Genomic DNA, 55,397 nt, shown 5'->3' with positions numbered 1-55,397 from the left:
CAAATATTATTAAAAATATTATTATTATTGTATCAACAAATTTTCAAATAAAACAATGATGGATCTTGTAACCTGTTAAAGTAAGACTATTATTATGATGATGATTGACGACAATAGAATCTCTTCAATAAATGTGGAAAATGATCATTATTGTCATGTACATTATTCATGATTAGATTAATCCTTACTGATAACATATAAATTTTCTCTCAAGATTTAAATATCGATCCCTTACCTTTTATTGAAATGGAAACCAAAGAAACCAATGGAACCAAAGAAACATGTACAAAAGATATGTTATAAAATATACAAAGAAGCACAGTCTTCTTACTCTGATAGTATTCTAGATTATCACTGTTTTATTATCAAAGGATGAACATCTTAATGCACATGATGCTATAATACAAATTTATGTGATAGAGAGGTTTCTATTCTTTCCATAGTAGTGACAGAGAAACAGCCTAAGTACTGACACAAGATTTAATTTGTAAACGCCGCATAATTTGATATAGAATTTAAACATCTCCACCAAATTAAATTTTTTAAAAATATGTTTGAATACTTACAAGAAGCGCTGAAATTCCTTAAGTCGAACTAAATTTAAACCTTAAAATGAGAACAGAAGTGATTAGGATTTAGAATGCTGTCACGATAGTGTCTATGGTGGGACATGTAACATATCTATTTGTGATAAAAAAGTTTAAGAGTATCCTCATAAACAGAGGATGAATGTAGTAGTTACAATTCTTCAATGTTTTTCTACAACTTCAGCCCATAATGTTGGGTTATAAAAGAAGTTCAGAATGTTTGAATGAAAGATGATAATTAATTGCTCAAACTGTTATGGGGTAACCATTAAATCTGGGAACAGGGTGATCAGAATGAAGGCATGCATTCTATATCTTCTTATTCAAAAATATTACCATGTTTCTTTGGAGTTAGCCAGGCTATGCACACTTTCCCCCAAGAATTCCCTTTTTCCAATCATTTGACTATACTGAATTTTTGCACAGTTTTCTCAACAATTAATGTTCCACATAATTTTATTGTTTTTATTACCTTTTTATATTCTAATAATTCATCATTTAATACAAATTTTTATTAATCACACATTTGTCTTATGGAGGATAAATCCATGTTGGCTACTAACCCTATTTTACTGAATTCCCTCATTAATCATGACTTGCTAGTTCCCTTGTCTTTTTTTCAAAGTTTGTAAAATTCATATGAGCATAGACAGTAGGGGGAAGACTCCCCCTCTACTGTCTTTGATAATTATTTTTTACTGACACTTTAAGGTATTTCCAATGCTTGCCCTGACCCTCTCAGCCAACCACACACATCTCCTGCAGCTTGTATTGCAGCTTTCTATGCAGACACAATACCATGACAGAGTTCAAAATGCTGATTTATACTCAATCCTACAATGCCTATAGCTGTTCAAGGATCGACAGGAAAATTTATTGGATTTTAGATACATTATAATTAGTTTTGTTTTCTTTTTCCTTAATCACACTGTTGTCATACCATAAGCAATTACTGACATTTTTAGTTAAATATTGTTGATTAACTTATTTTGTATTTAATTTGCTAACATATTCCTATGCAAGTTCTACACCAACCCTCCCAAGATCTAGATGGTGCGTCCCTTAAGATAAGAGGCCTAAAAGTGAGTTGATTCGGTGAAGTTGCGTTATCAAATGCGATTTATGCAAGTACACAATTTAATAATACGTGCACACATTTTGATATGGTGCATTGTTCATGCATCACCTTCTGCCTCTATAATTTTGTATGACATGCGGGCGTAAAGCTAGCTTCCCTTGTCATGTAAATATTGCTATTGTACTGCAACTTATGGAGGCGTTGCGGGCGTCTGCTGTGCCACGAAGGTTATTTATAAGCCTCGTTTTCGTTTGTCGATCCTTTCGTCACCTGAACGCCATTTTGGCAGAATAAAATCGGGCATAGTCCCTCTACAAATCCGTCATCATCTGCTCTAAGGAGCAATTTGTGGACTTTGGGAAGAAGATGAAGATTCTCAGGAGACTCGTCTTGGTTTTGCTGCTAGTTTTGCCGACAACCGTTATTTTCACAGATAATGGTAAGTACTCATATGTGACAGTGTCCCCTGTAAACAAACTGGTGTTATTCATTCAGAATCGCCTACGTGGAAAGTTCGCTTATCTTGATCAACACCAGGTCAGCCTTACACTAGTATGAAATTCACACATTATGTTGTGCGCTTCCTTGCGATTGTCTCACGTGAAAACAGTACAATAGAAATGTTCTGTTCATAACACACACGACGCTTTCACAGCGTCCGAAGAAACAGCAATCAAACAAGTTTCAGGTCACAAGCATTGATTCCCTGGTTAGAGTTACACGCTTCCGGGATCCACGAGAGTAACTTCCCGTATGGCTTCTTGTACTACAAGACGATTTCTCCAAATAAATCCATATTTTTCTGTCAAAATCCTTAAGCGAACATCATAGGAAATAACTTGTTTACTGCAGGAGGGATAGATCATCGAAAATCAACCAATTATTGCCCGGCATGACAACAGTAGTAGATAAGAGATGCCGTTTACGTAGTAAATAGTTGTACTTACTACAATATTTGACCTTGCCGTCGTTGAGGTCTCCATGTAATTTGTATACAATAGGTATACAAGCATCGAAAGGTCGAAATGTTCCATCATACGGCGTAAAAGTGCTTATATTTTACTGTAGTTCTATACGATAGTAGATTATCGTTGTGACATAAGTCTACAATCATTTTAACATTGAACATATGGAACAGAAATAGTTCATTGAGTCTGCTCAGTGCAATGGCATTGTGTATACCTCACCTGCAGAGCTGCCTCCAAATTTCGTCGTTGATGTTTATTCGCAGTATTTCAGGTGCAATCCATAATTAAATGTCAGTGTTTGTCAGTTTTTTACTCACACTCACTTACTCACATGTGGCCATGTATAAAGACAGGTGTGTACAGTTATATTTATCTGATTAAAGATGGAAAGATTCAAGATAGGAGATAAATTGCATATATAAAGACAAGTGTATACAGTTATGTCTATGTGATTAAAGATGGTAAGATTCCTGATAGAAAATAAATTTCACTATGTGTATATACAACCTACCACATATGATTGTGTAAACTGTTCATAATCCCCACTTGTACTTACCTATCATACCCATACCCATTTTGCCATGGAAATAAACCCTGTCTCAAATCAATGATTGACGTTGTAATATTGAGGGCTCTGATGTAAATTACAATCAGTTTGTAAATCAGACTACCCTCTTTAAATATAGTGTAAAAAACCTTTCCTCTGCACAAAAAGTTCCAAAACCATTAACAATTTTAGAAAATGTACCATAATATCGCAATAGGGCTGAGCTGATTGAAAGTGCACTGGTGACAGTTCACTGTCCCTAGTAGTTGTTTTTTTGTAATAAATATAATTTTTGGATGTTCTTCATGACAGGCATTGATGGCCTCGCCGGCTAGGCATACGGCACTAAACCCTTGATGGAGAAAGTCTGGGATAAATTTCACTCTACCTACATATAACCTACCACAAATCTTTGTTTAAACTGTTCATAATCCCCACCTTCCCAGTGACACAAATCTTTACTTTGTGCAAAAGTTCTCAAAATGGTATTCAGTATTTTAGAAAATGCACCATATCAATATTTGTCATGTAGTCATACAGCCCTGATGTATTCTGTTGAAAGTCATTTCAAACCTAAAAGATTTAACCATGATCATAATCTAAATTTCATCATTCATCTGTTTACTGGTGAATTAAACAGAAAATGTGAAATGCCAAGAAATGCAGGGTTGTGTTTGAGTTTCCACATCATTGAGAGAGAAAATGTTTTTTTTTTTGCTTGCATTTTCATTAATTTTACGATATTGTATTTACATATCCAAACAATGGAACAGTCCAATGCTGAAATAATTTTTAATTATGATTTGAGTCAAAGTAGATTGAATGATGTATCTTTAATTGTCAATCTCTTGATTTTGCTTGGCAAGTGGTCAATCCACAAATATTGGGTGACAGATTCCAAAATCCCTGTTAATGTTATCTTGAAGAATGAAATGATTCTCAGATATGAAGTTGAAAAAGAGTTAAGACCCGAATCTGTACATTTGGAAGAAATGCGTAAAATAATTAATGTTATATAATCTCTAATGTAAAACAGTCAAATGTACCGTTGTATGCTTTCAAAGAATCTGTTAACTGCAATGGTGTATTCTTAATAAAAGATAAAACAAAAAACAAAAAAAAACACTGAGAATCTGTTAACTGCAATGGTGTACTCTTAATAAAAGATAAAACAAAAAACAAAATAAAACACTGGAACAGTCCATAGGAGACCTATGAACTCGTACATTAGTAGTTTTCCATGTGCTGTTTGAACTAGAAGCTTAGAAAGCATTAGGGTTCACCTTAGTTAAAGTGATAACTGCAAGACCATCAAAGATCTTCATTCCTTTCGGAGTACATTGTGAAAACCAGAAAAATTGTGTTAAGTATCACTGTCATAAGACTTTACACATATCCCAGCCACAAGAAACAGATTGAGATGAATAACAGAATTTTATTTTTCACTACAGTATGTACATAATCCTCCATTGCCCTTGTTGAGTCTTGTTGAACAGCTGTCCATTCCCGAGGCTCCTTCAGAATATTACTCATAAAAATTCACAAAAACACGTCAGTGTTGATTTTTCCAAACTACACACTGTCAATTCTAAATCTTTGATTGCAAATAGAATTTATCCATGTCTTCATTTTACTGGTGATTTTTATAACACCTCAAAAGAGATGTAAAACCTTCAATGAAAACAAGGCACAAGTGTAAATTCAATTTGTAACGTGTGTATCTGAATTCCTTTTGTGAAAGCGGGCGTATCATATGCCTGTTAGTTTTCAATATTTTTGTAATAATTCACATAAATAATGCTGAGTCAACTTCATTTCATTTACCCCTGAAATGCAGTGCATTGTACTTAGTGAACAAATGATGTCTTGTCCCCAGTACAGTGATGAAAATTCCAGTCCAAAGATTTTCAGGGAAATATCAGAGTTGAGACTGTATGTTAGCATGGTGTTGTCTACATTTGATTTTACCATGGATTTTTATACTACCTCTTAATAAATCATGAAAAGAAAGGCCTGTACTTTGAACTTCACTGCATCGTAATAACACAATGTATGCACATCAAAGTTCCATAGTGATGTAAAGTCAGGTGCATCAGATGCTGTAATGTTTTCATGAATTTGTCAGCTAATGTATCCTTGAATGATTCTGTTTTAACAATTATTTAAAGTTGTGGATGACTCTATGCCACTAGTAATGTAAACATTTCTTTTTTCAGACAGTACCTTGGTTGCAAAAGCCCAGGATGATGGTGTTGAAGATTTGGTAGAGGGGGAAGATGAAGATGAGGATACTGATGTTCAAGTAGAGGAGGAGGAGGAAGAAGAAGGGGAGGGAGACACGGCAGAGGAAACGGCTGCTGCAGAAACTGAAGAGGAAGAGGAGGAAGAAGAAGAAGAGGAGCCACTGAAACCATCTCCAGATGCTGATACTATCATCCTTTTCACCAAAGGGTCTGAGCAAGGTTTGTGGGTATCTTCACTGTCTTATGCTGAATGAAATGTTTGTAACATTACCCATGGTAAACCCCTTATCCTGCCAAGTTCATATTTCACCATCAGGTCAAGCTGGTTAAAATGAGTGAAGCACAACATGTCCCAAATGGTGCATTTTAACACAAAATTGAACATGAAGGCACCCGCAGACATAAATACATGTGTACTATCAATATGATTTTCACAGACTAAAACTGCTATAACAGACCAAACCAAGCTTCTAACAGGCTTGGCTGATAGGGAATTGCTACTGTCTGACAGGAAAAGGGGTAAAGAGGCAGTTGTACAAAATCTCAAGGTTTTGTTTTGACAAGACACTTCACAGAGCAATATTGCCAGGTGATTTCCGATGATACAATAATTACCATTGGCTTTGATGATAAAGATAAAACTGCAATCCACCGAAGCATTGCTGGTACAAACATTAGCCATAGCGCAGCAGCTATTTAACAATTTTACCAAATCGACAGGTGGAGCCAGGTTTGTGTACTCTTTTATTTGAAAATGAATTTATTTGTGCATGTCCTAGGCATACTGCCGTGTTCTATGTCAGTATCAAATTTTATGGGTACTCGAACGTCTTTCCCCTCGCTGTACATTTGACAGAGCACCACATCATGGTGTGTGACAGTTATTATTCATGCCTGGACCTTATCCTTCAGCAATGATTGTTACAAATTACTTTGTGATCAGTTTACATGGTTGTCGTTCAAGATTCCCTTGTTTTGTTGTATTTGTCAACATCACCCTTCTCACCAGTTCTTTTAAGTATAGTGAAAGTAATGCGATATTAAAAGCAAAAGATCAAAGTCCCTATCAGTTCTATAAAACTTACAGGATTCAATCACCGATGGATTTGTGTCATAAATATTTAATATGGAATATACCAGCAGGCACTAGATTCGAGAGTGAACATTGACTGGTTACCCACATGTAAACTTATACAAACATTGAAATGAGCATAGATGCTATCTAAATCACGCCAAAAATATAAAGATTTGTTTTTCATCCTAGATCTCTAGTAAAAATGATGCAATGACAACATTTGTTCTGTACCCTACACAATCCAACTACCAACATGAAAACAACAAATGATAAACGTTTGTTTACAGGACTTGGTAATTGTGCTAAGCAGCAAGATGACAACTCTCAGATCACTGTTCAGAACGGAACATGTATTGGATCTTTCAGACAATGTTTTCACTGTGTGTAGCACATACAATTTTCATAAATTTATTTTGTGGTTAATGTTAAAAACAGCCGATGTGTCTAGTGTAGATTGACTGGCAGGAAGATGAAAAACAAGAATTCTTTTTTTTTGAGTAGTATGGCAGGTACAGTGTATCTCTTTGTAATTGAACAAAATTGTTTTGATACGTTATGGGAAAGAATTGATCCTAAAAAAACATAATTATCTTCTTTTTATTCAGAAATTACTGCTGGCAAACAAGTGCGCATTCTTGTTGGATTCTCAAACAAAGGTGAACTGGACTTCATCGTTGAAAACATGGAGGCTTCTTTCCGTTACCCACAAGATTTTTCTTTCTTCATCCAAAATGTAAGTAGTCATCCTAATGTTTAGGTGCAATTAGAAGGTACCGCTTTCGTAAACAAATGGTCATTTTCCACTCATTTATTAAATGCATATAAATTGCTGACTAATGTTGGTTTATTGTCTGTTTTAATTGGTGTGATATTTACCAGCCTGCTGATAAGAAGATTGCATCATGTCAAAAATTACAGCAAATCAACCAACCTTGACCATAATGACTCTATCAGATGCGTATTGAAATTTGTTTTCATGTTATCATATTTGTTTCATCCCATTGTGTGCAGTAAGTTGTCTGGAAGATGTCATTTTAGACATGAGATTAATTAGCTTTCGTGTCAGGCACCGATCTCTGAAGAAAAGCTCATCTATATTTAGTTTCCAGATGTTATAGTAATTTTCACATATTGCTTTTGATAATTGATGCTACCAACATGTCAAATATATGTGATCTATACCGTATCTCAAGTGTCACATTCTTCAGCCTGACATGCAGACGGTATCACTGTACATGGGGTTACTGACAGAAGTACCTCTGGTACATGTTTAGTTCACAGCCTTCAGATATGACTACAGTGGTACAACCCAGCAGACAGTCAACATTTGAATATGTCTTTACTCCAAATGAAGCATATGCCGGACGCCCATTCGGATTAGTTATCAATCTTAATTACAAAGATGCAGTAAGTATGTCTCCAATGAATTTAATAACATATAGTACAAAGCATTGACTGTACATAGGGCCAAGAAACCTGTGGTTAAATATAGAAAATATTTTTTTGTCACTACGTGTACATTTTTTGAGCTAGCATCAAAATCCTGTAACATAAATAATGAGTGGCCTTGAGGTATTGGAGGCAAAACAAGACAGGAAGACATGTCAAGTGAATTTCTTTATGAAAAAAATGTCTGTGATAATTTTATTACAACGAATACTTTGGTCACTGCAAGTGCATCATAGGATAGCTAAATATCATTTGTTTCCAACAAATGCACTCACCATTAAATGAAACAACAATAACACCATGATCAGGCACTAAAGAAGGTTTTGCTACATTAAAAAAATCACAAAACCAGTAGAACTGTGAATCTTATGAATACATAAATTCTCCTCGTCCCAAAGTTAGGATTTGGATTGTCAAGCATCAGTTATACTGATTACAGATACATCTTTGAAAAATGAATTTCTTGTGGTTCTCAGTAATTGTAACTGCACCTTTTCAGGACAGCATTAGAATGCTGAACTGAAAAAGTAATAAAACTGCAATTGCCCGATTTGACATTATGGAGCCTCGTACTACAACATTATATCCCATGATAACAGTTTGGAGTGAGAACTGTCACTCACCAGTGTTTTTGCTAAGGTTCTGGAATGTTGGTAAATGATTTGGGAACCCCGGTAATATTTCTGCTGTCCCCTAATCTGATTGCATTGATATACCAAGGGGAACCCTGGTAAAATGACTGGGGAACCCAGTAACATTTACTGGGGTACCGGCCTTAACAAAAACACTACTGACTGTCACTTTTTACTGGAATGTAAAACAAAGGTACTATAAAAACTGTTTGTTAAGACTAAATTATTTTTCCTACTTTGCAGGAAGGAATTTTCTTTCAAGATGCTGTATATAATGAAACAATCAACATTATTGAACTAGATGAAGGATTAGATACTGAAACGTAAGTTCATAAACGATGTCTTAAAATCATTGCTGTAGTGTCCGATGATGTATCTTTGTAGGCATTTGGGCTGAAGTTGTCATCTCTTTGCTATTCTGGGGGACAAAACAACCCACTTGCATACTGTCATTGGCTCGGTTAGAGTTTTTCTGATCAAGTTGATTCAGTTGCTAACCGGGTTGGATTGACCTGTTCGTTCAGAACACCCGTATGGCATTGAGAAAGACATGGCAATGATTTAGTCATAAACAATTCTGAGGACATATGCACTAAGAAGAATTGAAAACAATTTTGACGAGTTGATGCTCAGTGTCATCAGTATTATGATGTTCAATGTCTCTGGTATCATATCAGTACCAACTCCTCCCAGTCAAACTTCTACAATTGTCAAAGTTAGATTAGAAGATGCAGATTTATTGCAACTCTTGATCTCCAGAGTTGATCTTGAAAGTAGAGAGTGGAAAACATTGTATGCAATCTTGACTTTGTGACAGCTGAGTTGAAAGGGTAAGTTGCATGATTTTGTACAGGAGAGAAGCATTTTCATGAGTTGTTTGTGGCCTGTACAGGGTGTGGTGTAGTGTTAGAGATAAGTGTGATAAACTTTTCATGGAACCTAGATACGCCAATACTGGATAAAAATGTTCTAGGTTTTGGCATTACAATACTCATTCAAGTATGAGCTCTTAGTTTGACAAAACAAGGGGAGGGGATTATACTCAAGCAACCCAACTTTTTCCCACGCAGGCTTTATTTATGTAAATATATGCACAACTTTTGAACACTAATTGAACTCTCAGTCACTTTTGAAAATATATTTACCTTGAAAGGAAATTGTTAAACAAAAAATGTACAGACAAGACTGAGTATACTCACAATCTCATGAACTGGTAATACCACCCATAGCCAAAAGATAGCGATATCAGCCCAAGTGACACAGTATTTAATTTTCACTCTTCCGAATCCAACATATCACTCAATACCTTGATACAAAAGAGACAAAATGGTGAAATTTTAACTTGAATTCTTGAAATAAGAATAAAACTTGAACAAAGATGTCATGAATTCTTCCGATCTGCATCAATGAACATTTACCAGTACTGTGAACCTAACATATAAATGTATTGGCTGCACGTAAAAGCAATGCGACTTTCTAGATGAAACAGTATCTTTTGAAAACAAAAATATAGCAGTCAAATTCGTAATAGTCAATGGTCAACTCGTCACTGGTGTAGACAATAAAATTGCTTGTCAAGAGACTGACCGCCAACATCATGGATATGACCAGGAACGGTAGTCCAGAGTTTCAGTGTTCTGTTTGGTAACGGGGCCACAGAATCATAAGCTTATGGTGAAAACATGCCCTTTTCCGTACAGCACCGTCATGCAGACTTCAATGTAGCATTGTTTTCATACCTTTTACCAGTTTCATTTGTCTGAAAAGTAATTTTACCGACTGTAAAAGATTCATTACACTTTCAAAACCTTTCTGCATTTGAGTTAAAACTATACAAGTTTGTACAGCATTGTAAAAAATTCTGTCAAAGTAGTGAAGGGGCTTATACACGAGCAGGGGGCTATACTCAGATGATTACAGTTATTCCATTAGCATTTAAATGTGCAACAATATTCGGTTTACCTAATGGTTGTGTATTAGTCAACTGTCCTAGTGGAAATGTCCTAAAAAGTATATCTGGAGGTTAGAGGCTTATTGTTGGGCTGAAATATGTTTAGGATTTCTGTTGTGCTAAGTTAGAGTACAAAATAAGGAATGTGAGACAGCTTTCCTGAAGGCCCAGCCAAAAAAGGTTGTGTATTGTCATTTTATGTTAAGAGTGTAGCCATATTATTGCACGATTTCATCGACAGTTTGTGCTAAGACAGTGATTAACATTCCTCATGTAGTAAACATGCTCCATCACAATCTGATTAAAGCAAATATAGGGATGTATTGTGTTTTCCTTTCACATTTGCTGTCCTCAGTTGTCTAAGATCAACCTGAAACTAATACAAAGGACAAAGCAAAGTGGAAGTGACTGTGCGGAATGCTATAATTCTTTCCCACCAAAAGATTGGTGCAATATCGTACCAATTTTTTATCTTTGCTTAATTTTTTTGATAATTTTGGACTAAATGGATAGTTTTTGATCAAAAATCTGAAAAATATTGACTATATTTTATAAAGGTGACAAATATTGACTTTGGCACTCAAAGGGTTAATCAGATTGTGCAGTGAAGAGGTCACTTGATAATAACCAATTTCTCTTCTTTTCTTCCAGATTTTTCCTCTATGTTTTCTTGCTTGCTGTCGTTGTACTCCTCTTAGTTGCTGGGCAACAGTTCATCAGTAGTTTTGGTGTAAGTTTAACATAATAGTGTGTAGACTGTGCAATAAACAATATGTCCTTGGCAAGTTTCCCAATGTATCATGTATATTGTCTGTGAAAGCAATAACAAGTTGGCTAATGGAACTTTCTCACGATATTTGTCAAAGCCCACTGGAAAAATTATCAGCTTATTGTCATATGTTGAAAGTGAATCATATATCAAATGCAATAATAGTTGAGGGTAAGCATTTTCAGAACCATGGTTTGTCAGACAGGCAAGCTAAATATATGAAGACTTTTCACATTTTGATTGTGTCTATTCACAGAAAAAGAAAAGACCATCCAAGCAAGTTGTTGAAATGGGAACTCAAAACCATTCAGATGTAGATTATGAATGGATACCAAAGTCCACACTTGAGATGAGTAAGTGTCCCATAAGAGGTTCAAAAAACCTTGTACTCTGTAACCCCCAATCCCTGCTTAACAATGCCACTGTTTTACTGCTACCACAAAGTAACCATGAAAAACACACGTCTCCCCTACCAACAAGTTATTACATTCCACAAAATACCTGTACCACTACCAGTTATACTGAATCAGCTGACCCATGTCACATTTCAAATTATACACTCTATCAAGCACTATGGTGCACTATCAGAGATGCTGAGGGAAAGAGATAGGAAATAAAATGGAATGAAATAGTGTTCCAGAGCTCCTTTGTATGTGGTTTTGCCATGCTCTTTACAGCTGATGATTCATACAATTATTCCCAGTTCCCACAAATGCATTTGATTTCCTTTGCCAATCCTTCAACCAGCTGTTGTGTCGTTGATAAGGGTTATTCTTCATCCCACAGCACATAGTATATGACAGTGTTTATACACTAACTCTTACCCTGTTGTACAATGTATTTAACTCTCTGTAACTTGTCACAGCCTTATCAAGTGGCTGCAGAGTGTCGAACATGTAACCAGACAGTTTTAACCCTTATCCTGCCAAGTTCATAAGTCACCATCAGGTCAAGTTCGTTAAAATGTAGTGAAGCAAAATATGTCCCAGTTGGTGCATTTTAACAAAAAATTGAACATTTGATTTGAAGGCCCCTTAAATCACAGATACTGTAAACGTGATTTTTGTGGACTAAAGCTGGTGGAACAGACCAAGTCAAATGGGTGCAAATATGTATGGTTTTGGCTCATTACTGCTTTTCACTGAAATGGCTGATGGGGACGTGATACTGTCTGGCAGTGAAAGGGATAAAGTTTTTCACTTTAACTTATTTCTCAAGCCAATAGACATCAAATCCTGAGCCTAATATACAAGAGTTGATTTAAGCGTTTAAAACCAGAGAGTAACAGTACCATGGATGTTTTAATTTTCCAAAGAATAGTTTTTATTCTATGTGTGGTATATTATGTTCACTGAACCTAACATTTTGTGAGACATATACAGGAAAAATATTGCATGTGAGATTTTGCAACAGTCAAAACCTATACTTTATGTTTCAGATAAAACCTCACCAAGAAGATCACCTCGTCGACGTTCAAAAAGAGGGACTGGCTCTGATGACTAGACTTAATTTGCACCAAGTAGGACCACAAAAGTTAACAAATTCCATGCAAAACTTGTTTTTAACATTTTCAGAGAAATATTGCAAATTTGAAAAAGGTGCTTGGAAAAGGAAAAGAAAATTGTGATCAATAAAGAGAGATGTGCGAGCCAATTGTTGCCTTTGAGGTCTTTTTTTCCAAAACAGCCTTTTGTTAGTTTGGTTGATTTTGCGTTATCTTGATATCATAACAAGGTAGTTCAGGACAGAGTAAGCACTTGACAAATGTTCTTGTACATACCAAAAGACATGGTAATGAACTTACAAGTGAAATATTTTGATTGTTTCTTCATGTAATTTCTGAGATTTCGCATATAATGTGATGTTCTGATCAAGTTGATCAAGAGAATAAACATTCCAACTTGTACATTGCTTTTACGAGTCAAATATGTTGCATACAAAAAAAAATTTCCAGCAAATTTCCATATTCCTTTTTGAAAATTTCAAGTGTCTTCTAAATAAATCGTGCCAAAGGAAATGAAAATTTGTACCAGCTGCACTATACTTCCATAGTTTTATTCAGAGTACATACAGACAACCTTTTTGTTGCACAACAGTTAGCCACTCAAATTTTGTCATTGTCATAAAACTTACAGTTCACATTGTGGCGTTTATTCTCACAAGCAGATTCTACCTTGCTTATAAGGAGTGTTTTAAGATTACCAATAGCAAACTTCCAGGGAGTACTGAATATTTCTTTGTGCAATAACTGTCAAAGAAGTAGAAAGAGGCTCTGTTGATAACACTTCTTCAGTCATACACCTTGGTGATCAGATGTTATCGCATGGTTTTGCCATTTTGACAAGCTGTCCCTATGTTGTATAAAATAAAATTTGTAAGTTATTTGTCTGACAGAAGGACAGATTACTCAAATTAGAACAGATATATCAGTTCAATGCATGCAAGTAATTTGAAATGCTAAAATTCTTCAAAATTTCACTACTCTAGGAGTTTGAACATCTTTTTTGAAGTGCCAAGGGAAAAGTCTTGTGTTAGAAATTAAATTTTTTCTGTAATACCAAGTTTATTGCATAAATTAATTATGATCTTCAGTAGCACCTTGAAAATGATATTTGTTTTCGCAATAATGAATTTCAGTCTTTCATTTAAACAAATCATTTTGAGGAAGTTCTTTTGATGATGGAAATAATGCCATCAGTACCGAACTCCTTGTTCAAGTTACAACTGTGTATATGCGTGTCATTCATATGTAAAGAATCTATGCAACTCTGACATGTATCTTCACAGTTCGTCTTACATCTGTCACAGTGGTCATATGCAATGTATTGTACAGAACAAGCAAGGTTACGCAATATACATCAGTTACCTGTGTGAAAAGTGGAGACAATTGTGGTGAATTACTATCACAACTCATAGTATTGTTTAAATCTATACCAGTTTCTGCCATAGAGTCAAGACAAATGATGTTTGCTTTTACTGGATGCTGCCATTCCAGCAATCATGTGCCTGTACAAGTTACAGGTTAACCCTTAACACCAGTTATCTTACTATCATTAGAAATGGCATAATATTGTCCAAACTTCTTCAGTTTGTTTCATTTGACTTCTGTTGACTGAATGTGAAAGCAGTACTCTGCTGATCTCTGACCATGTTGAACATACTGTATCAATTTTTTTTTTTTCAAAATAAATCAGAGTTAGTCTTCATATGTTCTTCAAGACAAAGGGCTCTAGTTTTACCTTCAAGTTTGCTGTAGGGGATATGCAAAGTGGGTAGCCATATAACATCCTGCATTCAGGAAGTGGATACTGCTGCCATCAAACAATGCATTCATGTCAACACCATCAGGTACATAGTAGTAACAATACCCCAGTGCCGTGCAAACCTGTGGGATTAATCAGAAAATTAAATTTATTGAAGATGCTATGTAGTTGATGTGTAGAAATAGAGGCTGGCTGTCAATAAAAGCGCTAGAGTCCTTCAAAGCATTTCAGTTCACAAATACCAGCTAAATGTTTTAATTCACAAATTTGACCAATACCTTTCCTGTATTTCAAAATGTAAGAAGAAGAGACCATTTTTCTCTACAGTCTATGGTTTGTATAATAAATAGTGCTTTAAATTTCTGCATGATCTCTTGATGGGAGTATTTCTATAACGACAAGAAAGTATCATAGTTATCCCTGGCAAGCCTTATTCAGTGTTTCTGCATGCCTTGGCTTGGTAGAATGTACCTGTGTATGTATATGTTCTGTCACAGTGTCAGGATCTGCATCTCTCAGAAATTACAAAATATTCACATCACGGAAGCGATCAGATAGGAATCAGTCAACAGGCCCACCAATGCAATACCCCACCTGCGTTGCCTAACAGATACGGAGTTCCGCCCACATTCTGATCAAGCTAGTACATGCTTACATTTTGGCAGGATTTACATTTATAAGTACGAGCATGTTAAGTTTTAGCCTCTGTTGCAGAAGCCTATAGTATATGCTTATATGCAGGTCACATCACGGTAATCAGGCACTGTGCACAAAGGTCACCGATGAGGGCATTCCAGGCCCATCGCAAGACAGGGCTCTCTAAATTTGTATATTTGCATTGTAAATAAAGTGAATTGTTTGTAATAATTACGATTGAATATGACAAATCTAATAAACAGTGCCATTGGTCAAATCTCGTCCTGGGATAAGAAACGCAATGCCATTGGTCGTTAGTGACGTCATCGCTTGTGTTCCAAGCTAGAGAAACATCAACAAATATGGCGGACGTTGTAGCAATGGCCTCCACCGAGAGCATCGACGAAAGTCTAGAAACGAAGGATTTGAAAATAGAAACTGAAGAGCCTGTTAAAAAAAAGGCGAAGATTGATGACGAGAAAGTGCTAATGGAAGAAAAATTGGAGCAGAGATTAAACGGAATTCTCTGCTGTGCGGTTTGTTTAGACTTGCCCCCGGCGGCGATCTACCAGGTTGGATTTTGTTTCACCATTTTGCATTTTGGCTAAAAAAATTGTTCAAATTGCAGTGAATTGCAAGATGTTCTGTACGGATTATAACATCAGCGAAGCCTTCATCTTATTAACCTTGATGTTACCTAATAGATTTCAGAATTTATTGTGGGGCCATCACGGAAAAGGTGTGTTTTTTCCCTAGTCTGTCGGAGCGATGTATTTTTATTTACAATTGGTGACGCAATACGCCCCAGTGTCGACATGGCAGGTCATACAACCGAAGAGCAGACTGCCCACAACACAAAACTTCTCGGCTACTGATAATGGTCAATCAGATCACAGTGTAAAGCTTACTATTATGTATGGCATTCTTGAAAATGGAGGAATGACTACATGAAAGTGAGGTTGACATCAGGTGACGTTGCAGTTAAATTCCAACCGCCAGCAGAGGTATTCGGGCCCCTGGCGACAGCGGTCAAAGCCACACCCACATACAAAATTTTACCATTTTAGGAGCAAACATATTTCTGTTTCTTAAAATGATGGTGCACACAGCTGATTTTAATGGGTGATTATGCAACGAAAGATGTATAGTTTCTCTTCATTAAATCTGAAAAAATGACCGTTCGCCCACGTAGTCAGGTTTCGATTGGTTATACCTGCATTTCCCATTGACATTATGAAAAGGTCGACAGCTGTTGGCAAGCTGTTCAAGGCTTAGCCGGTAATGGCCAAATTGTCAATTTCGATCTAATCCCGAGTAGCAATTCACAAGCCACTGACTGTGACTGGGCTGATGAATGTAATTTTTTTGACGTTAAGTATGTACATTGACATACCTTTCACCATCTTTTTTCTGTTTTTCTATGAAACGTCCAGACTTGTACAAAATAAATAAAATAATAAAAAATAAACATGAAATTGATACAATCATCCTTGAAGTCACCATAATATCTCGCATGAAATTTTAACACAAGCAAGTGACTACTTTTAATTTTATTTTCTATATTGACTTGAAATATATAATTTTGTCAGGGAATATAATACTTTGAGACAGAGTGCATAGGGTTTCAAAAGTTTGGCTGGTCAATTTTTGTGTCTAGGTGAAAATTGTAGTAAATTTCTGATTGTTGAAGCAAGATTGTGATGCTGACTCCATAATCACTAATGTAAGTTACAAGTGTTTTGTTTCTATAGCAAAGGTGGACTCTGTTAGGAAGAAACTGAGGTAAAAGAGTCAAGGTCAGAGGCACTGTATACGGTACATTGTACTGTGCGGCATTAACTGTACAATCCGATCTGGATAGTTCAATGTATTCTATAGGTGTCAGGATAAAGTGCTCAGCCATTCTTCTTTTGTACTAGTTCCTCCCAAATTGTTTACACTGATTGACATAAAGAAGACTCCGTAGCCCCTACCTGCCTATTACATTTTAGAGAGTTAAAATTGAATGTGAATTATTTACAGTTGTCTTAGGCAACATACTACCACAGTAGTATATATTCTGAAAGGTGCATTCCATCCAACTCCACCAATTTGATTGTTTTCGGATTTGCTGATAAAGCTGTTTACCCCTTTGGCATTAGCAGGTCAATATGCCAATGGTGTAATATTTACTCATGGTTACTCTATCCCAGTGTGGGGGTAGAGTAACCGTGGTTTACTGCAAACAATGGTTATTAGGAACTGAATTTCAAGCAGTCAAAACACATGATTGAGGCCCTGTTCATTGTTGAAGTCTTACACTATCCTGAGCATTTAACTCAGCCAAAAAAAATGTTGGGTTTTTTTTTCTCATCCCAGGTCTCTTACAAAAAATTTTGTGATGGGGTTTTCTTTGTTATTTGAGCTACATATACTCAATAGTGTGAACAAGTGATCCTACAGATGATAATTGTACATTTGCTGTCATGGATTGTCATTCTTTTTTATACATCTTTTTTTTTTCAAATGAACGTCAGAATTGACAATCAAAGTGCATTAATATTAGAAACAACACCTTTTCTTTTTTGTCTTTAGTAATGTTCAAGAACTCCTTAATGGCAGGGACAGCAATTTAATTCAATTATCAGCATATCCATTGTTTTAGTATTTCAAATGTGTATGATGTTCATTCAACACTTGTGTAATGAATATTGTTGCGTTCCAATATACTCAGGGTATCATTTTAGTTTTGAAGCACTGCTATGGTTGTGATTGGAAAGTTCTCATCTGAAGTTATTTAGTTCAGGAATTTTAAATTATAAATATAATTTACATTAAATTTTCTGTAATTGGAATTGGTAAGCAGCCATGTCAAATGTAAAATATTTCCATGTAATCAGTGCATTTATTTTCTGATTATTCCTGAATTATTTTTTTTTACTATTAGTGTCTGAATGGACATTTGATGTGTGCAGTGTGCTTCACGCATTTACTTGCTGATGCCCGTCTGAAGAATGAACAAGCCACCTGTCCCAATTGTCGCTGTGAAATCAGTCGAAGTCAGTGTTCAAGAAACCTGGCAGTTGAAAAGGCCGTGTGTGAGCTCCCAGCAGCGTGTCAGTTCTGTAACCACTACCTTCCAAGAAATACCTTAGACCTGCATCAGAGAGAGCAGTGTCCGGAGAGGTAAATACTAGCACCCATCAAAAAACACACACTACAACAAACCCCACCGACAGACACTGTGTAACACTGGTATTATTGGTAATCACCGCCCTTCATACAGATTTCACTGATTTTTTTTTTAAATCAAGCAACACACACAGTTCAACTGCTGGGAAAAAGCATTTTTACTAGGCTTATCTTGGTAGAGTCAAAATAACAAAATAATGAGAAGCTTCAATGGTATTGTCCCAGTTTCCAAACTAATTCCTCGTTTGACACAGAGACACTAAATAAACACATTATATGTAAGAATTCTAAATTGCACTACTCCCAGAGTTACGTTTCATTTGTGGTGATTGTTGTACTTTGATAAAAATTTATAAATAAGAAGTTCATAAACTTTTCAAGAAAGGAATTAAACCATTCCTTACAATATCGCCACTGAAAATAACATTCATTTTTCAAAAACTTTCAACTTTTCATGGATGTAGATCACATTTTCAAAATGTACGCAAAGAGATGACATTTTAGAGAACTCTTCTTCTACACATGATATCAAGGTTACAACGCATTTCTAGAGTAGTTTAGCATACTGGTATAGTCATAGGTGGCAGCTTGAAGTGCATAAGTAGATGAAACAGTAGGAAAAACCTTTTATGTTGATGTTTCATTAAGTACCGAAAAAATGTAACAGGTGTATCACTTTCATCTGAAAGATACATTTAATGAAGAATTTTACAAGACTGAGGCAAGTGCTACCATAACTGACACCAGTCACATTCAGTACTGGACCTAAATTGCTACTATTACAGGGCAGTAATGCTAACTTTTGATGATTTTTTTCATTATTTTCATTTTGTATGTCCACTGCAAGTTCTTATTCTACTTCCCAAAAGAACGTTGAAACACCCACTATTTAGCATGTCAACATGTGTACAATGCATGTTATTGTTTACATTTGAATTCTAGTCCAGACCAGATTTCATTTGTGAAAAACGCAGTTTACACATGTACAGGCTGAGTTGACAATTCTGAATACTCTATATATCAACTTGCTTTGGGGAGTAGAATGAGAAATTATGGTTGACATTAAAACAAAAATCATGAAAAAAGCATCAAAAGTTAGTGTTACTTACCTTTTACTCAAGATGCTTTTAATGGAATTCACATGTATTTATGGTAGCCAATCATTAATTTTCACAAGGAGATTACACTGAACATATGCAACAGCAAAACTGTCCGGTGTTACTGACATTCCATGTGTAAACATGTGAAATATTCCGTATACCATGTATGGAAATATGCAAATTTGCAGTGGCTTTAACTTTAAAGTCCGGCTTTCAAATAAATGTTTGATGCAAAGTTTTGGTGACTGCTCTTTGAGATTGAATTCTGTCAAAAGAACTTTGAACTGTGATTGGCTTATCTTGCTGTGGGCAGGATGATTATCACATGGGTTCCATGATGACTACATCATCATTCCAAAGGTTGTACCCTGTGTATTCTACATGCATCATGATTCGTGTCACTGACATCACTGATAGCGATGTGACTTGGTCTTGAGTACATGATAGAATTTTGAGCAATTATAGTGACTTACAGCTTCATCTGCATATTTATGGTCCCAATGACACTGATATCAGTCACAGCTTTACACGTACTCGACATCACCGGCAGAGCAACAAATATTAAAGTCACATCTGCAGAGTCATGTCTCAGGTGTACGATAGCTGACATTATTCTGAAAAAGAATGACCAAGGACTTCTTAGTCACATCTAACATGATTGCCAGAGTAACTGATGTGTGTGTGTAGTCATATCTAACACAATCATGGTTCCAGAGTATCACTGATATTACTCTGAGTTACCAGGCATTTTACAATCCAAGTAACCAAGTCACACTTTCAGTGTACACTGTCATTGTTCAAATGTATCAGTGGTTCCATCACAGCTGCCACTGGGTTCAAGTGTAACTAACATCACTTTGAGCCATCAGCTTCACTGTCACAGCGCTGGTCTGATTCATTTGTAACTACATCGGTCAAAGTGACCATTGACTCGATCATAGCTGGATATTGGTTGCAGTGAGCAACCAATACAGTCACAGCTACCAAGTCATGGTGCAAATGTAACTGACATTCCTTGAAAGTGCCACTCTAGGCTCTGTCACAGCTGTCATTCGGTTCAAGTATAACTAATATCACTTGAAGGTAACCTATGGACTGACAGTTACAGCTACCAAGTCCAGATTCAGGTGTAACTACATCATGGCTGGACACGGTGTACAATGATGTCACTTAAAGCAACCAATACGGTCACAGCTACATAGTAATGGTTGAGGTGTAACTTGCAACAGTAAGGGCAACTTCTGATCATGTCATGTGTACTAATTGGTGCAAGTGTATCTGACAAACTCAAAGTAGCCAGTGAATTAGTCAAAACTGCCAATTATTGGTTCACTTGTGACTGACATATCACTAAGAGTAACCAATGCCTTTACAGTAGCAACAACTTGAGTCATGGTTAACTAATGACTTAGTGCAATTTACAACACCAAAGGAAACTGCTGACCAATGTCACAGGTACCAATTTGGTTCAAGTGCAGCTGACACTGTCAAAGATGATCGACCACAGGGTCAGTCACAGCTACCATGCTTCAAGTGTGATAGACATATCACCCAGACAGAGTGACCACTGCCTTTATAGTCACAGTGGCAATGTCATAGTTCAGATGAGCCTGACATCACTCAGAGTGACAAATGCCCCTACAGTCAGAACTACCATGTCGTGGTTCAAGTGTAACTGACAACACTCAAGGTGACCTCATATGTCATATTACCAAGTGGTTAAAATGTATCTGACATACTTAACCACTTAACTACCAAGTCTTCGTCAACCAATGACTCAATACAGGTACAAAGTTTAGTCTAGTTTAGCTGACATTTAGAGTACGGCAAATGACAACTTGTCAGTTACAGCTACAACATTGTCTATTCTAGGTGTAACTGACAGCTGTCATATAAAATGATGACTGTAGAGTATCAGCTATCACCTCATGCTTCAAATTGAACCGACATCTTGGTTTAGTAGGTGTTCCAGTCTTAGCTATTTACAGTTATCATCGTTCAAGTACCGGTATGATTGACAGTACCAGTATTAGAGCAATCTTTGTTGAGATGGCTGGACCATGCTGGTACTATTGGAAGTTGCATGATTAGTAAAGAATGGGAGAAATCAAAACCACAAGTAAACGATGGATAATCATAAATGCATATCTTAACTATTAGAAAACAAGAAAAGAACCATAAAAACAAAGAGTTTGTTGAATGCAAAGAGCATGATATACCAGACATGAATTACTCTGACAATGTATTGTGATTTGATTTCTAGAATCCATACATTAAGTCACTATTGCTCCATTTCACTACAATTCTATGGACAATGATAAATTTAAACTTATTCGCCAATTCTATAACAGACAACCTGAACAGAATATCTTTGGAGAAAAATTGTTGAAATTCACAATAAGACCAACTGAATATCATCATTTCAAATTCAATACATGTAATCTGTATTTCATAATGCATAAATACCCATGAAGTTTAACCTTATTTAGCTGTAATTACAACAAAACATTACATTTATCTTTTGTAATATAAAATGTACAATTGATGGTGAAAGACCAATATGCAATGCAAGAACAAATTATATTTTCAAGTCTAATTTTGTACAACTCCATTCCAAAAACTTCAATTAAAACATCTTTAGTTTTATTTAAGTTAAACTCTCTGCTGGTCTGCCCAGAACATCTGCAACTAGTCATTAGACATTCCAAGTACTAACAACTGGTGATATTTGTCAGTATACATTTAGTAGTGACTGTTTTTGACCATCTGAAATATTTAATAATGTTAATCTGCATGTTGGTTACTCAAAAGTATACTTTCTCATACAGACATGTGTGCTTGTGTTATTCCAATACTCAGTATAGGTGAAAACTACTTTCTTGATTTGCTCAGTCAATTTTATTTCTAAAAATAATGAAGCGAATATCAGTATTAGAGCAGTACTTTGTAAGAAAACCATGCTGAAAGTTATAAATTGTATTGTTTACTTGTTAAAGAGAAAGTGGAACTCATAAGACCTTTGGCAGTTGATCTACAATGTAGAATGTTTTTGTAATTTTCCCAACTGGGGGATCTCTCTCAGAAAAAATCCTAACTAAACAAACCAAAACATATTCTACAATTTCAATTTCACCCATTTCCTGCAGGCCTGTCTCCTGCATTTCTACCAAGTCAGTAAAAAAGTGGTGTTGAGCCAAACACGTTTTCACTGCCTGCACATCTCATATATAAATGCTGGCAACTTGCACCCAATTTGAATACAATGGGCCATAGACTTGCCATTTAATCTGTTAATTGAGATATCATAATAGGCATGATGATAATAGTAATTAATCTAGCTTTTGTGTACCATTAATTAGCATATGAACAGGTCTGTGGTCATGCCACAGTCCCTCATAATGTAGAAGACTTTTACTGTAAAAATGCAGATGACTTGCATTGCAATTGAAATTTTCTGATGAAAATCTCTACAAACTGCTAGGAATAATATCATTTCCAGCTGACCAAATCATCCCGCCGCCCTTATCCCTATGTACAGCTCTACCCTGACCCACTGAAATAATAGACTGAACCAAAGTGATGTCGCAAAACAGTGTAAAAATACTGCTGTAGCTGTAAATCATGTCTGGTATTTTCATATTCCTACAACTTTTGTACACTTGATATTATGTTCATTCAAGAAGAGTACTCTGTAATTTCTAAACCATGTACTGATGTATCGTAGGGGATAGCTGTGATAATTTCAGCACCAAGCCTATAACCATTATTTGCTTACAATATCCCTTTAACATTACAAAATTAACTTTGTTTGAATTTTGACCGATAACAGTACTGTACTAAGAGTAAACATTTACGTATATCATCAAAATTGAGCTATGACATTGATGAGGGGATCATAGCAGGTAGCCACTTTTATCTCTGTATGTCTGTCATAAGCAATTTCAGAATTTATCTGACAAATATTGAGCATGTAGGAACATGTTGGATCCTATCTGACAAGTTGGTGATCATTGAAAAGGACAATTTATTTCCAAAATTCACCAGTCATTCGGCATTCATTTTGTAAAACTAAACATCTCCTATTGTGTTTGAACAATGTCTTCATCAACCGATCATTGGTCTCCTGGCATGTCATTCCCAACTCATCTACTATTCCTAGACTGAAAGATGCCGTCGCGTGCAGGCACTCTGCACGCGACGGAATCTTTCAGTCTACTACCATTCCTAGCTAGACTATTCAAATATACCTCTAACAACAGCCGCACCACTTCACTCTCATCATAGCCATCCTAATGACATGTGTATCTTGATTGTGCCAGCCATTTTCGATAATAATTTTAAGTCTCTACATCCCACCAATTATTGGTCACCCATTGCCACTAAATCATCCTTCGACCAACCAATCACTGCATCCCATCCACCAATCACTGGACATCCAATCAACATCTTTTTCACTAACAAGTTATTCTGTATGTGTAACATCCCTTTGTAGCTTTTTAGGTAATTTACACAAATTAAGAAGTTTTTTGCCACTCTTGCGAATCTTCACCGACTAATAATTTCCAGTAATTTCAATTTAATCTATATCTCAACATTACACCAATATGGCTGTGTTCTCATCACAAGTAGCAATATGGCATCTAATCTCTTACCTTGCATGGCTATTTCACCTTGCTAGCTTTTCACCAATTGATCAATGATTGGTTCTATAGAAATAAAAGGCAGGGAGGAATGAGACATCAGCTTGCTCCATTTTACATGTTGCAATTCAGAGATTTTTGATATACAGATACTCAGTGGCATTTACTATGTGAGTTAATCTCTGACATGCCACTAGTTTTGCTTGTTATATTAAACCTAACAGTACTGTTCATGTTTGCTCACTTTTAAACCTGTAAACCTTGCGATTTCCAGAGAAAAGTAAGTTTCACATCCCTGTTGATACATGTGTATGGTGTAGACAAATGGTTTGTGTAATAAGGTTTGGATTTCAAATCACCAAAAGTAGCAATATTTCAGACATTTTTGAATGCTATACATTCTTGATTTTGGTCTAACATCCATGATATGAATGTATTTTTCAAATAAAATCAACCAATGCCATACCACAGAGCAGCTCTGAATACCATTTAAGTCACTTCTGGATTTTGTTTGATTTTGACTCTGCCAAGTTATTGACGCAGCATTCCGCATTGAGAGTGAGAGAGACACGCTGTGTATTAATATACATATCAGGGAATAAACACCATCTTTGTCAATTACTGCTTTCTCGATACATTTACAAGAGGCAAAAGATATTGTTGTTTTCTACATTAGCAATAGTATAAATGATTCATACCTGTGTTGCACGTTTATGCTGAACATATGTGTGCATGCTTTTCTGTAAGTGTTGTGTTAATGAATCATTGTCTCACTGATATTTTTGCTTTTCTTCAGCTATGCCAACTCACGGTACAGGCCAGTCCTAACTTATCATCCATCACATTTATTTGTTGTATGACATGTAAATCTTGGTATCTATTTCCAAAGAATCATTTTATTGCTCTGTAAATCTTATGGAGTGTTCAAGTCATGTGGTATACAGTGATGTCTTCCATTCATTGAACAAATTGCTCTCACTTTTATATTATAACCTTACAATTTTGTTAGCATAAATAAACCAATGAGATTATCACCAAGAAAAGAGTGAATAATTCTATCATGAGAAATACTTCTCAATAGTGGCCATATATATTGTACATAGTATGGTGCCACAGATTTTGGTTTTGAAATGTTGTGACAGTAAATGTAATTTCCACCATATTGTCATCAAAGACTATATGAGTTTGCTAGTGTAAATGACTCTGAAAACAAAGAAAAACCTAAAACAAAAAAGAAATTAACAAACAAAACCTAAGAAATATTTTTTTTATAGTTTTTTTGTTCATTGAAAATAGACCAGTAAAAGTGAACAATGAGTGTGGCTGAAAAGTGTATAAGACTTTACATATCTCTGTCATGATGTTGTAAGAAGATCTTGTAAAGAGCGCTCATACAAATTGTGGTCAATATTTTCATTTTTAAAGAAAGACATGAAAATACACAAACAAGGGAACCAAAGAAATATTTATAAAGTAATGAGAAAACAATGAAGTTTGAATTGTTTAGAGTGGTACCTAATAATTAAACCCTTTCACTGTAAAACTTTTGTTATACCTCTATTGTATTCAACTGGGTTGACAGATCTATATAAAAGGAGATTGAAAAGATGACACTGCTTGGGGGTCAGTAGGTAATGGTGAGTTACATTATCACTGATAATATGAGTTAAAATGTGATTTGAAATTTATTTGAGTTTGAAACCAAACTCAAAAAAACTTTTAGCTGATAGTTACCATTTATTTAACGTGTGAAAGATGAGCATATTTAACTTATGGTAAGATTCCCTTCTGAGTTTCTTGATAAATTCTTAATACTGGGCAATTGATGTGTATGTTTTTCTTTAGCCCTGAGAGGATAAATAGTTTATATAATTTGATACAATAATTGACATTTATTTTGATGATTTATCTTACAAACAAACTCAACAATTTTCAACACCCAACATATTATTCATGATTTTGTCTTAAAGTCTGTGAAACATTTGTTCAACATATGAACATTTGTCAAACTAAGGATTATCAACATTGCACTTTTAAATGTATGAGACTTAAAATTTTTATATGAAACAGATCATTTAGAAAGTTTGACAACACTGGAGCAACCTCATGCCTATGGTATTGTTCGGTGTTACTTTGAAAAAAATGCTTACTCGTATTGAAGACAACCACTGACTTGAACACTTTCTCTTATGAAGAGTTTGAGACTTTCATCTATCAAATTCTCTACATCATGAAAAATTGTACGGTATGTCTAGGTCTGTGATTACTATGGTAAGAGTGACATAGATATTCTAACAATCTGTACCTGTTTGTCATCAAGAAAATATATTCTGAGGATCTGGCAATGACATCGTGAAATTTTATTAGCTACTGACCTGATATATCAAGTAGGACAGTAATTTCCTCAAACAAATTGCAAATTTTAACAAGATTGAAAGGTGACACTTGATGAAATTAAGTTTGAAGATTGGTTCCAGTAGGTGTTGGTGAATTATGAGGTCTTTTTTATCAGCACCCTACATGACTCATTCATGTTGGGCATCTTAAGGGAAAAACATCAAATAGATTGGGACTGATATTTTGCAGTTGTTTTTAGCTCTGCTGTCAGTGACACTTAGCTTATGAAATGGGTCGATTGTCATCTGTTGCTGCTTATCAACTGTAAACTTCCTCTCCAAAACTCCTGGTGAAGAAAGTTCACTTTGGACAAAAATCCTGGGATGACCAGACGCAGATTTAATCACATGCTGATGAAATTTGCATATGCAAATATTATGGGCTATTTTTCTCACTGTTGATGAAAACATTTTCTCTCATACCTCGGGCTACAATGTGATATATATCTTTCAAGGAATGTCCTTATTGGATTTTGGGAAAATTAGTAGATAACTCGCATGTGCAAAGAATTCAGATATTTTTTGTTATTTGTTTGATCTGTTTTTCTTCATTAATCTTCTTCTTTCAAATTTACTAGTTCAAAAGCTACCAAATCCAGTAGGTAATTTCCCAGGGCCGACCTGATTCAGTTCTGTTCAAATGATGATAAAATGTGCATGCGCAAATTTAATCGTGTTTATAAATATTGGTCTGACAGTTTACAAATTGATATGTGGCTTTTCTTCTTACGATTTGTAAAAACAAGCATAGATTTTTAATTGTAAAAGTTTTTGCACCTTCTTTCTTGAGGAACTTCTGCTCTTAGGCTGCTGGTCCTATAGCTACCACATTTGATATTTAGTTTGCTTGACATTTCCTCATTCAGGTTTATTGAAATGATGGTGAAGTTTGCATATGTAAATTGTTTTCTCAGTTGTATAAAATATGTTTGTTTTCCTCTGACTCCACTGGTCTAATAGCTTTCAAATTTGATATGATGATTCCTTGGGATTTTTCGCATTCTTAATTATACTGTTAAAATAAAATTTGCACACTTTTGAGACTTCTTTTTCCACATTTCTGCAAAAATATCCTCAATCTGAAACTTGGTATGATGGCTATGAAATGTTGCTTGTACTAAATTTTAGCTTAGACATCATTCATATTTCTGAAAATGATGGTATTTTTGGCAGATGTAAAGATGTTAGGGCCAATTAGAAATTAGGCCTGTTGTTTTGAGTCAGCAGCACTATGTTACTGAGGTGCTAGGTCATTAGTATATGGTTATGGTATTTAAAGCAAATGAATTCATAGTTTGCTGAAATGGTGAGTCAGTATGCAGAGAAAAGATTAATGTTTTAGTAGCATGTTGATAAAATTTGTACTTTCTTTAACATTTATGTTTTCTATAGTATCCTTGCCACACAGTTATCTCATTGAAAAACTCTCTTAAAAACGGAAGATTCTTTGTGGACAATAATTGGTTTTTACTGGTTCAAAAAAGTGTCAGAACAAACATAAAATTTAATGGTTTTGGACAAAAAAAGCAGAAGGAGAAGTAACAGAAGTGAATTTTCAAAATATTCTGATCTGATACTTACCCCGTTCATACAGACAATGTTACACCTCTGCTACACCAACATAACTTTTACTTCAGAGTTATAAAAAGCAGTCTGAATGCCCAGTGTTGGCCCAGCATCAGACCAAATTTGTCTCATTCAGGAGAGGGTCAAGATCAACTTTTGATCTGAGTCTGCCCAGATTTCCGTACGTTTTATGCCAGCCCTGGTCCCAGATGATCCCCTAGTTCGACCTGAGACCTTTTTAAAGGTCTAAGCTTATGTTTACATTTACCAGAAGTTTTCAATCCAATCCTTGTCATCCTATATAACAGTCAAAACAACATTTTCCAACCAAGTTTGGCTCCACAAAGGAGACCATGTAGCCTGATTCCTAGTTCATGTACAATTGATAGATGCACATGTTAACATCATTAAAACCGCCATGTACTGATTATTTCTCCACTGCCAATCAATCTGATTCCAGCTTGTATGCTCTACAAAGTTAAAATAATCAGTGGCAGTCACATAAATCCTTCTTGTGCATAAAACGCATACAATGAGCATGTACAGTACAAACATCGGTATGTTATCCAAGCCAGCCATTTTGAACATTGAAAGGTCAGCTATAGTTATGCCAAAATGTTTTTGTTTGGATCATGTCTGAAGAGAAACTAAATTCAAGCCTTGAGTCGATGCTACGTTGGACCAATTTGGCCCTGGCCAAATTTTCCTTTGTGAACGAGGGAACTATGACTAAGATCTGTAACATAATGAAGACAATGATGTCACTTTTAACCAAAATGTAGATAACATTGCATTATTTTGACCAAATTGCTTGTAATTCATGACCAAATACATGTATTAAATGGTACAACCATTAGCCACAATGTTTTTTGACTTGATACAAGACTGAAATTTTTAATCATTTAATGATGATAATCTGTATCAATTTTATCAAGTGTCATCTGTCAATCATGCTAAAATTTGTTGTATGTCCAACTTTTAGATGGCATATAGGATCTTCCATAAAAATTCATGTTGTCACCGTTTTACACCCAGAAGAATAATGTAAGATACACTGCTGTACACGTTGCAGTAGCTGATGTAATAAGATATTTAAGTTTTTCTAGTTGAAACAGAATATATATTTATAGGACTAAAACCTGCAATCTGTGGTGTGGAACAGAACAGTCACATTTATCACAGTCCATGATATAGATTCTAGTCACTTGTGAGAAATTGATACCAAGATTTACTGTCACTCATTGCAGTGTTGTCTTTCTTTTTCAGTTTATCAAAGGACTTTGATTATTTTATTTCCCTTGTTTATTATTCATTATATTGTTTACATTAGATGCTTTCTCACTTTTGTATGTAGCCTCACCTTCAATACGTGTTTTGCTATGTATGCATTTTTGAAGTGGAAAACAACAAAGTTTCTGAAGAAATTATACAAAGTGTTGAACAAAACAGAGACAAAGACATGATACACACAATAATTGAGTGAAATGAGACAAAAAATTACTGATTCAAGTGTCTTTTAGAAATCAGTAATTATCTGTTTTGGCATATTTGTATTAAAAATCATGTATTTAATATGTAGAATTCCCAAAAATTGTTGGTCAGATAGTTTTGATATTTGTTTGAGGATGAGTAGGAATAATCTCTGTGCAGTGGTAGCTTTTTCAAGGCGATAATGAAGTCATAATCCTTATCACAGGGTATTTGCAGGATTAGTGTAAATATTGTCTTAATCTTGTTCCTTCTCTATGCATGACAGCGCTCATAGTTGTAGAGTCTGTGACAAAAATAATGACTTCCTTATATTGATTATAGGGAATTCTCCATATTTGTCTCTCCATCACATCCGATAGTAGATTGTAAGATGAAGAGATATAAGTTACTCTGTTGAGCCATTGTAAGTTTGTAAATTCAGCAAAATTGATCTTGACATGTTTGCACATTTTCTCTTATTCAAAATCAAAATAGATTACACGGCTCAAAAGCAACATTTTTGGCTGGTTGCATTTGCTCCAAAGTCTTAATAGGGCCGTTCACAGTTTACGTCACTGTTCTCTCATTAATATGCAAAAATAAATATTTGTCCGCATTTTTAGATTACGCTTTTGAAAATTACGCATGCAAGAACGACGAAAATACATCTCAGTGGGCGACTGCTAGTGTAACAGTGAATACTAAAAAACATATTCACGACTCAGAGTACAAGCTGCAAAAACAGCCACGCATGCAACATTGATAAAATTTGTCCGCATTTCAAGCTGCGTGTCCGATGTCGCGCGCGTACAGCTATATTTAGTAACAAACCTGTAACCGTGAACAAGGCTATTTTCTGGGTCATCACCAAAAAAACAGGGGCTATTTTTTAAGGCAGTATGCACCTTTAAAGTAAAAGATGTACACTTTTGCTCAAATTTTCTTTTCTGAAACTTTAACCATGTAAAGTTTGGTACCAGAGTAACAAATAACCTGACATTTATTAATATATCAAATTCTAAATGGCTGCCATCCCTGTATTTACTCTATTGGAAAAAAGAAATTTTTGATTTTCGAAAAACTAAGATGGTGAAAATGTTACTTGAGTGACTCTAAAATGAGTCTCCAGATACAGTAGACCAGGAAAGTATTGCAAACATAACTGGCTGTGCCTAAGACTCATTCTTATACTGTCACTGTTAGTTGACCAACGTCCCATAACTCACTGTTCATTGGGCATAGATTGGTTAAATTACATTGATATGAATGCATTTTACATAAAACTAAATCAACGTTGATTTAAATTTATCATATGTTTTGACAACCCAAAATGAAAAACTAACAGCAAAGTGGTCACATTGTTTCTCCTCATGAGAAAAATTTATGATTTCAACATGCATAACCTCTGAGTGGCTTGGTGATGTCACATGTTAAAAATTGGAATCCATTTTCATTTAATTTAACAGTCGTAAAATGGAAGGACTATTGTGAAATTCAAGAATCTTCTACCGTATGATTATCAAAACAACTCTAGTCCCAAAATGCAAGTAACCAAAATAAGTCAAGTGCAACCTGCCAAACATGTAAAATTGGGTCACCTGTGAAACAAAAAATGCAACTTTGAGCCTTCAGTATATTTCTTCTATATAAATATTACAGTAAAACTGCATCGGTAGTTTGTTGTTTGCAAAAGCAAACATTGTTATCGTCATTGGGAATGACTTTTCATGATTGTTTTCGTCTGCTTAGATACTGTGCATATATGTCTTTGTGTTTGTTGTTTCTAACTTTTCCTCAGGTATGTACACCTCTCTTAACTTTTCCTCAGGTATGTACACCTCTCTGTGTGTCAATCCTCGCACATAAACTGAATTTAAATAAAATCTGACCTAGAGATTGTGACAATTTAACTTTTTTAGCTTCTAGTCGCTCAGTACATAAATATTCAGAAGAGAAGCTATAGCAATCTGGCATCCATCTTCTGTCTGTCTGTCTGTCTGTCTGTCTGTCTGTCTGTCTGTATGTATATACGGTATGTACTATACGTCTCTATGTATGTTGTTAACTTTCTTAAATTGATAAAAATTTAGGTTTGTCCAAACTTAATCGATGACGCTACTAATATGCAAATGTGAAAAAATTATCCTTAAAAGTGGTAAAAAATAATAAATTGAGTTTCTCAGTGACTAATAAAGTACTAGATCTGGGAATTGAACATATTCAGAAATATTCCTGCATTGATGCAAATTTAAGCTTGTTCAAATCACATTGATTAAATAAGTAATATGCAAATGAGCAAATCTAAAAACTTGAAAACGGTCAACGTTCTCTTAATTCAGGCAATATTCACTCCGTTACCTCAGTCTTTGCTGAAGATGTTGCGAATGAACAAATTATTTCAACAAAGTTGATGGAATGACTGATATGCAAATAATGGAAAGTGTCATGGTCAAATATTGCAACCTCATCAAATTTAATATTTGTCCCTACTGCTTGCACTATCAGAATGATCATTGTAAAAAGTGAATATTTGCAAAACATACTTTAGCTTTTCTTCAATGCCATTTTGAATGATTTGGAAAACTTTTAATGAGAGGACAAGAGAAGACTGAAAAATATGCCAAAATCAAAATGTGCAATGTTAAAAGTTTTCAGAGCAATTCGTAAGAGAACAAACAGGGCATATTAAGAAGCTCAAAATAAAAGTTAATATTTTCTAGTATAAAGTTTTGAAATCTTCTTTGTATTCTGAAATATGAGGAGGACAAAAACGTTATTTGCAACTTGACACAAAATTTTTTTTGTATGTGACTTAGGTCACAACAGTCACCTTAATAGTTTTGGTCATTTCCAAATTTGGCAACTCATTATTATAATGTATTCTAGAAAATTTGCCAATCGCCAATAGGATTACATTTTACTGATACACAATTGTCATACGTAGGTCAATCATCATGTGGATGAAATGGGATTGGCAATTTTTGGCCATGTTTTTAAGCTTTTGTCCAATGGATATGACCTTGGACCATGTGAAATTTCCCCAATGGTGCACTCCCGATGGCATAGCTAATCTTTGGAAACATTTTAGAGGACATTATGTTAGTGAATTGCCTATTTTCTGAAATGACCTGGACTGTTTAAGTCTTCAGCGTAAGTGCGTGTATGTTTCATGTACATACATTTGACTTTAATTGTTATGTGTAGTAACTATGTATGAGTTTATACCTTGTCTGAATGTTAGTGCATGTGTACAGGTAGTCGTAGGTCATAGCACTGTGTGTACATGTTCATGTCGTACTGTGTGTCTCTGCCAACAACATATGGTTAAAATAATTCAAGTGAACAAACCTGCGTATTTATTTTGAGGGGAGTAATACAGTAACTTACTGAGCTCGTCAGAGACTCAAAATGAACCAGTTTATGCAAATAATGGCAATAGCAGCCATATTAAACTTTCCAAAATCATCTCAGAAAATTTATTCTGCAATTAAGATACACTACTTTCTGCATTATCTTCTTTAATATCAAAAACAAAAACCAACAAAACAAAACTACAAAAAAATACTAGAATAAAAATTCATAGATGAACATTCTGCAAAGAATGTTCATGTAATCAGGTGGGTCAAGAAATTGTATAGCAGCTATGAACAAAATCCATCCCCTTTAACATTGAAGTTTGTTTTGTTTGGTTACAACACAATGATAAGATTCCTTGTGTGTTCATAAAATTTGTGGTATCAAAACAACTATGGGCAGAAACTAACCAAAAATTTGTGATTTTTTAATGCAAACAGAGAAGTGATGTCTTCTTCCAGGCCACTGATAATTAAAGCATGTGCATGACAGACAATATTTCTTCTGAAAAGGGTGGAGGCTACATTTATTCTTCTGTTTTGAGGTATATATGCAAATTTGCTGACAGCTTTGACTTTGTAGTTTATGAGTTCCAATCCAAAATAATTAAAATATTGTGACTTTCCTGAGGTGCGGTATTGTGTCTAATATACCATAATATACTGCACTTGTTGCTCATAACTTTCTATTTATAGGAAGATATTTGTAGGGACTTGAAAGTTCAAATCATAAATTACTTCATAAGAATTTGGGGATAATTACCTAGGACTTAAGTTGTGAGGTTAATGGATTAATAATCAAGTTTCATATATCATGCACATGTTTCAATTATTGGTCCTTTCAGGAAGTGGCCAGCTCGGAAAGATATGTGACATAACATCATAATGTAATGTCTATACAGGCAGATATTTGTACACAACTTTGTTAAGGAAATATCTGTATACTTGTGCACATAAAGTTAATCTTATGTATAGTTTATATTTATATAAACCCAAACCAATTTATTGTTGGTGATATGAATTTATCTGTCAAAATAAATTTTGACCATACCTTTAAGAATGAAAGTTCAAGTCAGTGTGAGAATTAAGTAAAATAGAAATTTTACTAGTTAAAAATGAATGTATAATCTTACTTTATATTGCTCTGTAAACAAGTTATAATCAAAATTTCTAATTTGGAATATAGCTTTCTGTTTTTTGAAAAGTGTGTATCATGTCAGATTGTCTCTTGATTTGTAAGTCATTTTCTCAATTCAAGTTTTTATACATTTCTGCTAATATCAAAGGTGTTTATTCCCTGATGGTTGTCACTGCTGTGCAAATGTGTTTGTATTGAGAGAACACAGTAAGTTGATCAGAAGGTTATCATTCAGAGAGAAGAACCTAGAAGAAATACAAGAGGTTGATACTGACCATGGTTAACTGCTGTAGGGTACCATAGACCATCGTTATTGCCGTAGATAGAACAATTTTCTGTTTCCTGTACAGTGTCATTTTTCCCATTGAAGTGTAATTTGCCTTCCATAATGATGATGTTAGTGATCTAATCCTGATTACCATCCTGTATATTGACTACCTGGAACTATTAACTAGGTTGACAAATTGCAAGTATCAGCGCATTGGCTGTACATGGTGCGGACCATATCATGAACTAAAGGATCACGAGCAGCAGTGCTGTCGCCCAAAAAAGAGCGGGGCTGAAATCATGGAGGCCCTGCAAACCATAGACCAAAATCGTGCAGAGGAGATGAAAGTATACAGCCATATATTCAGCCTCCTGTCCTTTGAGAAGATATCATTGAATGGTTAATACTGTAGTGAGATCTCTACTTTTGTTTTTTTTTTACGTTTTTTTTCTTTTTTTTCTTTTTTTTAGTTTTTTTATTTTTCAATTTTTTCCTTTTTTGATTTTTCTTTTTTTTTATCTGAACCGAACCAAATGGCAAGAAATTCCACCATGCAATATACTCAGGATTCAGGTTATAACATACTTGTTTATGTGTGCATGAGTGCGTGTGAGTGGCAAAACATTCCTCCAATGTTGGAGACAAACTCCAATGAAAACCAGGCAAAGTCAACCCTCTCTCAAAAACCCAATTTCCCTTTTCATTCATACAGACATTAACATTTTTTGTTTATTATTTGAGTTGACCAATAGATAAAACTTATTCTATAACCCTAAAACACACCTCTATCTTAATGCAGCATTTATAACCAAACTAGTATAGTACAACTTTAAAACAGGGAGAAATTATTGTACAAGTTACTTGAGAACTGAAGCAATTTCAATCACAGCTAGAGAAGTTAAGACCGATAGTATCAGATGATAAAGGAAAACTCAGTTTTTGAAATCATTACTTGACTCTTAAGTCACTCAATGGTCACGTATTTCTGTTGATCTTTGTCAAAATTCATGATACTGTATGTAAAATACACAAATGCTGGCTTATAACAACCAGATCATCAACTATGTATGAATTGTTATTCAGACGACCATAACAACTGTGTTTTTGTTTAACAAATGTTAGAATTACGTTGTTGGAAAAGTGACATTCTGATGAGGGGTAAGTTTGACTCATATTTATCCTAATTGTTGCATTCCAACCTTCCAAGGAATGGGTTATCTGCGGATTAATATTTGATGATTAATAGTTTGAATGTAAATTTAGCAGCTGAAGAGATTACAAAATGGTACCAGTTTGGTGATTACCAAAAGTATGAGTTACGGATCTTTTCAATGAACATAAACTCATCTCAGACTCTTTCTTCAATGTCAAATATTTGTAGAGTCAAAACTTCAAAGAGGTCCATAAGTACCATTTGTAAGGCTTTCCATCTGTGTATGGTTTGCCAAACACATCATGCACAAGATTATTTCCCAATTGCAGCTTTCCTCCCACTTTCCATCTTTGTACCATCTTTGCTAAAGCTACACTAAATATTAATTGGATCGTGTGGAAGCAATCATCACAGGGTGAATCTTAACAGTAAGCATGGTCAATTAGAAACATGGTCTCACAATATCCAAAATCAGTATTCTGTAGAAAAACTGAGTTTGAAAATATTTGGAGCTCAACAGCTGCAACTGTCTTAACTGTAAAGCAGACAGTACCTTCTTAGTGCAAAATTATTACCAATAAAGGAAAAGAAGCTTAGACTTACTGATCTGAAGTTTGAAGGTTCCAGTTAAAACCATGTATTCACATGAAGAAAAATTCCTATAAATGAAAAGAGGTTAACATACTGATCTGAAGTTTTGTTTGAAGATTCCAGTCAAAAGCTTGTATTTACATGAAGAAAAATTCCCAAACACAATGAATTGGTGGAAAGAGTAGAAAGCATAAGACAACGAAAAATAAGAAAGAAGCATAAATAGACCTTGGATCATGACACCAAAAAATAATGCCATGTATATGGAAAGGAAAAAGCACATCCTGCTCACAAAACAAATTGCACCTACCACATGGAAATCTGTGAGTTAAGGCAATACCGAAGGATTCAAAGTGTGCGTCGTTGCTATCGCTGGCAACGTTCCAAACGCGCACTTTTGCACATGCAAAATATTACCGTTCCGTTGTTTTCTGTGGATATCCGACTCCTGGTATTTTGAAAATGCTCAAAATCTTTCAACTCTGTCAATTGTAAACCAATTTAGCTGATTTTTTGTAGGATTATTGAAGTCCTAGGTGAGAATATAGATAAGCATGTGTTTCTAAAAATTCCAGACAGTTTATAAGATATCACCGTAAAACCCTTCAAAATTTCACAAAATGACACAGTAGATATTTTCCTGTTCAAAAATCATTTTTACTTGAACAGATACCCTAATCCATGCTGGTGGCTCTAAACAGGTATCTCATGTGTTACATTCTGAAATTTTGGAAAATAGTGTGCAAATTTGTAGAAGCTGAAACATTTTAAAATAGAGCTGTGAAAATTTGTATATGAGTGACATCACTGATCAATCACGCGACAAACCTGCATCTTTTGGAATTGTATGGTTCTATAAATCTTTACTTTGCAAAGAAAACCATGAAAACTTTGCATTTTGATTGATTTTGGAAATTACCCTTAGCAACCGTTGCTTAGCAATTTGAATCCTTCGGTATCGCCTTAAGTACAAGTGTGACAACTGTTATTGATGGTATCCTCAACCTAAAAGAAAAAATGTATGAAATTGAATGTTGTGACTGAATTTTTGCTTCCATACAGCTCAATTATTATTGTAACCTTTTAAACATATCAGAAATTGGTCGTTAGGAAATTAAGGATGTGTACTGCATTTGTTCCTTTACAATTTGAAACATAACATGCTGAAAAGATGCAACATCAAAGACCAAGACTTCATTTGCATACTGTTAACAAACCTTCAAAATTATGATAACAAAATATCATATAATACTTGTACATCAAAATCATCAACATTGTCTGACAATCAAGAGAAAACATCATGTGCAGTGTTGAGCACTATACTGACAATTGTTGATCTGTAAATTATACAATGTTCAACTTGTTTCACATGGCTGGTTGTAAATTTATGCTGCAAATATCTTTATCTTTCAAAATCTCACCACAAGTAGAAACTGTTACGAAAGCAGTTTTACTGTCATTGTTTTCCCTGTTGTGAATGAGTATTTCTCAAGTGTTTTCCAGACAGTGCAATTGTGGAACACACAGTATAGATTTTAACAGGCTTTGTTTCAACTTTTTATGAAACTACAAAGGATAATATTAAAGTCAAAGGAAATCTTTCATGCTTTTAGACAAATTGAACTTGTCTCACAGCAAATTTAATTTGAACATGAGTACCAGAGTCAACTTTCCCCATGCAATCAGAATGTCACCTGGGCCACAATTCTGAGTGGACGATGGAATTTATGCTGAAATTGTCTTAACTAGCTACAATTATGACCAGACAACTTTTGCTGCCATTACTTTAAGAAACGTTTACATATATTGAAACATTTTAGATTATGAACAAGAGGTGTTGAACTCAGCTTGTAAATCTTTATGCATATTCCATGAATGAATAACAATTCATATTAGTGTAAAAGTATCATCACTATGCTGTGACCAAAATATTAGATGGATATCTCAATTAATTGTCGGACTTTGAAAAATAATAATGACATGTACCTTCGTAAACCAAACATTTTTGTAACAAATTTGACGATTTGTTGGAAGAACCATTAATGTATACCTACTTGTTTGCAAACTAGACCTAAAATGGACAATGAAACATTAGAGAATGGTAAAGATGGTGATTTAGTCATCATGAAGGTTATTGTTGATGATCATTATTGTCACTCATTATCCGCTTTCTGTCACCTTTCTGCTCAACTAAGTTTATATGTCTAATGTCACCAACTCTTACTTTGTCGATCTTGTAGGTAATTTGATTAAGATTCAAATTGTGAGAAAATTATACCAGTACATCTTTCAAATTTTTTCAAGTCCTGCCAAAACACATCTCAATACAAATGATTTATTAACTCAAAGAACTTATAGCAGTCCCTGTTCACATAGTCTGGGCGGGAGACTTACAGTTTGGCTAAGTGTGTTTTATGTATGCTCATCTGTGTATGCATCTGCAGCCATTTTTCAGACATGCCCGACTTAATATTCAAATTTGAAATGAGGAGAACTTGCTGTAACCATAAATTTATTCAGGGTCCATACACTCCTTGAAAGTGTGAAAATCCTTCAATTTCAAAGCTACCTGGAAAGTCCTTTAGAATGAAATTGAGTCGTGGAAAGTCCAGAAAAATTAAGAAGCTACACATGATTTTCAAAAATCACCAAATTGTCAGTCATGAGATCATAAAAGTGATAAGTAAAATGTTATCTTGTAAAAATGATATCTGGAAAATAGTATTTTGACCTCAAAAAGTAGTTGAATTTACTTGTTACAAGGACAGAGTACAATGACATACATTTGACTTCAATGTGTTTTAGATAAATTGCAATATGGTCACCAGGAAACCTTATAATTTTGTCTCGTTCATTTCCTGAGCCATATATTATTAGTCCCCACGGACACCGTCCGGGGGGACTTATAGGTTTGGTCATGTCCGTGCGTGTGTGCGTCCGTGCGTGCGTGCGTGCGTGCGTGTGTGCGTCCGTCCGTTCACGCAGATATCTCAGAGATGCAAGGAGCGATTTTATTCAAACTAGGTACAAGGATTACTTCATATGTCATACAGATGCACGTTGATTTGTTTTGTGATACGATCCAATATGGCCGCCAGGCGGCCATTTTATTACGATTTTTTCATGTACAAAGCCATAACTCAGACATGTTTCAACCGATTTTATTCAAAGTTGGTACAAGGACATTGACCAATGTCATAGATAGACATGTCGATTTGTTTTGTGATACGATCCAATATGGCTGCCAGGCGGCCATTTTATTACGATTTTTTCATGTACAAAGCCATAACTCAGACATGTTTCAACTGAATTTATTCAAAGTTGGTACAAGGACATTGACCAATGTCATAGATATGCACGTCACTTTGTTTTGTGATACAATCCAATATGGCCGCAAGGCGGCCATTTTATTACGATTTTTTCATGTACAGAGCCATAAGTCAGACATGTTTCAACCGATTTTTTTCAAAGTTGGTACAAGGATATTGACCACTGTAATAGATATGCGCACAATTGTTTTGTGATGCGATCCAATATGGCTGCCGTGTGGCCATTTTGTTACAATTTTTTCATGTACTGAGCCATAACTCAAACATATCTCAACCGATTTTATTCAAAGTTGGTACAAGGACATTGACCTATGTGATACAAATGCACGTCGATTTGTTTTGTGATACGATCCAACATGGCCGCTAGGCAGCCATTTTATTATGATTTTGTCATGTACAGAGCCATAACTCAGACATGTTTCAACCAATTTTTTTCAAAGTTGGTACAAGGATATTGACCAATGTCATAGATATGCATGTCAATTTGTTTTGTTATATGATCCAATATGGCTGCCGTGTGGCCATTTTGTTACGATTTTTTCATGTACAGAGCCATAATACTCAGGCATATCTTAACCGATTTTATTCACAGTTTGTACAATGACATTAACCTATGTCATACATATGTACGTCAATTTGTTTCATGATATGATCAAACATGGCTGCATGGCAGCCATTTTGTTACAATTTGTTCACGTCCTTTGGACACGTACAATTTTATTCACCAATTTTATTCAAACTTAGTGCAAGGACATTGACCTATGTCATACATATGCACATTGATTTGTTTTGTGATACAATCCAATATGGCCGCCATGTGGCCATTTGTTTTTCCGATTTTTACATGTCCGGAACCATAACTCAGACATGTATCATTCAAAGTTGGTACAAGGACATTGACTTATTTATTATGTATGTCGATTGGTTTCACGAGGTGGTCAAATATGGCCACATGGTGGCAATTTTGTTATGGTTGTTTCATGTCGAGAGCCATAACTCTGGCAAGTCTCAACTGATCTTATTCAAAGTTGGTACATGGACATTGACTTATGTAATACATATTATATACATTTTATACATACATTTTATGAACTTTAGGAAGGATGGTGGCCTACATTGGTTTTATGTTTTCATCACCATGGAACTCATTCTTGGCCATTGAGTGCCATCTGTATCAAAGTATTTTTATCACAGACCTAATTAATGAAGAGGACTCTATCCTCTCTGAGGACTTGTAATCAAAGTAACATTAACAAGTGGGGACTGTGTCATCAACGATGTATTATTCAGATGTACAAATTTTGTCAAACGAATAGCTCAAAGGGAGTGTAATATTCTATGCAACCCGCATTGTTTCAAAATATGATGTGGTATGAATACCCCATTGCCATTCTTAAAATTTTTTCTTTCTCCAAAACTATTAAGAGAGAACTTTTTAAACAGATTTTGTTCCTTGTTTAGCAAAAATTCAAATTTTTGCAGGAATACAGCCCCATTTTATTATCGGGGGATCAGTGTGCCCTTTAACAAACATGTATTTCTTGAAACTCTACGTCAATTTAAGGAATTTTGCAAAATTCTTTGCATCTACCCTATATCTTTACATATAAACTGGAAAATTTGTTTGTGTCACAGGCAATTCGTGTGCGTCATGGCACGTCACATGGGCTTTTGATCAGTATTTTCAAGGCTATTACCATTAGTTGGGCATGTACAAAATTGTTACTTTCACAGTTGGTAAAAGAACTACCATTATGATTGTAAATGGGCAACTTGATTTATCACCTTAATGTGATCCAATAATCCACTCGTTGCCATAAATTCATTGTCTGTATATCAAGAGCCATCTCTGAAACAGTCCAGAAAGTTGATTTGCTGTCAGTATTAGTGGAACATATGGGTGTAGCAGTTAAGTTGTATATTCCTTTGTCCTGCCCATCTGTTAAATGTTATGGTACCTAGAAATTTGCTAGTAGTTTTCAATTTATTGATCAGTAGAACTTGGGTCACATTAGAAAAAAGTGATAATTGTGATAACGCATGTTTGTTCATATAGTGAATTGGCATGAGAACAACAGTTGCATTGTTTAATTATATACTCCAATACTCCACAGAAGCACTTTCAAAATACCAACAGTTCTCCAACTATTGACACCACTGCTCAAACTGCATGTTTGATTTACAAATATATTCAACACAGATTTTTTTCACAATCATTCTAATACAAATAATAAAATCTCATCAGGATCTATTCAATTTTGAAAGACTTAGTTCATGTTCTACAAGTAGAAATTTCCTGGTTTCATGAATACTTTATTTATTTTTAATTCAAAGATACTTAGAGAACATTATTCATGTAGCTTGTAATATATGTGAAAAGTTGTACGTAGGGATGATCCACTTCAGATATGTCCAATTGTGATAAATTAGCAATTATTCATTCTGTGGACACATTTCTAATTGACAAAGCGAAACCTTCTTATGATTCTTATAAGAATCTTATAAGATTCTTGTAAGTATTTTAGAAACGAATTGGTAAATGTAATAATCTATCTATGTAAAAAAGTTAGTTTCTTATAAGAATCTTATAAGATACCGTAGGGGAGGACAGCAGTTGCCAGATTTCAAGGTGCATATGGGACTGGCAACCATCTCATGTGAATTTCTTCATAGCTTGACAAAATTACTGACTCTTTTAGGAGATTTAGGAGGATATAGCATGCCTAGGATATGACATATCGGAGCCAATTGAGAGCATGGTCACCAGTGTGCAAGTCCTTTCATGAAATTTGCTTTGGAAGAGGAAGAGCATTATCTTTCTGAGAAAATTTTGATGGTGGCTGATAATTAAGGATGCAGATGCACTACATTAGATCAATTTACTTTTTGCGTAGGAGCAATTGCATAATGAATTGAAAACGTTGACAATCATCCCCTTTAAATTTTACAAAGAACCCCACAAGAATTTGCTTCTTGAATAGCTAAATATTATGTTTCTATGAGAAATTTTTGAATTCATATTGATTATGCATTATTGGTTCTTCCAAACTTAATGTTAACATCAGTTTTCCTGACAACATGATATTGTTATTATTATTTAAATGATAAATTTGATTTAATGACATAACTTTTGACAAAGTATTTCTGAATATGGAAAGAGTACTGAAAGAGTTAAAAGTACTGTTGTAATTTAAATACAAACCATTGTATTAGACATTGAACATAAGCAAATTTTCAACCGTGTAAAATTAAATGTTTAATTTGCCATTAATCAGATGTGTAAACCCGAAGGAAAGATAGAATTTAGGAACAGAGTTTGTAGAGTTTTGCTTTATTCTGAACCAAAGATGAAGATTTTCACAAAGGTTAAACACTATTTTAGATTGCATTTAGTTTTATCAAGTCTCCCCCGTAAGTTAATCCTCAGTCTCCAATACTTTCTCTCCTATGTATACTTAAGTAGGTCAGTGGGCTTTTAAGGAAGTGATTTAGAATTTCAGTTCATGATATTCACTGACTTAGAAGTGAAAATTTTGAATATGAAGAATACAAAGTTCAGGCCAAGATTTAGGGAATATTTGGGAGGATAGTCAGTGTAGAGTGACAGTTTAGCATTATAATGAATAGTGATACAAAAAGTGTCAGGGTAAAGATCTAGCATCAAAGATATAAGAGAACTAAATGGATTATCTTTTAGTTTAGGATAAATGTTTAGAACTCGGGGAGAATGATAGAGTATTGCAAAGAAGGAAGGAGGAAAATGTTAAACAATCATATTTATTCTTAAAATTTGATAAAATCACAAATGCCAATATGTATATGAATAGAAAAAGTTGTAATGAGAAAGAGGGCAAAAAAGGTGAAAGAAACTTATTGAGATAAGCCAAAATTACAGAAATCTTACAATCGACTATAAGTAATAACTTTAAACGTCTTATGTTTGTATGTTTGTTCAGGCTGTAAAATACAGATTCTTGTTCAACTTGCAGATTAAATGGCTTGTGTTTAACTTATCATTATGGCCTATATATGTACTGTTCAACCCTATTGTTTACAACTGAATTGTAGTCCTGGCTAGCACTCATTTGTCAACAATAATGTTGTACATGTTATACAGTGCACTAATTGATAGATTTAATACTTTAGGAAGTAGTAAAGAAAAAAAATACTTTGAAGAAAACATATAATGAAAATATGAAAGTAACAGCTATTGTAAATTTAAGTGATGAATGTTTGAGTTGACATTAGGTATTAATGATAGAGAATATAAAACTTAGAAGAGGTGTTGTAATTTTAAATGCAGCAAATAGGATTGAGATTTTAAAGTGGAGAAATAGTGATAATGGTAGAGAATTGAAGAAGTTTAAATGTAGATTAGAGATACTGATCGTCAATTCACCTGAAAGTGATATGGAATTTTGTCAGGATAGGGTTCAGATTCAGAATTGGTAATACAGAGACATTAACAGAGCAGTATTAGTCCAGATTATTATTAAAACTGAAAACTTTCATAATAATGATTGGTAATTTTTGGATAAGGTTTTGATTTTGTAGAATTGAAAATTTTAGAATGGAGATTTAAACTTGAGGGATGTGCTTGTGAATATCAGTCAAGGATAAAGTTTTATCAAGCATAGGAGATCCTTATATTCATCTCCTATGATTGATATCAACTGAAATTCACAAATACATCCCCAAAGTTTAAATCTTCATTCTTGTTTTAGTTTAGGATAGTGATTGAGAAGCTTACATCGTGGAAAATAACTTAGGTGTGCAAAGCAAGGTGAAGATTTAGAGTTACATATCGGAACTAAGAATTGTGAATATACAGAATTAGAGTTTAAGGGAACCTGAATCAGTACCAAGAATTTAGAATGGATTGTCAAAGCGTAATTTTTACATAAAGTGTCTGGCATAATGACTTAAATGTGTTAATTAGGGATGAAAAACTTAAATCTGAAAGAAAAATTACTTAATTTAGTGTAGGGGAGAGAGATTGGAGATTGACGGTGTCCATGAACAGTTGTTGCAACTGAAAAGAAAACATTTCTTCCTATTTGTTGTCATTCTAATTTCGGCATCGATCAATTGTATCTTCTCTGTCCAAGATGACGCAAACCTGTTCAAATGAAAGGAGTATAGCATAGGCTAATTAGTTGAAAACTTTTGATCAATCAAATTGACATTTTAGTGAATGTCAAGCAGCCAGAAGCGACATGTTCATTTGTTCACCTTTTATTTTTCTAATGAACCAAGAAATATTAAAAAAGAATATTTTTTTGCGGACCTTTGAAATATTACAACATTTTGAATTGCCAGGTGGACAAAATGCTAAAATGCATGTTAGAAAACATCCTGAGATGCCCTAACAGCTAAAAGAACGTTCATCTCCGCCCATACAGACATAATTGTAAGTTAGTTGCCCAGTGGAACAACAAAACTTTGGTTTGCCAAAAAGAAGACATTCAGTGACCAAGTAAGGTAATACATTCTGCCCATTGATTTCTGAAACAACTAAAGTGTTGTTTAATCTATCCAGTACTTCAAGCTTGCAGCTTGTAAAATGAGTGCCTGGATATATTAGCTCTAATATCAAAACTTTGTCTGATCTTTACTATACGTTTCTGTTAATCTATTATGACAATATACTTAACTAGTTAAATATAACCTCAAGAGTCCATAAAGAATATAAAATTGCTACACACTTGTAACCTCTGTCTTCACCATTTATCAAGCGTCAAACTGAATTTGTGATAGCTCTTTAACCCTTTCAGGCCTGACTTTCTGGTAACTTACCAGAGCTACCCCCACATACAGGGGCTTATGCCTGAAAGGGCTTTAATTCAGTCAAACTTATAATTACCCACTATTTTAGTCAATACATTTCTTATAATAGCCAGTGTTAATCTCATAGTATCATTGAAATACAAATGTAAATAAGAAGACTAAATGTGAAAAAATTCAGCCATGTCACAGTTACACAAAAATCCCTAAAATTTTAATATTCTTCACACAAGATATTGGTGACATATGTGAGCATTAACATTAAAAACCCTCTGATCAAAGTCATACTTAGAAATAATGATAACCTTTTAATTACCAGTACCATTCATTTCAAAATTTTGGACAGATGCATGTCTGAAAACAATGCAGGATTCTTGTAAACCCATGTATGCTTGTACTGATATTTTAAAAACAATTATCAATATCAAATAAATCCTATGGAATCAAAATTGAATGCCTCAGTATTAACTGAACATGATGCAAAGACGCCTCACCACAGAAAAAATTATGCACCTGGTACATTTTTCTACTGGTCAGAACACATGGCCAGATTGTGACTGTACCAGCCACCCTCTTTAAAGAGTCCCTAATTATCACCCCAAAATTGCTGTTATCCACCAAGTCTATTAATCATACAAATAATACTGTATCATCTGAGTCAATAAAACCAATCCAACATCATGTACCTGGTGAAGTGACCTGAAGCAATTATGTATCTGAAAGGTCACTGAATCATTCTAAGATCCTATAGCAATAGGTCAACATGCCCTTATATCATCTGGCTAATAAGTCAATGTAAAAATATCCATTGGTCAATATTAAAGTCAGTGAACTTCTTAACACTCTGCATCTACCAACCTTTATGAAAAAAGCTAATACCGGTATACTGTAGGCAACAGCTGCATTTTTTTTTCTAAACCAGTACCTACAAAGTCAATGAAGCAACCTAACATCCTAACCTAATTATGTCAAAAAGATCATCCCCCACATTAACCTAACATTGAACTATATACCCTACAGCAGAAATGAAATCCAATGATTTAATCTGAAAAACAATAATCATACCAACTAAACTGAGCCCACTAACATGCTGTATCTGAAAGATTGATGTTTAGTTTAAATGAACTCTCTAATCTTCTACATCAATAAAACAGGCTGAGGTAATAGTCTGATATCTAACTTACCGATAAAATTAAAATCATTTTGTAGTAGCGTCCCGCCAAATTTTCTATCAATCAATTTATTGCCCATTAAGTAGAATACACTTTCTTTAGAACCTTCTGACTCAAAAAATTTTCTGATCTACCTCTCATGTGGACTTATTTTGAAGCTCATTGAGGAAAGAAAATTTACATCACCTTAATTTTGTGAAAATCGAATTTTTTTTTCTATCATGGTGTGGCAGCCATTTTGAATTTCAAATATTGGTAGATTTCAGGATTTTTTTTTTCCGGCATCAAAATTTCGCAATTTTTTTTTAAAAGAATGGTTTAAAGTTTCATTGAGGAAAGTTCAGCAAGTCTTTCACTTTTGCACATACTACCTTAAACAGTGGAACCAAACTATAAACTTAATACCACTTCATGACATTATTTGAACCAATAACTTACTTCATCTGACATCATCTGTTCCATCAATGAAAACAACTTGACTCCCATCATTGACTATAATGAACCAATTTACTTTCCATTAATCCAGTCACTGAAAGCCACCTAATAGCCATTGTCCACATGACCGATAAGCCATTGCTGTATTGATATCAGCAGCAGAGAAAATAGGGGTTATACCAGTACTAGCAGGCTCATATCATCTTTAATTCTGTGAGTTAGACATTTAATGAAGCAGTTCTGAAATGTTTTCATTCTTGCTTTTTACATTCCAAATTACGGTGAATTTTTGTCCACAAGATAACTGCAACTGATGGATATCTCTTGCCCCTCCCTATAAAACTATAAAACTAACTCTCCTGATATGTATTCTCATACCTGAGAGGAATATACTACCTTACTTGGTCTGCAACGCCAGAAAAATAGTTTGTATTTCATGGACAAAGACATGTTCCACATGGGCTAAAGAACAAGTAGAATTTGAAAATCGTATGTCTTAAAAATAATGACAGTTTCAGTTCAGTTCAGTTCCATCTTAAACTGTTTGATAAGCAACAAATGGCCATTCACATAGGATGCAAGACGTTCAGCTTTGATGTCTTCTTATCAAAACCTACATCTTTAATAAAATATTATGCTATGACAGTAATATTTATGTCCACATGAGCAAACAATCCTGTTTGCCAAAACTATATAACATCAGGTACATAACTGCAATTTTCTCATTGAAAACAATATTCAAATTTATATCATTTCAAACTTTGCCAAAAGTGGCATTGCCATCTAAATTAGGTTTTACTTGAAACTCAAAGCTGAAATCTTGTTGTCTTATGTGTCTGCCTCTAAGTTATAGGAAATCAATCATAAATATAATAAAACTAAATGTTTTTAATACTTTGCTGCAAAATTGTCATGTCTGCATTTTGAAACATTTGTGTTTCGATACAGTTTGCCTGGTGGTTCATTGGAATTTGCGCTCTTCAAAATTCAGCTGCATTCACAATAACAACTTTACATTCTACTGTTTTTCCTTCACATTTTATAGTGTTGCAATTTTTTATTTGTCAACAATTACCTGCATTCACACCCAAGGGAAATGAAATTGCATTGACTGTACAACAAAATCCACAAATTTTGAATTTCTCTTTTGACTTGATACATTGATTGTAACAAATGCAAACAGGTAAAAGCAAAATGCTGATGTATGTTGTTCCATATTTACATTACAAAAGCCACAAACTATTAAAAAGATAACTTTGATATGCTGAAGAATATTTATGACATATGACTACAACTTCACTGTATCCAGTGAGAGATAATTATATTATTGTTTCAGTTAGACCAAAATGTCATCAAAAATCCTACCAAAATGCTTTCCAACACCTTCAAAGAGTTTTTGCTTTCATGTAGAATTGAATTAAAGCAAATGACTTTAACAGATACAACTTTTGAAACAAAAGTCAAAGACGCTTCCTGGATTGCAGAGAAATTCTCACCCTGAAACTAAAATGTCTGAAGAATCCAAAAAAGTTTACTGTTTCTCAGTTATCTTTGATAATATTTGGTTTGGATAAAAAAGTCAAAAGCAAACCTCAAAAAATCAGATATGTCATTTCTTGTGATTTTGATTTATCACTTCTGTTTACAGACTTGCAGATGAGACCATACCGATCGGATGACTTTATTCCACGACTCTACTATGAAACAAGTCGATTTTCAGCTCTGGACCAACAGTGGGTCATTAAGGCACGGATCAACGACAATCAACGTGAACCAAGCCAAACCTACATGCGTACCATGAGTTACCAAGTGGTGTTGAAGAGTAGACTTGGATGTAATAGCACCATGGATCTGTACTACATCGTGCTCAAGGGTCCATTCGGGGAAATGAAGGTCAACCCGGTCATCTACCGCTGTGAATTCAGTAATGAAGACTACGAGAGTGAATACAAAGAGCTTCCGCTGATCGACTATACCGAATGCAATAAGCTGTTGGCAGCAAAAACAATCAATATGCGCATTATCTTCTTTTTGGTTCAGAAGTAGTTACAATTCTTCTTGCCACTGCATATTTTGAATGCTTTTATATCGCTTCTGCTCTGTGTTAATTTTGAAGTTGTAGTGTTGTAAAATATTTGCACATAATTAAAACAGATGAGAAGTTCTAAAATTTAAAATTGCGAGAATTAGTAACATTTTACAAGAAAAAAAGTAACAATTTCAATATTTCATAAAACTTACTTTGTTGTTCAAGTGTTCAATTCAGGGAAGTTCTGCAAGTGCAATATAGCAGGGAAGTGTGGAGATGGAGCCCTGGGCATTCTGGGAAGGTTTTGGTGATGTTCCAGTGCATTGTTGGAAGTTTTGGACCATTCTTTGCAAATTACAGCATGGATTAGAATGACATTTGATTGACCACACAGTGTACCAGGGTTTGTGTAACCCTATAGAGTTGATTTCTACTGAAATCATAGCTTGATACACAAAATTACTGTTGAAAAATGTTTGACTAGACAAATTGAAATTATGACATCATAAATGACAAATTTGGTAATCTGCCAGTATTTATGTTGATCACAAAAATCACATGTCAGGAGGTCTGACCAGAAGCTACAACAACATGTACAGTAATTTATCAATAAGACAAAATTTGTCTGTCTTCTGTCAGCAGCAACACGGCACACGCATGATGGTGATGTTACGTAACAAACCTACAATCCCATCAACCCTATTCTGATCATCTCTTCTCAATGCATTGTGGGATTGCCATAATTTTGCCGAAAGAATGCACAATATTGCTTACTTGCACACAACAAAACATGAAGAACATAGATACAGATCTCCATCGACAAGATCTTTTTCGACATTAGGTGCATTTCCAATTTTGTACTCTTATCATGCATGTTAATTCCAAGTTCTCTCAAAACAGCTGCGTGAAATTCTGAAAACTGATGCTAACCAATGACATTCAGTTGCCATAGCAATTTGCGGCTGTCAAGATATGTTGAATTTGTAGCCTAAATATGAAGACAACCAATATTAAGCTATCTTGCCCTTTACTTAGCAACAGAAAATTTGAACCCTTCAAGAATATCTTCAGAGGTTCAGAAACATTCGCACAAACTCACAAGATTGCATTGTGAAAGATAGTAGATTGTTATTGTGGAATATTTGTCTCAGGAGTAATTTTATAAGTTGTTTGCTAACAAGGAAACATGCATTATTGTTTTAAAAAGAATTGTTTTTATTTTAGTAGGGGCAAATTTAATGTTTTATTTTTATTTTCCAAGTTGAGAAAAGTTTACCCACATATTATATAGAGTTTGCTATTTTAACAGGCACTTGGTATGATAACTGGGAAATATGTTTAAAGGTGATAAACAGTTCTAATAAAGAGTAAGATTTGAGTAGGAAGTGACTATAATTTTAGTGAGGATTATGTGCAGAGTTCCATGTGATGTAATATCAGCTTCAAATGTTGTTTTATAACAACAGCATAGTTTGTTGCAGACCTTGTCTAGAAATTGCAGAAGCTGAAACAACATTTGTTCACGGAATCGTGATTTGTTTCCTGTAGGTCACGGACACTGCGTACGTCATGGACACTGTGTACGTCACAGACACTGTGTATGTCACGGACACTGTGTATGTCATGGACACTGTAATACCAGTGTTCAGTCTTTCAGTACACTACCATATTTGACTGAATTGTCGTACACTGTTTGGTAAACTACATATTTGTGGAGCTCAACAATGATTTACAGCAAGTGTGGATTCAGAAATACTGAATTTTAGGGTGAAGAAATGTTGCATTTCTGAACACATTCACGTCTGCCTTTGGTGTTACCTCGTTTTAATTGGATGGCAAAGCAGAGATTATCAAATGGTGACTGCTTATTTAAGTTTTCATGACGGTTGCAGCATTAACTTACAGAAAAATTACCTCATAATTAACACAAAACGCGTTCAACACTTGCAGAATATAAGATTGAAAGAATATTGTGTACTAATCTGTGGAAATATTTGTAGAAACTTACGTGACATTCTTTTTAACAGTTTTAATTCTATCCAAATCTTTTATGAGATTTTCAATACCAAATGTTTTAGTCCTTGTAGACCTCAATACAGAGTTTAAGTCGATAGTTGGTATAAAGACTGTCAACAGTAGGATGCTACTTTGGCTGCAATTTGCGGCTGACTCGCAGCGTGTTTGCAAGATTATATCTGATTGGTCGATTGTCACTATTCACAGCCACTTAGGGAGTCTATTTGTATTGTTTTCATTATATTGGTAAGATTCAGCCACCCAATTGGATAACAGCTTCGAAATCGCTGCGAGTCGGCCCCAATTTTGCTATTCTGGCTAATACAAACATTGAGAATGAAACACTGGACTTTGACATTTTGCCTTTAGGAACTCCACCAGCCATTCACCTGTTGCATCAGTATATGCCTCTGACACTGTGATCTAAGTGAAGACCAGTAACGCTGTACGACTACAGCGCTAGTTCAAACAGTCTAAACAGTCCAGTCAAATTTGCCTTCACAGATGCCGTATGTAGAGAGTTAGTGTGTTTTCCACAATAGGGCAAATGTGTCAAAAAACACTGACTTTGTTTAATGTGTGGGTCTACAAGTTATCTGTAGTCTGCCTGTAAATCTGTTAATAATAATTGTAGCTGATTCAAAGTAAAATTTATTGCATCATTCAAGCTCTATTTATCATTGATATATTTACACTATGAATGAAAGCAGTTTATATATATAGTATAAGTGATACTAATTTTTATGTTTTAAGTGCTATCCACACATTGATGCCTAAAGGTATTGTACAGGACAAACTTACAAGTGAGATTCTCTTCATGTCCATTAGATCACAGGTTTTATGGTTCATTACATTGTAGACAGTGGAAGGGAGACTTGCTTCTACTCTCTATAGTGACACCATGCTCTGCTCTAAAGTTGGCAATTTCAATGGATTTCATTCAGCACAAACCCATTCTTTCCATGCAAAGCTAGCTATGTAGGGAATATGGGCTTTTAGTACATGGGCATTTTGTTGATCTGAGAGTCACCTTTGGCCAGTAAGAGTCGTTAGTTTCTCAGATCATATTGTATTAAAGTCCAAGAATATGAACATTTTCCATTAAAATGTGTAATTTTTATTCACAGATTTCAAATATATCGTTTAATAGCTTGGTAGTTTTGTATTGATAGTAAACTTTTTGTCCATCTTCTCATATGTATGATACCGTGTTTCAGATCATATTGCTTACCCAATGGCCACGGTTACTGGGGTAGAGTAACCGTGCAATGGCTAAGACAGGTTCAGCAGACTATTGTGTGGCTGAATTTGATGGCACTAGCCAAGGGCTAATGGTTGAGAACAGACTGTGCATTGATGCTTTGGTTGATGGTTGATATCAGGCTACCCTATGACTGATGATTGTGATATCAGAGTCAAGCCAATGGCTGGTGATTGATACCACATTGCTGACGGTTGATGTCAGAACATCCTGTAGTTGATGGTTGGCATCAGGGGTTAGCTTATGGCTGATGGTTGAAATATGGGTCATGGCTGATTAAAGATATCAAAACATTCTTTGTCTGGTTGATAATATTAGAACATCCTACCACCAACACACCGGGCACTGGTTTGGCTATTTCCACTGATATCAGCATCTGTTAGGGCAATGAACCTTCTCTGGCCATTACTGCTATACAGAGGGGTGTCTCTGGTAAGATACCAAAAAGTTATCCCTGGAAGGGTTAACACTGAAATAATCACTTCCTCAACAGATATTCAAATATACTGCTATGGTCATTACTATAGATGTAAGAATTATACTCAAGGTGACACTGTTAATCATGTTAAAACTAGCGATTATGATATTTTATATTTCTGGAAACATCAATATTGTCATCTTTTTGTTAATTTTGTCAGCATTTCTAACAAAGTAAGGCGGCCCACGATGTATTGGAAATGGGCGAGTTTGCCATGATACTTTCAAGTGAAAGGAGAGGGTGTCATCCGACCATACATAGTAAGCCATGGCAAGAGTATGATGATTTGCATATTCATGGACGAAAGACAAGCATAAACATGAGAAAATTTGTTTTTCCTTGTTTTGATTCATACTGTTTCTATTTGCAAGTGTAGTGAGTAGATTTTACGAGATTTACAAAACCTGCAAATTATATCTTTTACAAATTATATTAATGTGTATTTATTTATTACATGCAGATACATGTAACATTGTTTGAACAGGTTTGGTGTTCTGTCATTGATTGCGGTCATTCTTCTGAATAGAGATACTGTGTCTGAAATGAAGCATTGCAAGACTAATTTTTTCAAACAAACCTGGTTTGAGCCACATGTATCAAAGTCCCTCTGTGGAGTCTGTTTTCATGAGAGAAACATTCCAACATACAGAAAGCATGGGCCTTATGAATATCAAATTGGATTTGGACAGTCAATTGTATTTATCAGTAGGTTTTCATGTAATAACAATTGAAAAAAACAAGGCTCTATATTCAGTGTAAAATTTCCAGTGCAGTATAACTTTTCAAGGAGTAGATATGTAGTCAACTGTTTTTATTATCAGTATTTCATCTGGCATTTTCCTTCATAAGAATTCTGTTAATTATTGTTGTTGTCTTTTTCTAGGGTCTGTGGTGAAATCAAACTACCTTTAACTCTGTTCATGAGAAAAACTTGTACATTCTGTACAAAGTTTCTCTCAAGATCATTTTAGATTTCCAGGTATTAAATAATTTTAGACTAATCCAACAGCAGCATATATCACTGTAACATCACCAGTGCTTGACATTGTGATTTTACATCATGTCATGTTTGCAAATACATCAAATATGGTTGTAAAATATAACTGTACACTTTCTGGTTCTACAAATGTCCATTATGTTGCTGATATGGAATTCACTTTGTTATCCTGCTGTACACTTTATGAATTCTTAAACAGTTTATTTGCATGTTCCTGTTGATTTTATTGATTTCAAGTCTGGAATAAAATTTCTGTATTTTCACGGCAGATACGTCCGATTGTCATTATTCCCAATATTGAAAGCCCTTCTCATTATTCATTCATGTGCTGCTACAGACATCTTTTGTACACCCAATCTTATAAAGACATTACCCCTATGATATACCACGCACCCCTCTAGATCACAGTGTGTGGGCGTACTTTAATAACACACGACATACCTTGATAGAATGACAGAACAGCACACCAATAACAGGATACAACAGAAGATCACATAGCTGTAATTTATTTTTTTCTGCTATAAATTTTAACTTCAGAAAGAAAGTCGTTTAAAATGAAAATTTACTGGCATTTTTTTCAATTTAAAATGTTAAAAGGGTTGCCAGAATTTCATCAATAGACTACTATAGACAGTAGCTCTTGCTTCTGTCTATGATACATGTACTATAAATATTTTGACTGTTGTAAAATTATTTTTGAAAGGTCTGTGCTGGTGCAATGTCTTCTTAGTCTCAATGCTGTTAATCCAAGTCTCTTACAAGGAGGATCACAGTACCTCCACAATAACCATAGTAGAATTCTGCAACTTCTAAGGAGAAATTATTTCCTTGGTCGGTAGAAGATCGGTGTTTCATACTGTTGCAATGCTTTCATTGCAGCCACATTACCCAGCATAAGAAGGTAGTGGAACCAATCAACTCGTTTCACACCGAATAGTATTCCTTTCGTTCCAACGACTCCCGATGCGACATACAGCAAAGCTCCGATCACACCGTACGGGTTGAAGTTGTACACGCTGAATGCCAACATAGATATGACTGCTGCAGCGCCAACCGCGTCACTTGCCATTTGCTGAACGTTTGGAGCAAGAATTCTGGCAACTGCTATCACGGCCAGCGATGAAGCAAGGTGTGCGCTGGACACAAAGTATTGTCCATTTGACCTGTACAACGCCGCCGTTATACATGATAAACCAATCGTGCCGGACTCGGCTGAAGCTAGCAGCCAAAACCTAGCAGCCAAAACTATGGTGTGGAAGCTAGCAGCCAAAACTTGCAAGTCACTTTCCTCCTATATTTTGAAGTCATGTGCACATCAATCAAACTTACAAGGCTCTTTGCACATGTATCAACACAAACACATCATTTACTAATTAATTTCTTTGCATAAATTATCTCCATTCTAATTAGCATCTGGTATCCCAGCTAGCCTATGGCAATAAAGCACAATGCATTGTCTGCTTGAATGAAAGAAAGAGTGTGCATCCATTTAACCTAGCATGTCTTACACATATACATCCATACTAACAAACTACATTTATCTCATTTCTTAATTAATTTCTTTGCATAAATTATCTCCAATTAATTATCACCTATATACTAACCTATGGCTATACAGCAGAGTGCATTGTCTGCTAGAATGAAAGAAAGAGTGTGCATCCATTTCACCTAGCATGTCTCCTCATATACATCTATACTAACAAACTACACTTGTCTAATTTCTTAATAATTTCTTTGCATAAATTATCTCTGCTTTCATTATCACCTATATGCTAGCCTATGGCCATAGAGCAGAATGCATTGTCTCCTGGAGTCAAAGAAAGAGTGTGCATCCATTACACCTAGCATGTCT

General features: G+C 34.8%; 2 protein-coding genes across 2 annotated transcripts; both read left to right on the top strand.

Annotated features, from left to right (window-relative positions):
* Positions 1-1,895: 1,895 nt before the first annotated feature.
* On the top strand, positions 1,896-13,205 carry LOC139148370 (translocon-associated protein subunit alpha-like). Its single transcript, XM_070719794.1, is given in 9 exon segments — positions 1,896-2,104; positions 5,397-5,642; positions 7,104-7,231; positions 7,773-7,793; positions 7,795-7,905; positions 8,823-8,902; positions 11,182-11,260; positions 11,556-11,652; positions 12,738-13,205. Coding segments are annotated over 9 exon segments (900 nt in total). The 5' UTR covers positions 1,896-2,031; the 3' UTR covers positions 12,803-13,205.
* A 2,313-nt stretch (positions 13,206-15,518) lies between these two features.
* Positions 15,519-53,813, top strand: LOC139148369 (zinc finger TRAF-type-containing protein 1-B-like). The gene is made up of 4 exons (XM_070719793.1): positions 15,519-15,770; positions 18,125-18,363; positions 34,488-34,699; positions 48,413-53,813. The coding sequence occupies exons 1-4, from the start codon at positions 15,561-15,563 to the stop codon at positions 48,808-48,810; spliced, it is 1,059 nt and encodes a 352-aa protein (XP_070575894.1). The 5' UTR covers positions 15,519-15,560; the 3' UTR covers positions 48,811-53,813.
* The last annotated feature ends 1,584 nt before the right edge of the window (positions 53,814-55,397 follow it).

Source organism: Ptychodera flava, chromosome 13, assembly GCF_041260155.1.
Source record: "Ptychodera flava strain L36383 chromosome 13, AS_Pfla_20210202, whole genome shotgun sequence".
Lineage (NCBI taxonomy): Eukaryota > Metazoa > Hemichordata > Enteropneusta > Ptychoderidae > Ptychodera > Ptychodera flava.
Note: the sequence above shows the minus strand (reverse complement) of the source record. Positions and strands in the feature narration are given on the sequence as shown.

Excerpts from the sequence above, each read along its gene's own strand:
- LOC139148369 (XM_070719793.1), top strand. The coding sequence starts at position 15,561 with ATGGCGGACGTTGTAGCAATGGCCTCCACCGAGAGCATCGACGAAAGT. Across the intron at positions 18,364-34,487 it reads AGAGAGCAGTGTCCGGAGAG|GTTGACAAATTGCAAGTATC; the intron begins GTAAATACTAGC and ends ACTATTAACTAG. Across the intron at positions 34,700-48,412 it reads TGAGAAGATATCATTGAATG|ACTTGCAGATGAGACCATAC; the intron begins GTTAATACTGTA and ends TTCTGTTTACAG.